At 43.8% G+C, this 72,089-nt stretch overlaps 1 protein-coding gene across 2 annotated transcripts; it reads left to right on the top strand.

Moving 5' to 3' along the window:
- Nucleotides 1-6,012: 6,012 nt before the first annotated feature.
- Nucleotides 6,013-41,079, top strand: Parp11 (poly(ADP-ribose) polymerase family member 11). Of its 2 annotated transcripts, XM_051173047.1 has the most exons (9): nucleotides 6,013-6,208; nucleotides 20,784-20,904; nucleotides 22,828-22,956; nucleotides 23,720-23,840; nucleotides 26,429-26,504; nucleotides 29,774-29,846; nucleotides 29,933-30,063; nucleotides 38,730-38,881; nucleotides 40,599-41,079. In XM_051173047.1, the coding sequence occupies exons 3-9, from the start codon at nucleotides 22,831-22,833 to the stop codon at nucleotides 40,913-40,915; spliced, it is 996 nt and encodes a 331-aa protein (XP_051029004.1). In that variant the 5' UTR covers nucleotides 6,013-6,208; nucleotides 20,784-20,904; nucleotides 22,828-22,830; the 3' UTR covers nucleotides 40,916-41,079. The 2 variants fall into 2 exon arrangements, with proteins under 2 accessions (XP_051029004.1, XP_051029003.1); XM_051173046.1 differs by lacking the exon at nucleotides 20,784-20,904.
- The last annotated feature ends 31,010 nt before the right edge of the window (nucleotides 41,080-72,089 follow it).

Genomic DNA, 72,089 nt, shown 5'->3' on the forward strand with positions numbered 1-72,089 from the left:
ATGGTAAGAATAATGTGCATAAAACATCATAAGTAGAAAGATTTCACACAATATAACAAAATATAATATACAATTCTTCCGGGAAGGGAATGTAAACTTAATTTTACATAGCTTACCACAAATAAGAATATATAACAATGTAAGCTGTAAAATACTATTATCTCACTCTTACTCAATAATTCACAAGAAGATAGGCTAATCTACCTATATCCCATGTAAACCATATCTTTTCCAACCATAGCCTATTACTGTCTAAAAGATAAACCCAAGTCTAAGCATCACTTTCCATACCCAACCCTAAGCAACTAAAACCAACCCAAAGAACATGAATATTACCCCAAATTCCAAGAGTAGGGAAAGGGGGCATCATTATCTTAAGGTTACTTCCTGCTGAAATGGGATGACGATTGCTCCATGGGATCCTGTAGGAAGAAAATTTTTAGCAACCAAATTTCTCAACAGAACTGGCTGTGACATATGTAACTAGTCACTGTGTGGCAGAAAATGCTTGACTGTAGTTCTATTTGAAACTCTGGCCAGAATGTAATAAGAAGGAGGGAGCTGCTTCTGCCGCCTGGGTGAAAACCAGGTCCGTTGAAAATCCAGATCCCACTTCTGACATGCCAGATATGGCGGTTTAATAAGGATCAGGAAAACAATTAGGCTGAACAGATGTTTATTCAGGGAGAAATAACTCACAGCATAGAAAGATGAACACCAGCAGATTCCTGCTTCCAAGAATGCCTCCAGAAGAGCTCCTGTCCCCTTGATGCTTGCAAGAGAGTGTTCTTCCGGCACCTCCTTTGACTTAGTTCCCTAGGTCACTTCCGCCCCTGGCTTCACCTCCCAACGGGCGTGGTCAGTGCCACAGAAGGAGACAAAGTGAATATCCCACTACAGGTTGGTAAGTGAGAATCTTTGGCAAAGGGAAACTAGAAGTACACAGTTTCATGTAAAATTTTCCATTTCTAAAATAATATTTTATCATATAATTAATATTGCCTATTCTGTTAAAGCCTATCAGCTACTAACTTGTGACTCAAGGACTAGGTATTCATTTGTTCACAATTCTTTGCATACTCACTCCTTAACTTCTTAAATCAATAATAAGAAAAAGTATCTCTGAAATTTGTATAGCTATTTTTGGTGTTCTTCCTTTTACATTGGGACGTGACAGTGTATTTATCCAACATTCAGCAACATTAGTCAAGCTCCCTCCCATACCACTTTTCTGTCAGTAGCCCTGGTAATATTAAGGCCTCAAGGAAGTGAAGTATAACCCCCAACCCACAAAAGACTGAGGGCCCTGTCCTAACTTCCCTGGTTAAATTGCTTTGTAAAGACCCACTGTGACCTTTTTTTTGGGGGGGGGTAGGGTAGGGGTGGGTGGGGAGTGCAGTGTGGGGTGGGAGTGGGGGTTTCCAGACAGAGTTTCCCTGTGTAGCACTGGCTGCCCTGGAACTCGATCTATAGTCTAAGGTGGCCTTGAACTCCGAGATCCACCTGCTTCTGCCTCCCTAGAGTTGGGATTAAAGGTGTGAGCCACCATCACCTGGATACCCCACTTCTGGCATTTAAGAAGACTAATTCCAAAATTGCTTCAATTGCTACTGATCACCTTTCAGGGCTACTATTATCCTGATATCACAACTTATGAAAGATAATCAGGCTTTCTTTATGAGCTCAAGTTGAGCTCAAACTATCCCCACGCTCCCACAGCCCAAGTGCTGAGATTGCAGTCATGTGCCACCACACCCAGTATAACTTTTAATAAATTAAACTAAGAAAGTCTCATAAACTAATACACTGTGACAAGCAGAGTTTATTTCAAGAACGTGAGGATGGACTGGGGATTATTAAATCTATTTGTTCAAGTCAATCATTATATTGATGATCAAGACTGAAACATAGCACACTGAAATAGAAGTAATAATTGATAGTATTTAATATCCTTTCATGTAGTAGTAAACTAGGGATAGAAAGAAACTGACTTAGAAATGGTAGTGTATTTAAAGTACTTAGCATCAACTAGGGACCTGTTCTTGTTTTATTACACTGAAGCTCATTATTATCTATTGTAGTGATATATTATTTATGATTTATTAAGGCTTGCCTAAGGATTTAGAAAAGCAAAGGCAGCCTCAAGATATAAAGATCAAGCAGTGGTGATATACACTTTTAATCCCAGCAATCAGAAGCTAGGAGGTGGTGGTACACACTTTTAATCCTAGGACTCAGGATTAAGAGATAGATGGATCTCTCTGAGTTCAAGGCCACCCAGATCTACACAAGATTGAATTAGTGTAAAAGAGAATTATTGCTCACACTTTTAATCCCAGCACTAAAGGGCTATATAAAATCTCAGAAAAGATTCATTCTCCAGCCACGATGAGGAGAGGTTACAGTCTGAGGCTTGGTGGAGACAGGGTCAGCTAGTAAGCCTGAGGTAAATGTAAGAAGCTGGTGACCAGTTGCTTTGCTTTTCTGATATTCAGCTTGAAGTCTGAACCCCAATATCAGTCTCTGGGCCATAAATTTATTTGAGTTACAGTCCATAATCTATATAACTGCTATTACTCATTAATCTCTGAAATTTTCTGAGGATTTAGAATATCATCTTATTTGGAAATGACATTATTGTATGTATAAAATTCACAGATTGGCTGATAAGTTACAGGACTAATAAGACATTTTCAGGATGGTATGAAAGAAGGTAAATCCACAAGAATAAACAGTTTCCCTAAATTATAGCAATAAAAACTATTCCACTTGAAAAAAGTTATAAAGTATGTAAAACAAACACATAAGAACTGTGCATATTTCTGTAAAAATGACTTAAATGTACTTGAAGATGCCCCAGAGCTGGGGTGTAACACAGTGGTGGAGCAGGGGTTTAGCTTCTGGATTCAATGCCCAGACATCCCCACCAACACATAACCTAAATACTGGAAGAAGCATGTTCTAAATGAGAAGTCATTATTTTGAAGAAAAAAAAATTGAAAAAGAAAATTAGAAGATGTTCCTTATGAAAGAGCAAGTACATTAGGAATCTATATATTATAATGCCATGACATAACATAGAAATAAGCAGATGGCTAGCAGACAGATAAGAATACTCAGAAATATATGTATATTTGCATATGTATGCAAATTTAACTTCAAAGCAGTGAGTAAAGAACAAATTATGCTATGCAATAAATATATGGACAACTGGTTAACCATTTGGCAACATTTCTTTTTATTAATTTCTTAATTGAACAGTTTCATTTCTAAGAATCGGTTCGAAGGAGTTTAATGGATAAATATCTGAACAAAAATAATGATCAAGCAACTTTTGGGAACATGAAACCCTTGTGTGTGTGTTACAGTCGATTATTTCAGATATGTGTGTAATGTCTAAACGATGGAACACCATCAGTCTGCTTTAATGAAATAGATTCATGTATACAGGAATGGAAGGATACTATATTTAAATGTAAAGAATCCGTTTCCAAAACTGTGGGTATGCTTTGACCTATTTTTGAAAATGTGTGAAGAGAAATTTTTTCTCCTACTACTTCTTTGCCTTTAAGAATACTCCACTGTCCTTAAATGCATTGGCACAGGAGACAACTTCCTGAACAGAACACCAGTAGCACAGACACTGAGATTGACAATGAATGGGAACTACTGCAAATGAAAAGATTCTGTAAGGCAAAGGACACTGTCAATAAGACGAAACGGCAGTCCATAGAATGAGGAAAGATCTTCACCAACCCCACATCTGACATCTGACAGAGGGCTGATCTCCAAAATATACAAAGAACTCGAGAAACTGGACATCAAAATACCAAATAATCCAGTTAAAAAATGAGGTACAGATCTAAACAGAGAATTCTCAACAGAAGAATCTCAAATGGCCAAGATACACTTAAAGAACTATTCAGCATTCTTTGCCATTAGGGAAATGCAAATCAAACTGACTCAGATTCCATCTTACACCAGCCAGAATAGCTAAGATCAAAAACACTAATAATAGCTTATGCTGGAGAGGATGCAGAACAAGGAGAATGCTCCTCCATTGCTAGCAAACTTGTACAGCCATTTGGGAAATCAGTATGGTGGTTTCTAAGAAAATTGGGAATCAATCTACCTTAACACCCAGCTATACCAACCTTTGCCATATACCCAAAAGATGCACACTCACGCCACAAAGACACTTGCTCAACTATATTCATGGCAGCATTATTTGTAATAGCCAGAACTTGGAAACAACCTAGACGCCCCTCAACCAAAGATATTTACACAATGGATTATTACTCAGCTATTAAAAACAATGACATCAGGAAATCTGATGCAACTAGAAAACAAAACAAACAAACAAAAACATCCAGACCCAGAAAGACAAACAGGGTATGTACTCACTCATAAGTGAATATTAGGTGTAAAGTAAGGAATAACCAAGCTATAATCCATAGCCCCAAAGAGACTAAATAACAAGGAGGGCCCAAAGGGGGATACATGGATCTCCCTGGGGAGGGAAAATAGAAGAGATTTCCTGGGTAGATTGGAGGCAGATAAGGAATCAGGTTGAGGGGTGAATGAAGGGGAAAGTAAAGAAATGACTTGATGGAAGGCAGCATTTCAGAGAAACCTGATGTAAGGGAAACTCCCATGAATCTACAAGGATGACCCTAGCTAAGACTCCTAGCAATAGTCAATATGTAGACTGAACTGGCCATCTCTTGTAGTCAGATTGGTAACTACCCCCAATTGTCATCAGAGAGCCTTCGTCCTGTGGATGATAGAAACGGATCAGAGATCCACAGCTAAGCACTGGGCCAAGCCCTGGGGACTCCTGTTGAGGAGAAAGGAAGAATTGTAGGAGCCAGGAGGTCAGGGTCATCACAAGGAAACCCACAGAAGCAACTGGCCTGCTCATGGGCTCACAGATTATGGCCCAATGGCTAGTGGACCTGCATGGGACAGGTCTTGGCCCTATGCATATGTGTGGTTTGGTCTACTTGTGGGCCTGTCCTAAGGCTTTGGGGAACCTGTTCCTAATGCTGGGTTGCCTTGCCCACTTAGTCCTATCTCAATGTGATATGCCATGCTTTTTTGGCAGTCATGGGAGGCCTGCCCCTTTCTGAACAGAGGTAGAGGACGGGGCAGATTGGGAAGGGCAGCAGAGGGGAGATGAGGGAGAGCTTAGGAGGGGAGGGGAAGCTGCAGTCGGAATGTAAAATAAATGAAAAAATTAATTAACAAAAAATGTAAGCAGTTAACGATCCCCCCCCCCCCATTCATATGTCTTAGCTCTTTTTACCCAGGTAACTTCAGTGCAAGTACCTACTACTTGTGGCCTTAGCTTTCAAGACATTAGGTAAATGTGCTCAGGGACCCGTGTACTTGGCATGCTGTCCATAATTTCATGTTCTATCAGCTTGCATTTCCAAATTACTTCTTGTTTTCTTCTCTCATTTCTAAAATCCAGGAGGGCAGGGACAACTTGTATATATAGGTCATATAAGTCATGTATACTGTCAAGGCCAGTGACACCTGATCCAATAACGCTTTCTTCCCATACTGCAAACACTTAGGCACTTGATGTTCATATTGCAAACACGTAGGTACTTGATGTTCATATTGCAAACACGTAGGTACTTGAGGTCTATCGCTACACCCTTAGGTAGAACTATCATCATGTCCACTGGGAGGGAGAAGGAAACAAAGGGGTTTTGAAGCCTGACCCAAATGCCATTGGTCGAGCTGAGCTCCTCAGGCCTAGCCCTGGGCCACTAGAGTCAGTAGAAGGTGACGTTAACAAACACCGGCTCTACAGGGAGGAAATACAACCTGCCAAGCCTGAGGATCACAGGGCGAGATAGGCTGGCTGGGTTTAAACGCCTTTACCACCCAGGTCAAAAGCCCCGCCCGCGACCACATGCGGGGAATTTCGGAAGGGCGCCTCGGGGGCGGGGCGAGCTCTTGTGGTGGGCGGGACCACTGCCGATTGGTTAGATCCAGGCGGAAGTCGGGAGGTTCGATGTTCCGAAGACGCCAGCTTGTGACGGGGAGGGGGAGGAGGAAGGCTTCCGTAAAAAGGTGCCTTTCGGTCCCTCCGCTCCCGGGGGCCCTCGGAAAAGGCCCGCCATTCCGACCCCGCGGCTAACCCCTCCCTCAGGCTCTCTCCGCTCGATTTCGCACCGTTATGTGGGAAGCGAATCCGGTGAGTAGCCGGCGGGACGGGGCGGGCCCGGTGGGCGGGGTTGCCTGAGAAGGGCGGGAGGCGTTCCCGGGAACTCGCCCCCGCGGTGCCTGGGGCTCCGGGTTTGCGTTCCGGGGTCGTGGCTGTCCCGGGTGTCTGTCGGGCCTCCTGTGGGCCGCGGTCCTGTCCTTCTGAGCCGTGGGAGCGTTCGGTGGCCGCTTTCACGCCTTTGCTTTCCCTTTTCTGATTGTGGATTTTACTTCCGGGGGCTTCTCCGCCTTCGCTTTTTCCTTTAGTACTATTTTGTATTTTGCTTTCTAATTGGGATTACTGGCTTTCAGATCTGCTAATTTCTTTCGGCCCCGCACCCTCATTGCTACTTCCCCCCCTTTTTTTTTTTTGGAGCTACGGGGGTTTTAAGATCCTCTTCATACACTGAGTATCAGAGGATGACGTTCTAGGATGTTTTCTTTACGTGGTTAGAACAATGATCTGGAATCCTTTGTTTGCCTTCAGTAGATGTCTATGTCTGCAGGCATTTTTTGTTACTTTGCATGCATGCATGCATTCATTCATTCATTCATTCATTCATTCATTCATTCATTCATTCATTCATTCATACTCCAACCCGCCACGAATGAGGAGGGAGATCTATTTGGCAAGAATGTTCAGCTCTTGTTACGGGAATATGGTAGTAAGAAAAAAAATGCGTACCGAAGTTAGAACTTCGGAATTGACAGGCAGAATCACATTTCAAGAAATTTGTGGACTTACTGTGTGAAAATACCCCGGAGGCCTAATTAATCATTAAGTTGACTTTAATAACTCCCACTGTCAATACTTAAAATAACCCTTTTGCTATAACCAGTAACTCCTCCCTTCCTGATTCTGGAATGTATTTCTTGGTTAAATCTGTCAGAAAATTCCCTGATGTTTTAAAGTTAGTACCCAGTAGAAATGAGCCCGTTGATTGGGATTTGGGTGCACATGTGGTCACATTCCATTCCATCATGACAGTTATCAGATGTTTTTGATTCATGCATTATAATATTATAATCAGTTCGGATTAGAGGGAGGTACTTGTTTGGATATGATTTTTAGCAAAACATTTAACATTGGGATAAAATTTGCTTATAGATGATCATACCTTCATTCACTGTTAACTATTATATATCTTCATTTTATATCTGTATCCATCTCTATACATATATACATATACATATGTATACATATACATATATATATGGAAATGGAGTTGGTTTTTTATTAGTAGCCCCTTTCTATTGATTTTCCACAAACGCCCATTAGCAGGGTATATGTTGTGTTCAAGTCACACACTATAAATCCTCTGAATTGTCTCTGTGAACGTGATATGTTCATTGTAGTATATTCACTGGAGGACAGATCCTGTTGCATAACAAATACTTGTTGCTTTTTCACTCTCCCCCCCCCTTTTTTTTTTTTTTTTTTTTTTTTTTTTTTTTTTAAAAAGATAGGGTTTCTCTGTGTAGCTTTGGAGCCAGTCCTGGAACTCCATCCAATAGACCAGACTGGCCTTGAACTCACAGAGATCCCGCCTCTGCTGGGATTAAAGGTGTGTACCACTGCCTCCTGGCTACTTGTTGACTTCTTGACAGTGACTGGCTCAGTAATGCACTAAGAGGTTTCTACTCACCCTGTTCATTTTTCCTTCAGGATCACACTTATATTTGTACTATTGGGCCAGTTGTACTTCGGTGAGAATTGCAAAAGGTCTAGGGAATGACTCATGTATTTGGTTTGTTATGTCATTATTTCTTTGTAAAAACGGGCCCAGTTTTCTGTGGAAATCATATGTAAGACTTCTCTTAAGTTTGCTAAGCAAGCTGACTTTTGTTAATGAACAAACAGCCATGGGCTCTTTTTTTTGTTCCCTGTGTCATCCTCACATGGCTGAGTGCTACTGTGAGCACCTCAATGTTGTTGACAAGCACAGCTTATTTTTAAAAAAATTTTATTTTATTATAAAAAATTTATTATATGTATATGAGTGTTTTAACGTCATGTATATTTGTGCACCATATTCATGCAATACCTCCAGATGAGGGTGGATGGGCCCCCTGGAACTGGAGTTAGCTGCTTTGTGGGTGCTGAAATCAAACCCTGGTCCTCTGGTAGAACAGCCAGTGTCTTAACCATAAGGTCATCTCTTCAGCTCCCACAACTTAGTTTTTATTTTATTTCATTTTATTTTAAGTGAGTTTCTTTTGACAGAAGGGGCATCTGCAAAGTTTGTCTAGCTTTGCTAGGGAATACAATTGTCACCCTAAGCCATGCATAACTGGGAAGATTTGAAATTAAGTAGAAAAGTAAGGCAAACCCCCAGCCACAGTGTACTTTAAATATCAGTGCAGAAAACATTTGCATTCCTGACCGAATGCTTTTTGTAATGAGGGAAGGTTTTGTTAAGTGATGGAGAACTGATTTCGTCTAATTTTACCTTGTAGTTTTGATAGTCTCCATGACTTTAAGGCCTTAACCTGAAAATAATATCTCTTCTGACTCCTATGATAGAATAGCTACTTTGTGAAAACTGTTTCATGAATATTTTGAGGGCATCTTATACTGGCCCTGGTGTGGATCCACTCAGAAGCAGTCTCCCTATGTTTAAAGTCTCCAGGAAGTGGTTAGGACGTGGAAAATTACTGCAGACTTTGTAATATTTCCTGGGACCGAGGGGGTGACAACCCAAAATGAGATACCCAAGGAGAAATAAAGATATTTTACTTTTGAATACAAACATAATGTCTATATTGTTCTGTTTAGCCCTTCTTCCCAGTTGAGTCAGGTTGACAGGAGCAGCAGGCAGTTCTCTGGGTTCTTGGCATCTCTCCATCTATTGGGGAGAGACCCTGGGACATTTCCTCACTTATGAAAATGGCAGCCTGTAGGAAAAGTCAGAGGGTTACTTACTGTTCTTGCTTTGATTCTGAACCCTGATTTTATCTCTCCTTTCTCGGCTGTTTTTCTGTGTCTTCTCTCTGATGGGAATGGATTAAGTGTTTCCCTGGAATTGTAAGGCAGGAGCAGACTTCAGGGTTTCTCTGTCCACACATAAATGAAGAGGACTGAGAAGTAACAGACATTAGTTTAAGAGTTGTCTTAGATAGGGTTCTATTGCTGTGAAGAGACACCATGACCATTGCAACTCTTGTAAAGGAAAGAATCTAATTGGGATTAGCTTAACAGAGGTCTACTTCGTTTAGTCCATGGCGGGAGTGTGGTGGTGAAGACAGACATGGTACTGGAGAAAAAGAGTTCTATATCTGGATCAGCAGGCAGCAGGAAGAGAGACGCACTGGGTCTGACTTGAGCATTTGAAATCTCAAAACCTACCCCCAGGTGACACACTTGCTCTACCCAGGTCACACCTCTTAATAGTGCCACTCTCTATGAGCATATGGGGGCCATTTTCATCCAGACCACCAAAAGACTACACACTGTTTATTTCACTGACAGTGTCTTTATAGAAATTGTTAAAGCCTCCCAAAAGTCATTTCTATTTATTAACTCATATTGTTAAAATAATCTGAGTTAGTTAAGGGAGAGAAAAGTGGCTTTCCCAAGATGGCACACCACAGTTGTCTTCACAGCCTAGCCCTCTCTGTGTTCCATTTGACCCTCAGTGCAGTGGTGACTTGGAGGTCCCTGCTTTGTCTACCCTTTTCACTGTTGTTTATGTTTACAACTGCTTCTCACTTCTTGGAGCTGTGGTTTTTTGTCTCTCTCATTCTGTCAGACCACTTGAAAGAATGATCACATACTTGTCATTCTTAGCCACAGTCCACTCCTAACACTACTTTCCAGGATGTCTCCAAGCATCTTGAATCCCCATGTACAGTGGCACCTTAGGTACCTTTGGCTGGTTCTGTTCTTCAGCAACTTGGATGCCAATTACAGAGTTCCCCGAAAACCTTCCTTTCTTTGTTCCTGGAACTATATACTCACTGAGTTTCCTCTAGTTTCCCTTTTTATTTCATTTTATTTGTTTGTTTGTTTGTTTATTTATTGTGTGTGCATGTGCACATACCATGGCACAATAAAATGTCAGAGGACAACTTGTGGTAGTTATTTTTCTCCCTCCACCATGTATTTGACTTCTGGGGAGCCTAGGGATCGAACACTCATTGTCAGGCTTGGTAGCAAGCGCCTTTACTAGCTGAGCCATCCTGCCTTTTTCTGAGATTGCTTTCAGTTACAGGTCTCTGGCAAAGCTGCATGGCCTCCTGAAACATCCCCTTTGATTTTTTTTTTTCCCCCCCTTCAGCACATCCTTTTTTGGTAAGCTTCACGGCTATCCTAGAAACATGTCTGCTAAGGATCATCTTTAGTCTTGGCTCTTCTCACTGCTTGTCCCTTTGATGAAACTAAACTCTTGGTCATTAGTTCATTTCACCCAGCAAGTCAACAGGAAATGTTTCCTACATACTAAATCAACATGATTCTGATACTGGAAGAAAGGTGTGCAAACATGAACTGAATCAGAGCCCGCCTGCCCCATGAGGTCATTCACTGTATGCATTGTGTCTTGTGGGAAGACAGTGGTATCTGAGGGTGTCTGGGATGCTGGGAAGACCCGTTAAAATAAGTTACATTTGAGTAAATCCTTATAGATGGAATCATATGAGAAGACCAAAGCAAGCAAAATGACTCAAACCCATGAAATGGAAAGTGGATGCCAAGTACAGAGAAATGGAGAAAGTGCTTCCAAGACTGAAGATGGAGGGCTTGATCGGGGGCTTGCTTACAGTTTCAGAGGTTAAGTCCATGATCATCATGGCCAGGAATGAAGTTGCATGCAGACAGGTACTGGAGCTGTAGCTGAGATTTTACATCCTGATGTGTAGGCGCATGGAGAGAGGCCTGGCATGGGATTTAAAAACCTCAGAGCCCACCCCCAGTGACTCACTTCCTCCAGCAAGGCGGCACCTCCTAGTCTGTCTGATCTTTTCAAACAGTCCCATTCCCTGGTGACTTAGCAGTCAACTATTCGTGCCTATATGGAGGCCATTTTTATTCTGTTTCCTCTGAGTCAGAAAGCACATTTTACACATGTACTCACAGGTTGGGTGAAGATGGATGTCCTGAGGGTGTAATTTAGTCTAGGATTCTAGGAATAACACAGCTGTCTCTGTATTCTTGCTGTTCTTTATAAGTATTATAAGTGTTTGGTTAAGCATAGAGAATAACCTGAATTCGTCTGAAACTCAGAACAAACTAGTTATTCAAAAACAGAAACCCTGAATCAGGAACATCAGAACAGCAGCAGAAGAGCACGCACACAGGGCATTGAGTGGCTGGTACCTTGCTAAACAGGGTTGTGTTTGGATTAACTAATACTTTGGTTTTCTGAGGATTGTTAAGTAATTGCCCTGGTCTGTGTGTGTCACTATACTAAGATCCAAAACTCAGTAAATTTTTCTGAATAAGTACATACCCATGCTTGAAATCTGGAATCATCTAGTTCTAGAACATTGGTTCTAGAATGTAGGATACTCACTGAGTGGAAAAGTCCCTGGGAGTCAGATGTCAAGGAAGAATTCCCTAATTGCAAACAGCCCTGGACTTACATGTGGTACTAACACCCATGTTTCTAGAACATTTTTCTAGTGACCTGTCTCATGATCATGACTAGGGAAGGATTAGTATGGCAGATTCAGCCCAGCACTGAAGAGATGAGTCTGATAGTTCTCAGTGTAGCAAGGGTGGCAGATTTAGGCTGCAGGCAGAAGACTCAGATTTGTGACAGAGATTTGCAGCAATGAAGCAATGAATGGTCCCTGGATGATGTGGTGACTTTTAGAGATACTGAGGGCTGATCAAAAGCCAACCTGATGAAGGTTTTCCAGGAGGTAGGGCAGTGGGCATAGCACCAGCAAAGCTCTCGAGGCTGACTGGAACAGGACAGTTAAGAACCAGGCAAGTCTGTGAGATTGGAAATCGGAAGGAAGCAGGAAGCAGCCTCAGTAAGAGGAAGCCAGGCCATGCATGGCTGTGTGGAAAATGTTTGGAATTTTAACGTAATGTTGAAAGAAAATTAAGTCAGTTTTCCTCAAGATAGTGTGATAGCTAATCTTGGTCGTCAGTTTGACATAACCTGGGAAAAGGGAACCTCCGTTGAAGCATCTCCTCCACCAGATTGGTCTATGAGGCATTTTCTTGATTGCTAACTGATGAGGAGGACACCAGCCGATTATGGGCAGTGCTGTCCCTAGGCAGGTGGGCCTGGGGTTGATTGAAAAAGGTCATAGAATGTGAGCATGTAAAACAGTGTTCCTCCATAGCTTCTGCTTTGCCTCGAAAATTCTAGTGTTGCCTTTTCTCAATGATGGCCTGTCAGCTGTAAGATTCAGTAAACCCTTTCCTCCCCAGATTGCCTTTATCAAACTAGGGCAAAAAGGGAGATTTAGCTTTATGTTCCAGGTGCAGCCTGATGTACTCACAAGGGGCCTTCCAAGTTAAAGATGGGGACAAAGAAGCACTGTGACTTGGAGCAAAGCAACGTCGAGGAGGTACAGTGTCCTGGCTTTGGTGGTGAAGGGAGGGGTTTCAAGCCAAGGCTGTTGGCTTGGCTTCTAAAATTGGAGAAGTCTTGTGTTAAGCCACTAAGCTTCTAGTAAGCTTTCCCAGGAGCAGCAGAATGTGAACAGAGAGGAGCCATGAAGCTGTAAAGACAGGTTGAGAAGCTCTACCACAGAGCAGAGTGTAGGAGAAAATGTTTGTTAGGTGTGTAATGTGGGACAGAGAAAGGGAAATGGAGAGGCTCAAGCTATACTTTGTGTGATGGATGCCAGATGCTAGGAATGAACCCAGATACTAGGCTTACCATGCTAGTCAGTGTTCTACCACTAAGCTGTGTCCTCAGCCCATGTGTTTTCTTTTGGATGAGGTCATACTACATCCCTCCACAAGGCTCATGTGTTAAAAGCTTGATCCCCAGGGTAATGCTGTTACTTTCTAGCGACTGATTGGGTTCATTTTCTCTTCCAGTTAAAGAATTAAAAGGCAAGACAAATCTGAAGCTGAATAGGTAGCCGAGGGGAAATCTTATAGAGCAGAGAGAAGCAGAGCCAATCAGGGTTAAAGGAAGGCTTTGTTCATGCAGCAAGCACAGGGAGAGAGGTCTCCCACAAAACAGGGGGTTCTTGGGAAGCCAAAGTCTATCCTTTAGGGTTGGGGTATTTTAAAGTCCTTAAATTCTTCTCTAATATAGGGATTGAAGAAAGACATGATTGCTGATTGGCCAACAGAACTTGTTGAGCCAATCAGTCATCATGAGCCTCTGGGTGGGAGAAAAAGCCCACAAGACCTTGGTTTTAAGCTGCCTGGCTTTTGTCTCCGATCAGAAGAATGAGGAAGAAGCCACCATCTTGGAAGTTCTCCATCTTTTGCTTTTAAATGTAATTTTATATTTTTTTCTTATTTTACATATCAATCCCAGTTTCGTCCCCCTCCCATCCTCCCATGTCCCCCCCCCCCATCTTTATTACATATCATGGTCCCTGTATGTCTGCCCGTCAGGAAATCTGCCTCCTAGTCCCTCAGTGCTTTTGGGATGTAGTGGATCCTTTAAGAGGAGAGTTTAGTAGGAGGTTCTTAGGTAACTGGAGGCATGGGGAAGTTCCCATGAGACCCCTTGAAGTTTTACAAGAAAGAACCAAGCCTAGTTCCACTTGTCCTTTCCTCTTCTCCTTTGGGATGCTTGCTTGTTCTAGTAGATTCTCCCACCATTGTCTTCTGCCACCACCATGAGTTATAAGGCTGATGTAGATGCTATGTCCTTGAGCCTTCTAAACCCTAAGCTTATAACCAGAGTCAAGTCAAGTTACATGTGCCTATGAAGCATCAAGTACTAAGGTCGGGAAGGGAGCTGGAATTGAAATATGAGTATTATTAGCCCTTAAATTGCAAGAGTAGGTGAGAGCCCAAGAAAAGTGTTCTGGGAACTTCTTGTACCCCTGTAGATAACAGCATTATGTCTGCATGTGTTGTTATTATTGCCATTTGCTTTTGTTTTAAGAAAGGATATCCGTAGCCCAGGCTGGTCTCAGACTCATGGCTGTCCTCATGTTTCAGCCTCCCAAGTACTGTGTTTACATGTGTGCGGTCCTGTTTGGTTTAGATTACCATTTTTACATTATAGATGATAGAAGAAGAATAGTTTTTCAAATTAAGTTTTTATTATTGAAAAGGGCATTTTTGCAGGCTCTTGTAAGGTGCCTATGTCTAACTTGACTGTGGTTGGCCCAAATGTAGTTTAGACCCAAATGCTTGAGTTTTTTGTTTGTTTGTTTGTTTGTTTGTTGTTTGTTTTTCCTCGCTGAGGTTTTACTAAATTAGGAAGCCCTGTGTCATAAATGAGGATTGTACTTGATCGATCTGTGATCTGATTTGCACTGAAGATCAAACACAGCTTGAGGCACCAGGATAAAGTCCTCCCTGAAGACTCTTTGTAGTGCTCTGTCAGTTGTCAAATTAAACAACTCTACATTATTAAACAGTTCTGGGCGTGGTTCAAACATAGGAACAAATGGGTTTTCAGTCATTTCTTGACTGCTTCAGTCAAGGGTAACACTGGGCTAGGGTGGGAAACCTAATCTCAGCATTAAAAATTGGAGTATTTGGGAGCTGGGGTGAACCTCACTGGCAGAGTATGTCCCTGGCATGAACAAGGCCCTGGGTTTCCAGAACTACATAAACTGGGCATGATGATACATGCCTGTAATTTTTGTGCTAGTAAGATGGAGGCAGGAGGATCAGAAGTTCAAGGTTGTCCTTGACAATATAGTGAATTTGAAGCTAGTCTGAACTGAATGAGATCCTATCTCAAAAAGAGTATTTGGGCCTTGAAGTTGTGGTTGTGGTTATTAAAACTCCATAGGCAACATGGAATAGAAGGGAACTCACAGGCTGGAGAGATGTCTCAGCAGTTAAGAGTAGGGGTTGCTCTTCCAAAGGTCCTGAGTTCTATTCCCAGCACCCACATGGTGGCTCACAACCATCTATAGTGAGATTGGATGCCCTCTTCTGACGTAAAGTTGTATATGCAGGTAGAGCATTCATATACATAAAACAAATCTTAGAAAGAGAGAGAGAGACAGAGAGAGAGAGAGAGAGAGAAGGGAACTTTCTCTGCAGTAAGGCGATTACAAGCTTGTCTCCATCATATCCTGGAACTTGAGGGAATGAAGTTTGCCAATGTCTGTCCTGAGAGAAGCGCAGGCCCTGACCCTCACTACACAGTTTGTGCAGGTGTTTATGTCGGTAGGGTTGAGGGGAATGTGTTTCTCCTCAGGAGGTCAGTCACATGGATACTGTGTGTCCCAGGCAGTGAATCTCAGTGGTTATCCTGCCCCCTCGGCTCAGGTGACCTCCCATGGCTGCAGTGTTTACTGAGAGCCAGCTGTGTGCTGTGTTCTGGGAAGGGACACTGTGACACTTGCACATGATTTCCTCTGAACTTTGTCTCCTGCGCTTTTTGCTTTTTTCCCCCTTTGCTGAGTGTGTTCTCTGTCCTTGTTCTGTAGTACACATCTACAATGTCAACACCTTCTGAGTCCTAGAACATCACCCACCCTGAAGCAGGAATGCCTCAGAGGCACAGGCGACATCTGAAAACAAGATCTATCTGTGTAGCCCAGGCTAGCTCCAAGCTAATCCTCCTACCTCTGGCATCCCTAAACCTCTAATGCTGAAATTAGAGGTAGGTGCTCCCTACATGTGTGGCTCCTGCTGTGATCCTCAGTGATCCTCAACATTTCTCCCTAAGATCAAGAACAAGGCGATGATGCCCATTCCTTATTGAGAATTGCCTTCCAGGTTCTAAGAAAAGAAAACAGCACGAGAAGAAGAAGAGCTACTGAGATGCTAGGAGAAGGAAGCAAAGGCCTCCCAGACTGGGTTCCTGTCATGTGCGGCATCATGGCCGTTCACCCGTCAGAGAATACCTGCCCATCTGTGTGCAGCATGGGTCTCTGCTTCCCTGGTGGCTTTACCCTAGTTCTTCGTCTAGGAAGTTCTCCATTTGGGCTGTTAAAACTTTTCAAATTCAGCATTTCTAGTTGTTTTCATCTGTTGTTGTTGGATCTGTGTGCCACGCCAAAGGCACTACTGAGGAGATGAGCTGTTGGGAAAAGGATTGGTTTTATTCAAGGCCAGAACCCTGAGAAAGGGGAAAGAAACTTTAGGCACAGGACAGGCCTTCATAGGGAAGGGAGGGGGCCGAAGGGGCAGTAATGGGAAGGCTGTGAGTGTCTGCTAGGCTCTTCATCTCGGTCAGATTTCTGCTTACTATTCTTTGCTCAGATATCACAGTCAGCCTTGACTGTCTGGACTGGTTCCTGTAATTCCTTAGACAAACACTGTTTTTCTCCAGGTTAAAACTCGTGGCAGTTTACATGCTTTGTGTCAGTCCCTGCCCAGAACTAAAGAAATAAGGGAGGGGCATGGAGTTACCTGAGCACCACTGGATAAATCCAAAGAAGGAGTTAATGTTTCAGTCATTTAGGTGTGACTTTTCTTTAGAATTTAGGATGTTGGATAAGGGAGAGAATATGACTCTGCAAAAGGCAGTCCCCAAAGGAATGACCATTGTTACATTAGCTCTTTAACTTTATTTAATTAGTAGACAAAACCTCTTTTTGTAGTCCAGGCTAACCTATAGCCCAGGTTGGCCTTGAACTTGCAAACTTTGTACTTCAGGCTCAAGGATGGAAGGCATGCACCACCATGTGTAGTTACCATCTTCTGAAGGATGGTCTCTGTTTAATTAGATATTTTCACTGTTTGGGTTGCATATTTCATACATTTCTTTTTGTGTATGTTTGTGGAAACCTGGGTATTCAATTAAAGTAATTTGTTTGAGACAGAGCCTCTTTATATAACCTAAGTAATGGGATCATGGGCAAGTAACACCATGTCTGTCTCTGAAACTGGTTATTTTATTGTATTAATTCTGACCTCTTCTGGTGGCTCTGTGGTTTGGGCTCCATCACTGTGTGGTTTGGGTATTTGGCTGAACTTATCCTAACTGCTCAGGCAGTACTTCTAAGGTTGACAAGTTCGGGTTGAAGGTTGTGCTGAGTCCCCTAGGTAGTCAGGCTTTAACTCTCCAGAGGGTGCTGTTGTGGTTGAATGAGGTTTTAGGTTTTTTTTTTTTTTTTTGCAGGGGGAGTACTTAATTAATATTTATCCAGAAATAGGTTTTCCTTTCTTTTTTCTTTTCTTGGTTTTTCAAGGCAGGGTTTCTTTGTGCTGCTTTTGGCTGTCCTAGAACTTACTTTGTAAACTAGGCTGACCTCGAACACACAGAGATCTGCCTGCCCCTGCCTCCCAAGGATTACAGGAGTGTGCCACTGCCACCCGGCAGAGGTTTTCCTTTTGGATCACTCCCAAGAGGACCTAATTATGAGTTTATTGTCTTTTACACTACTGAGGGTGACTGAACTGTATATTTAATTATAGAAATGGCGTAATGAAACCCCTTCCTTGTAAGCTAACTTATAAAATCAGTTCTTGGGGTCCGTAGGATGGCTCAGTGGATAAAGATTCTTGCTGCCAAGCTTGACAACCTAAGTTTGACCCTTGGGGTCCACATGGTGGAAGGAGAGAAGTGACTCTCGAAAGTTGTCCTGTGAGCCATGAGCACATGAGCCATGGCACACATGTGCAGGGCACACAAATGCATACATGTGCACACACTAAATACATAATTTAAAAATAAAAATCAACCCTCGCTTCACGGCTTTTGCCCATGAATGAGAGTAGCTTCCTTTGTTTATCGGCAGTGATGTTGAAGCCCTTTGCCTGCTCGTGTTTCTTCCCTGTGTTGATGGGCGTATCTGCCTTGTAGGAGCATTTTTAGGGCTGTCCAGTGTCTTCTCTGTCTGTTCCTATATGGGTACAAGTCTGGAGCTGCTGCCAGCCCTTTATGTGCAGCAGTGACTGACCCGGAGGGAGGGCTCTTCCCTGCTGACTCCTCGGTGTGAACTGCCACCTCCGCCATTCCGCGTTCGTCCACACCTTGCTTTCCTTGGTGTTCATGGAGCTGCCCACTGTTTCTCAGAATGACCTTAGTCTCAGGGTCCTCAGCTCTCTTTTCCAGATAGAGCTGCTCCCTCAGGCAGCGATGTGGACTTCATTCCTCATGTCTGTCTGCCCTTGGGCAGAGTCCTTGTGTCACTCACTGTACCTGCAGCTCAGGGTGGAAGCCCTCTTTTCCCAAAGTGACATTCTACTCCTTGGGAGGACACTAGGTGAGGGGTTAGCAGCCCATCGCTTTCCTGCCTCTGTCCTCTCGGCATGAAACTTCTCCCCGGGAGCAATTTGGGCTGGTGGCGGTCAGGACCCAGCATCTCAGGCTGCTCTGTTTAAATAGGAGTCTCCAGGTAGGGAACAGACTTTGTCTTGTTGCTTGTCTGGAACAGAGCTTCGCCTCATGGGCTGAGGGGATGAGGAGTATCAGCAGCCTGCCCTTCCTCAGCCAAGAGGTGTGGGGCCCCATCTTTGGCTTGCACAGAAGAGCCAGCAGGAGGGATGATGGTCAGTCTCTTGTGTGTATTCCGTCTTTTGCAGAACCCTCCTGAGCACACTCTCCAGAGTTAAATGATTTGAAAATAGCTTTACTAGTTGAAACAACCAATCTCCAGCATTCCTTATTCTGTTATTCTGGAAGATCCACACTTTACCAGCTTTTAGTAGTAGGGTTTGGAAATGCATGCGCGCGCACGCGCACACACACACACACACACACACACACACACACACACACACACACACACCCTTGATGACCTGAGTTCCATCCCTGGGACTCACATGGGGAAAGCAGAGACCTGACTTCCATAAGTTGTCTGTCTGATGACCTCCACCATGTGCCATGACGGCTATGTGCTGTGGCACATGCATGTCCACACAAATGCAATAAATAAACAAAATGTTACTTTGTGTATGTACATGCACACGTATATGATTTGAAACTGTGTCTCCTAACATACCCATGCTTGCCTTGAACTTGCCTTTTCCTGCCTCAGCCCCACAAGTGCTGGGAATTCAGGTGTGCCATGAGACTCAGTGCTAATTCTTCTTTGTAGAGGCAAAGATGTCTTCATTTCCAAGTATAATTTCCTCAAGTAAGCTAATGTTTATGCTAATAAAGTAACTTATGCTTTGTAGTAACGCTCACTAGAAATGATAAGCCCAGAATGCAGCACTTGTGTTCTGGAATGTGGACCAGGATTTGATTTGAACTCAGCTTCCTTTTTACTTTTATTTGCATGTGGAAATATGCCCGGATGGCATGTGCCCAGGGGCTGTGACTACTGGCCTTCGTTAATGTGGTTTGCCTTGGAGACTGGCTCTGCCAGTGTGCACATTTGAAAACTAGAAGGGTGCTTTGTCCTTGATGCTGGCTACTTCTCCTTTGCAGCCTCCTGCACAGGAAGTGTCATTTTCCTCCCAGTTAGAAAGAACCATCCCATCCATCTAACAGGCATTAAGTGCCTTCTCTGTGTAGGATAACTTGCAAATGTTCATTTGATTACCTGTAGATGTGTCCTAACTAGTCTATAGTGATAGCATACTCAATTATTTTATTGAAGTCAATTTCTTCTTTGAGCCAAATGATACCAAGTAGCCATTCCTTTTGAGAGGAAACACACTATAGAAGATGTTGTGGATTCTGTGGTCTGGAATACACTGGAAAGAAAGCCAGTGTATCTGTGAAGCTTGGCAGTAAAGGAGATGAGGACTACTCACTGGAAATGAGGCGGAGGAGTGGGCACCTGGAGGGAGATGGGACCCCAGAAGGCCCCAAGGGCCTCTTTAATCTTCTCTGTACTGTACACTGTGATTCTAGACAAAATAATCATATCATTTTCTGCTTTGTATTTCCTCTGACTTTAATTGGAAAGTAATGACTTTTCTCTCCTGTGCATGAGGCTATGGAGGAAAAAATAATGTAAATTGTGACCAAGAATTGGCCTAGCTGCTCAAAGCTTAGTCAAAGCTATTTATGGCAGGGAGTTACCCTCTGTCCCTCTCTCCCTCCCTCCCTCCCTCCCTCCCTCCCTCCCTGTCTCTCTCCCTCCCTCCTTTTTTCCCTCCCTCCCTCCCTCTTTTCTTCCCTCCCTCCTTTCCTCCCTCCCTCCTTGTCCTTCCTCTCTCCCTTCCTGCTCCCCCCCATCTTCTTTATTCTTCTCTCCTTCCTCCCTTCCTCCCTCAGGTCTCATTGTGTTTCTCAGGTTAGCCTTGAAATCCTGGACTCAAATGACGTTCCTGCCTCAGCCTCAGTGGCTGGGACATGGGCTGTGATGCCTGGCTTGTAGACTGGCCTGCAGTGACAGCTTGGGCACAAAGTCAAAGGGCAGAGCACACACCGTGCTGTGGTCATAGGAGGGAAACTTGCTGTTGTCTTGTCCCTTTCTAATAGAGAAAATACCGAGCCCGAGCCCAGTATTACCTTAGGCATTTGCTTCAAGCTCGCCTTTTCAGTTTTTCAGGGTATTTCCCAAACAAAAACTAACCCTGGATCCCCCTGGCTTTCTTTCTTGCTCTCTCACAGTGAAATGGCCAAATGGTGTGAAGAGTGCTGGAAGAGGAGAGCAGATGTGTGGAGTAGTTAACAGCACAGTTGATATTATATTTTAATTCATCGTCTTTATTATCCAGTCAAGACATAGAAGGTAAATAGTGCATTCTAACCTGGAGCCCTGATCCTAGGCTTTTGTTTTGTTTTCTCAGCAGCTAATCAACTTGTAAAACATGAAGGAGTAAAAATAAAGACATAATCAGAAAAGTATTCTTTGGAAAGTTGCTGGGCACGACTGAAAAAATAAGATGAACTAATTCATTAACAGAGCTCAGGTACTCATCCTAACCCCCCAGCAAGGAAGGAACTTTAGTTTCCGCTCTGTGTGGGGGAATGTGACCAAGACAAAATATTGGAAACTTATCCTGGGTTACACAGCTTCTACATTTTATATAGTGGCATAAAAATATTTTTCAGCTTATTGGGAAACACAGATTCATTGTTAAAAACAGTCAGAGGTATAGAGATCATATTTTTTTCATGTCACCAGTGTAGGTGTGTATATACAAGATTCTACATAACACACACACAACACACACACACACACACACACACACACACACACCCTGAGAGATACATTGTAAAGTGATGGCATTGGTTAATTCTGGAAAAGGAAGGTAAGAGAATGCCAAGTTTGAAAGTGTAAGATACAGACAAGCCTTCAGCATGAGTACTCTGACTTTTTTTCAAGTCATATGCTAATTGCACAAAATTATTTATTTATTTATTTTGGTGTTTTTGAAACAGGGTCTCGCTATAGCCATGGTTGTCCTGGAACTCACTGTGTAGACCAGGCTGGCCTTGAATTCACAGAGTTCCTCCTGCTTCTGCTTCCTGAGTGCGAGGACTAAAGGCATGCGCTTCTATGCCCAGAAAGTGCTTTGTTTTGTTTTTTCTACATCCTTTTGTAAGAAGCTACAGAGCTTGTCTGTTGTAGCCTGGGATGTAGCTAGTCCAAGTGCTAACTAGGCTGACCCTTCTCAGCTTTGAAGATAGACATGTTCATGGTGGTATGGCCATAGACTAGACCAGTTGTGCAAATTTAAATCAGTAATTTAAAAAACCTTTAGAGAATGATAATAGGAAGTCAAATTCCAATGAAGTAAATCATTTTGATCAGCCGCTTGGTACATTTTCTGGTGACTTCATCACAATTTCCACCCAATGTCAATTTTTTTTTTCAAAGATCAGGTACACATGAGTTAATGCTCTAGTCAACATTATAAGACCTATTGGTCATGAAACATAAAACAGTGTAACATGTGCCTACATGTATATACTCTGCAGTTGGCCTGAACTTAGCTTCTCCATTGTGTGCCCCTTTGCTTAAGTTTGCTAATTTATACCAGCAGTACCTGTCTCATATAGGTTGTTGTTAAGCCTAAACACGTTGTTTCTACAGTTCTTAGACCAGCACTTGACACATAGTGTGAGCCATATAAGGTTAGAGATTGATGTCACTGCTGTCATTACTCTCCCAACATCTTGGTGCTTAGAAGACACTATGACAGGTTATCACATCTATTCAAACCTCTTTCTTGTGTACATGTGTGCATGTACATACTCATGCATATATCCTTGTGTTTATGAAAGCACATACTGATATATTTTAACTAAAACTTTATTATTCTTTAAAGCCATTTTTATGCCTCAGCTCATATTTTAGAAATGTCTCATGACGCTATTAAATAAGATGACTGTTTGAAATAGGAAAACAGATGCATCTGGTCTTAAGTATTTGGGATGTAGGGACAAATTCATAAGTGAATGATGAATTACTTCCTGGAGCTGTATGGGCTTTGACATAGCCCACCTGAGGAGGGTCATCAGCCTGATGTGTTAAACAGCACTAACATTTTAGGTTGCTTCTCTTCAGAGCCGGTCTACAGATAGCTATCAGATGTCACTGTGGGAAAGACATTGGGATCTGGTTCTTGGAAATGAAGTAGAGTGTTCCATAGAAAGCTCACTGGTCATTAATGGGTATTTCCTCCTGCACCTCTCACTGGCTTTCCAGAAGATGTTTCACAAGACAGAAGAGTTCTTTCCCAAGAAGATGGAGAGTGATGTGGATGACATGGACACATCGGACACTCAGTGGGGCTGGTTCTACCTGGCGGAATGTGGGAAGTGGCACATGTTTCAGGTACCCTACCCCGAGCCGCATAGGCAAGGGCTTGCTGGTGCAGAGTCATGCTCATGGAGCACTGGAAAGACCCAGTCCTGATGGAAACCAGAGTAGCTAGGAGTCTGTTTCCTCCCCTCACAATAACCTCTTAGAAGCAATGGTGAGCTTTGTCAGAGAGCATGCAAGGATGATGTACTCTGGCACATAAAAGCACGGCCAGGTTTGAGGTGGTGGAAATGGGGAGGGAACAGCTCTCCTGGGTGTCATGTTAGGTGCTGTATGTGTACTGTGTGTCCTCACAACAGCTCTGAAGTAGATGGCACTGCTCCATCTTCTGTCAAAGGACGGGGAACTCAGGAACGTTCACTTGCTTGGTTCAAATTGTAGAGAGAGTTTAGTTGAGGTTTGAACCCCCACACAAGAACTTGTAGTTTGGGGATTTTCTTTTGCTCCCATTGTATGGTTCCCAGGCTGGGGAAAGGTTTTCTCTGAGCCACTCAGTGTAATCATTCGCTAATTTGTGAAAATTGTGATAATATGTAGACGGCTGTGGCAGGGACCATCATGTCTTAGCAGCAGCTGGTTTCCCCTAGACGCCATTAGTCCTTTTCCACATGCAGGCTTGGTTGTGCTCTCTGTGTGTGGGGGAGGTAGACAGGAGGCAATAGGCATCCTTCAGCCCTCCGCTCTCTGTCACTTTGACCTCAGCTCCACTTCTGTGGCCAACCGATTATGCTTACTGTGAACAGCTGGTAAATGCAATTTTCTGGTTTTCTTAAAGCCGGATACCAACATTCAATGTTCAGTTAGCAGTGAAGATATCGAAAAAAGCTTCAAAACAAACCCTTGTGGCTCCATTTCCTTTACTACTTCCAAATTCAGCTACAAGATAGACTTTGCAGGTATGTTTCCCTTCCTAGTTGTGTGTTTTTAGAATATTCCTAGATTATCAGTGCAGTGCAGTCTACAGCTCAGGATTAGCCACGATGTCTTGAAGCATGAAGTAAACCCTCCTGTTCTATGACAGATCGCTCTGTAAAACTGAACTGTTACAAGACTCTAGAGCAGCACTGCCGTTTATAAAGCATGTTTCTGTGTTCATGTGTGTTAACATGCGTGGTGTTGGCTGTGTGTTTTGAGTTCATGTAAAGCTCTTTATAGCTCTTGTTTCGTGTTTTGAGTTTTGAAATGAGGTCTCCCTGTGTTACTGGGCTGGTCTTGAACTTACAATTCTCCTGCCTTGGCCTCCGGAGCAGCTGGGATTGCAGGCCTGTACTGCTGCGCCTAATTTACAGTGCTTATTTCACTCAGCACCCCATCCTTGGACAAAGCTTGGAATTGGGAACCTTTCTATCCTAACCATCAAACTTAGATTAAATGAGACAGTCACTGGAACCTGGTGCTTGTTTCAAGACCAAAGTGAAGCCAGGTGTCCTTCCTGCTGGTAGTTTGCTTAGATAGCTGCCTTGTCAATAGATGCTGCTTCTGATGTTTCCTCATTTCACCGGCTTCTTCATAGATGAGCCCAGCTCATGTGCAGATCAGCTTCATTTAGACCCATACCTCTTTGGATTTCACTCACCATGTGGGTGGGCTCATGTTATCAGGTGTGTCATGAAACAAGGTTGGATTCATAAATTTCAGCCTGCCTTCACCCACTGTTTATGGCTTTGAGGCAAGGAGATTTGAAGGGAACAGCTTCTTAGTAACCACTCATTTTGTCACTCTGCACTTTGGTATGCTAGCTGCTCTCCAGTTGCTGAGTTGTGTCTTTCTGACCATGGTGGTGCTGGTGTGCTTAGGAAGGAGTGTAAGTCTGAAATGCTTTCCCAGGAGTGGTAAAGGGTTTGTCACAGACAGTATAGACGTAGCTAAGAAATACCATCCTATCAAACTTGATTTTCTTGTAGTTGCTGATTATCAAGAAGGAGTCAAAGAACAGATGAATAAGTTAAATGTGAAAACTAATTTTACTTCCAATTAATCCTGACTTTAAAAGATAGCGTTGGGCAAGCAGGCTTCTCATAAGGGATGCTGATCTTGGTGTTCTGTTCCAGCAGAGGGTGTTTGGCAGATGTTCCTGGTGTTCTGTGCTAGGGTTGTTTACATTCACAGTTTGGAGGCAGAACAGACACAGACATTAGACTTTGTAAAGGGGATGCCATTTGTTGAAGTATGTGGTAGGTAATTCAACAGGTCACTTCTGACTAAGAATATTCACTAGGGAACTATACTCTCTGGAAGATTCCTGTAAGGAAAAAAGAATAATCCAAAATGTTTTTGTAGATGCTCAGAATGTACTTCTCATGGTAGAGTGCTTACCTAGTATGCAGGAAACTCTAGCACAGCATAAACCAGGTGTGGTGGTGTATGCCTGTAATCCCAACACCCAGGATGTGAAGACAGGAGGGCCACACATTCAAGGCCAGTCTCAGCTACATAATGTATTCAGGCCATTCTTGCCTACATGAGACCCTGTATCAAAAAAAAAAAAAAAAAAAAAAAAGCAAAGAAAAAGAAGAAAAGATCTTTACTAAAGTGTGCTAGGAGCATGTGGCAATAAATGATTACATGGTGCTGGTTAAGGTACATCTAAAGCATTTCCGTATACTGTTTGGAGGCTCCTTAACCCCAGTCACCCTGTCACTGCCCTGCTTCTCTCTGTCAAAGATGTAGAAAGTAAACTCAAAAGGAGACAGCTGTGAAGATGACTCCATGGGTTTTGTGCTGTATCCTGAGGTCATCTTACTTTTCCTTGGATGGTGGCAATGCCCTGGTTTGCTCTGTCTAGGAGAATACAGGTGTGGCAGAGCACACACTTGACAGATGCAGTGGCACTTATTAAGAGTTACTGCTTGACTGGGAGGATAAATGTGACCTGTTAAATACTGCCAAGACCTCTGTGCAGGCAGAAGATGCTAACCAGATAGTGGCCTTCTGTCACTGGGACCTTTGTGTGAATATGTGTTGTCTCTGGCCAGCTTTTCTTTGGTTTAGGTGTACAGATTAAAGAGGAGTAAAGGAACGCACATTTTTGAAATTGTGGGGGCTGTATAAATGTTATATGGAAATGTATCACTTTCTAATTTCCAAATTCTTAGGGAAACCAGAGTGCATTTCTCCATGTAACAAATCCAATGGAAGATTTAGTGTGATGTCGTTCTATGCTCTTGACTTTCTCGCCTTTAGGATTCTTGTATTTAGTAATTAGTTTAACTGAGGCGCCATGCACAGGAACCCACATCCTGCATGAGGAGCAGGGTGTGAGATGAGCGTCTTGGTGTGAGCCTTAGGTGGGACACTGAAACGGGGCGCCCTGAACTGACACCTTTAGAACATGGTAAACGGATGGTGAAAGATCAGAACTGCTCAGCTGCCAACCCCTCCCAAAGCCAGGTGGCCGCCATGTATTGTGGCTACCAATTTGCATGACACTTGAGAGCACGGTGTGTTTCTGTGGCTCATCTGATATGTCTGTCTTTGTGTTCAGAGATGAAGCAGATGAACCTCGTCACTGGAAAACAGCGCCTAATAAAAAGGGCTCCTTTCTCCATCAGTGCCTTCAGGTATTGTAAGTGGGGGAGCACAAGGGGCGGGTCTCTCCCTCCCTGCTCTTTCTGACTCTTTGGCAGAAGACCAGGTAGACTCACGTTCATCTCATGGACCGAGTGACTTTCGCAATGTTAAACCTCTCATTTGCTGATAAAATAACCATTGTCCCCCGCCATTGTTTCCTTTCATCCTCTTCTTTTGCCACATGTATATTTTTTTTTCAATTCTTAGACCAGTGTGCATAACTGCAGAATGTTATGTGTTTTTTGTTTAGAACCCTTTTAATAGCTATTGAGCTTAAGTTTGAATTTGAACTGGACATACTCTCACAAAAACCTCCGGGTATTTGACCATAAGTCCTAGGGAACTGCTTGCTTTGCTGCCTCTGCACTGATGTAGATCCCATCGGGAAACTTGTAGATACATATAATGCCAGTCCACATCTACTGAGGCTGGGGATGAAGCTCTGCAATGGGCAGCAGTGCGTCTTCCCTGAATACAGGTTGCATGTTTTCTTTTTGGTTCCCTTTGCCATATATAGACTAAAAAAAAGTTGTTTAATGCCAGAGGCAAATATTTGTTGCACAGGGGAATAGAAAAAAAAAAGTTAAAAAAAAAAAAAAAAGAAAAAAAAAAAAAAAAAATTAAGAGTGTAGAATAATTACTTAAGTGAATGTTGAATTTTTTCTGTTCAGAGAACTTAAGATAGAGCTGGGAAACAAAACAGTAGTGTGTGAATTGGGAATTGTAAGGAATGCTCTCACACTCTTCCCAAGGAGCACTTGATAAAGTAGAGCAGAGAAAGGAATTGAAGGGACTAGCAAGGAGCAAGGAAAGAAATACTTTCAGTTTTCTTTTTCAGAATGTTGGGCTTCTATTTTAACATCCTAATTTAAAAGATAATGAAGGCTTTCCTGCATCTTTGGGACAGAGAGAGTATGTTCTTACCCGCTAGCTACATCATGTATGTGTTCCTCAGTGCCAGCAATAGAACACAGGAGTTCCTTACCTTCTAAGAGTGTAATCTGGGGGAGTGAGACACAATACTGGAGTGTTTCACAGTTGTGTGTTGGTATAGCTGGTAACCCTTTGAAGTGGGGTGAGAATTCCGTGCTGCGCTCAAGCATTTTCCTCCGCCCCAGGCTATACATACTGTACAACAGACAGAAGGGGCATAGGAAGTAGACAACAGAGGACAGCAAAGTGAGGCAGTAATGAAAGGGAGGCGTTTAGTGTGAAGCTAAGGGATGAAGGTCACAAGATGCCGATGCAGAAAGGTTCGCTGCAGTACTGCACGGGGCACTCATCACAAGCCCGGTGAATCTGCGTTCTTTCAAGGCCTTGGGAACATACAGGTTATTTAAACCTTTTCCCCGTAGCTGAAAGATGCATTAGACAACATGGGGTAGGGGCGGGGAATGGAGAGCTTTCAAAAAACAACAGCTTGATTTTGAGGTTAATTTAAATCATAATTCCTATAGTATCTGAAGTTCTTGTAGAACTCTCTTAAGACAATTTGAATGTTCCTACAGTCATACTCATGATGAAGAAAAAAGGGAATTTATGCAGATTCCTTTGTTAGCAGACTGACTGAAATTCACAAGTGGAAGAACGTGCCTTTTTGGAGAGGCTGCTGGAAGGCAGTACCCTCCACATTTCTGGAGGGAAGATTAAGAAGTACAATGTTTCAGGCCTCCATTTGGACCTTATTCATCACAGCTATCAATAAGTGCATCCTTTGACTCTGAAATCCCACTTCAGAGATGCCATTCTGTAATAAATTACTGGGCATATGAAACAACAAATAGATCTGTTCTGTGCAGCATTCTGAAATTGAAGCAAGATAAGTCTCATCAGAAGTAAGCGGTTAAATAAATTATGGTTCTGTCTCCGAGCTCTTCTGTTATTTGGGCCCCAAATCCTAAGGAACCACCCACTTTGTTCCTGCACCAGAGCAAACCCCACTCGGCAATCCCTGATGACACATCAAGCCCCCAGCGACAAAGGAGACCTAAGGAAGATGCTCCACAGTGGACGCACTTCAGCTCCCCATTCCCGGTGCCCAGGCTACACGTTAGTTTTTGCTTGCTCTGACATGCACAGATGGTGGTGGAGAGAAAGTGTTTATTCATTGAGTGTTAACTAAGTGTCTGCCATGTGCTGGGATTCCCTTCCTGGGAATGAGGAGATTGCATACATGTTGATAAAGATCATGGTAAGAATTGATTAAATGAACAAAACAACCTAAGGACTAATGAGTGCTTTGTGCCACCATTTGTATTGAGTAAAACCTGGCTGTCTGAACCTAAGGAGGCTCTAAAGGACATCTGGGTCTAGAAACAACTGGCGAAGAAGGAATGAACACTGACTAGAGCAGGAGAAAAGGTTCTCACTCTCTACATGTTGGGACATCGAAGACCTTCCTGAGAGGTTTCTAGAACCCGTACAGGCAGCTCATAACTGACTGTGACTCTAACTTTGGGGGATTGAATGCCCTTTGATGGCTTCTGAAGCCACTGCACACATGCAGCACACTTGTACACAGATACATACACATACAAGTAAAAATGTTAAAATATATTTTCCCCCCAAATTTTATTAAGTTTGACAAAAGCGAGCTAAGAATAAGTTTGAAGTCTGTTAATTTCATCCACTAACTTTTAATTTCCAAGGAAGGTTAGTGTGCCTGTTTTAACATTTTGCTGTTGAATCTCCATTGCCATTGTCTCTGTGTTTGTGTCCTGTGTCTTGACCATATTATATGGCTTTTAAAGATTTGCTGCTGAGTAACTGCACTGAGCAAGTCAGGGTGCTCTGCCTAAGGAAGTAGGACTGAGTCAGGCCATAGAGGACAGAGAAGGGAGGGCTGAGTCATTGGAGGACAGCAGTGGCTGGTAGAACTTTCAATTTCATTCAGTACAAATATCAATAAATGGTTTGGGTTTTTTAAAAAAATCAGCCTTAGTTTTCTTGGGAATACCTTTTCTCTGGCTAAAAAATTCTTCACATTTTATAAAAATTGGAACAAAAAATTGAATTAGCTGATTTTGAAGTGTTGAAGCTATCTAGATTTGTATATTCCTAGCGAAGTTTATAATTCAGCATTGAATAATTAGGAAAGTAGACATTCGGTAAATATTTCTAAGTGAAGCGAAGAGTCATACTTCATTGTATTTGTCATAAATACCTTGTAAACAGAAAACTCAACTGTGGAGGAAAGACTAAACCACTGACACTAATTATAATCTGCTTCTGATACTCTGCTGTCTTTTGCTGTTTGAAGTTACATCTGTGAAAATGAGGCCATCCCCATGCCAACACACTGGGAGAACGTGAATACCGAAGTTCCCTACCAGGTAAGAGCAGATGGACTGTAGGACAGGCTGTCCTGGGACAGTAGGTAGGAAAGCCACTGCTAAACTCTGTGACCTTCTTTTCCCAGCTGGTCTCCCTGCAGAACCAGACACATGAGTATAATGAAGTTGCCAGTCTCTTTGGGAAAACGATGGATCGGAACCGAATTAAAAGGATTCAGAGGATTCAAAACTTAGACTTATGGGAGTTCTTTTGCAGGTAAGTGGATTTCTTGCCCCTCTGTTCTACTTGTCTCTCTCTTCCAAATTGTAGGGATGGCCACAGACAAGCTGCTTTTCTGTTTTTCTCTTGCCATGCCTTCTTTTTTTTTTAACATTTATTTTCTTTTATGTGTATGCACGGTCCCTGAGGAGGTTAGAGAGGGCATTCTGCCCCCTGGTACTGGACTTACAGGTAGTTGTGAGCAACCATGTGGCTCCTGCAAAGCATTAAGTGCTCTTAACTACTGAGCTATCTTTCCAGAACCTTGCTGGCCCCTTAGGCCTTGTCTCCATCCTCGGAGAGTAGACAGAGTCTTCTCTGGAATACATTCAGTCAGCACAGTGAGAGGAAACTCTACCGTCACTAGGTCTAAAACTGCAACTATGTTGAAATGGAGCTCTTTAACTTTGCCATGGCTGCTTGCCTTAGCCCTTTAGATTGTGTTAGAAATCTCTGGAACTGTGACTTAAAAAACAAACAACAATTAACGCCATCCTTCTTGTAGCTTTTTGCTTGTTTTGTTTGAAAGAACACTTTACGATTTACCTTTAAATGTCTTGCTTCACTTGGAGTTTATACTGTGGATTTAAAAATCTCTACTCATTACTAATTCTAAGTTAGAAATGACTGTTAGATTTCTCAGTGTGCCTTTAACCTAAAAATAAAGCTCATTATCTAAAACTTAATGTGTTACCCAAATTAACCTGTTATGTTATATTTTTGTAATAAATAATACTTAAATAAGTGGTTCTCTGAAATATTTTAAATAAACATTTGTAGATGAGATTTGATTTCTGGTATTTTTATTATAAGCTTTTAATGATTTATTCAGAATTTCAAATCAATACAGAAGTAGAATTCAACCATAATAAGCTCAGTGCACTTGTGATCCTGTCCAACATCTGTCAAGTTTTGCTACACAAGCCAGATGAGGAGGCATACAGCCGCTAGCCCAGAACACAGAAGGCTAAGGTAGGAGGACTGATTCAAGGGCTACAGACCAAGTTTGAGGCCAGCTTGTACTACTAAATGGTGAGACCCTGTTTCAGAAAAGCAATCAAATAAACATTTGCCAAAAAAAAAAAAAAAAAAAAAAAAAAAAAATGAACTAAGATTAAATACATGTAATAGGTTGTTTTATTATTGGGAAGTATCTAAAGCAATTCCTACCCTGTCCCCCATTTCTTTTGCATGTTTGAAAATTGATGATTATTACAGTTTTGTTTCCTGTTGCTGTGGTAAAATATCCTGACCAAAACAACTTAAGGAATGGGGCCAAGGAGATGGCTCAGCAGTTAAGAGCATTGGCTGTTTTCCCAGAGGGCTGAGGTTCAATTCCCAGCACCCACATGACAGCACCCAGTTCCAGGGGATCTGACACGCTCATACAGACATACATGCAGGCAAAACACCAATGCACATGAAATAAAAATAAATAAAATAACTCTAGGAAGAAAGAGTTGATTTGGATTAATACATGTTGCTAGTGCTCAGCTTGCTTTCTGCACTCTTAGCCAAACTCAACTGCCTAGGGAATGGTTTTGTCCACAGTGGGCCATTCCAGTTAACCTAATCAAGAAAATCCCTCAAGGGCATGCCCACAGATCAACCTAATCTAAACCGTTCCTCAATGATGCTGCATCCCCAGGTGGGAAGTCCACAGTCAAAGCTAACCATCACAGTAATGGTATATGAAATGCTTCCGTGGTTCCAACTCTCTAGGCCTCAGTTTGTTCCATATGTCCTTGTAAGAAATTATAGTAACAGTGGGCTTTCAGCTTGTTCTTTTTTATAGTCTGGAGTATTTGACCAAAAACCTTATATTTCTGACAGTCGCTGAGTTTACCTGAAGGTTTTTATTCAGTTTGTTTGGGGGAAGTTGGAGGTCTCTGTTCCCTATGATTTTATTCTTTCAATGATTAAATTAGTTTTTGTAAAGTGAGTTGGTGACATTTATTCTTTAAAATATTAGATTTGTTTATTTTATGGGTATGAGTTTTGCCTGCATGTATATATGTACCCTGTATGTGTGCCTGGGGCTCATGGATGTCAGAAGAGGGAGTCAGGCCCCCTGGAACTGGGGTTATAGGTGGCTGTGAGCCGCCATGTGGGTTCAGGGGCCTGAACCAGGTCCTCTGCAAGAACAAGTGCTCTTGACTGCCCAGCCATCTCTACAGCCCTGTTGTTGTTAATTACACCTCTTAACTGGAGCTCTATTGGTCTCCTTTGCACTTCAGAGCTCTCAATAAAAGCATAAAAACATAGTGCTGAGTCCTGTAGCTTTCTTTTGGGGGGGGTCCTCTGTGTGTACCTGTAGATCAGGCTGGCCCCGGACTCACAGAGATTCGCCTGCCTCTGCCTCCCAAGTGCTGGGATCAAAGGCGTGTGCCACCACCACCCAGTGTCTTGTAGCATTTTATACTAAGAATTTACTAGAAAATTTTCTTGGTTTATATTCTTTGTGATCTTCTGTAATGTCAACCCACAAACACCTGCCAAATCTGAGGCTGTGGTATAGGCAGCTGTCACTTTGACATCTCCCTGCAGATCTAAAATAGTCTCACTGGTCTCATTGACATGTAAGCTGTGACTCATCATCTGAATAGCCAGGCTCTGAATGAGTCCACTCTGCTACATAATATACATTCCTGTTTTACTTCCCTCCTTCCTCTTCCCAGCAAGTAATCTTAGCTCCCACTTTGTGACAGGCAGTATTCTAGTTACTTGGGATTTGATGGTGTATAGTTCTGTAGGTCAAGGAGCCATGCCACTGCTAACGTTAGATACATGGGTGAACACAGGTTTATCATGGAAACACACCATTGCCCTAAAGCAAGGTGTATATAGTGACATGGGGGTACTGGGGAGAACTTCCTAAAACTGGTGTTATTTACATCACACATGGCCTGGGGAGAGGAGGGCATCTTCGACATGGGGGCATCATGCATCAAATTTATCTAAAAATTGGAACACAGAAAATTCAGAGACTTTCAAATAAAAGAACATAGGTGAGTAGCACTAGAAACCTAGCCAGGAAGTGAGTACGTAGGCGCTAACACTGCCTCTGGCTGACTGTGCACCTTCCCTCATAGCTCTGAGTCAAATTGTCCAAGCCATAAATTAAAGTTAGCAAGTGCCTCCCATGCAGCACTTTTAAAACCAAACTGGTCATATTTGTATTGTTTGTTCTTTTAGGTGTTTGTTCTTAGGGTGAGGGAGGGTTTAGCATGATAATTCATCAGGCAGTACTATAGGAAAAACTTTAAAGACTTTTCCTACCAGAGACATCTGGTGATGAGACGTTTTTGGTTGTCCTGTGGTGAGGTATAGAGACTGTTGGCATTTGGTGGATAGAGGTCAGGAGTGCTAACTGTCCTACACGACAACAATCTCTCCCTCCCCAAACAGCATTCTACTAAGGTTGAGAAGCCCCGATGTAAAGGCATCACAGCTTGAAGCAGGGAGAGCAGTTTAGGAAATGGTTTCTGTAGTTAAACTGAGACGCTTCAGACAGTCTGTCAGCCAAAGTGGTGTTTGCTACGATTTGGAGGTATTGATGATGTCAGGTCATAGGGCTTGGTGTATGACTCTCTACATACACTAGGTGAGTGAGGGAAACAGGCAGGGCCACACCCAGATCCCGGCTTCTTAGTCTTACTCAACTACAGGAATATGGGTAGACATGAGACTTGGTCTGTGTAGAGACCATGGGAGGAAGTAACAGGAAACTGATCTAGACTAGTGATGAAGGCTAGAAGATAGGAGGTGCTAGCAACCACCAATGATAAAATGACCAGAGTATTTGTATAAACATTAAGAAAAGAGGGCCAACTCAAGAGGGTGAGCAGAATAAAGGAAACCAGTAGAATGTGGCCATGCAAAAGCTACTGGAACGAGAGGGATAATCTGAAGGTCACATCCCTAGGTGCCAGAGAAGATGCAAACGGGCCATGCCCTTGGGGTTTGCAACAAATTTTGATGAAAGTGAAAGCAATGTTGGATGTTGTATCATGTGGATAAGTAAAGTTCCGCAACTCCTTTAGGAAGGTTGGCATTGGGAGGTGGAGAGGAAATAAGGAAGTGTGTAGGGAGAAGAGCATTTTTGTTATGCTTTATTATTATTATTTTTAATGGTTAACATAATTGGAAGAAACTTACAGAAAAGGAGAGGCGAGAAGACAGGACCAGGGGAGAGGGCCGTTGATTGATTAAACTCTCAAAGAAGCATGACGGGACGAGGTTCAGTGACCATGTGCCAGAGAAGAGGTGGGCACGTGTCCAGTTAGATTTATGTTGAGGTGAGAGCCTGGCTAGCCTACAGACTCATTAACCCTTTCCGATCCCATGGCGACATAAGCGAAGTCACCTACATAGAGTGAGGCACTGTGGAGATGTAGATAAAAGGGATAGAAGAAGGAGAGGTTTAAGTGGTCACTGTGGGGAGTAGGGCAGGAGAGCCGGGAACCACAGGGTTCCCCACACTGGGGCTTAAGCGGAAGGTGAAATGCTGTGTGAGTGTCTGGGGAGTCTGAGAGCAGTTGCATGTGACTGACTTGAGACACTGGGAGAGCTGCAAGGTAGAGATGGCTGGAGCAGTCAGAGTAGCCAGGGTATTAGAGCAGTGATAGGCCCTGCCCTGATAAGGATGTGGGCTTTGATCAAGCAGAGATGCCTGACCTGGCCGTGTATCCATTCTCTCTGGGGCTCCTTAACATGTAGAGGGTTCCATTACCCAGACCCACTGACTCAGAACCCCTGGTTCTATGGAGTGGAAGACCACTGGTCCAAACTTAGGCGAATGTCCTCAGTCCAGAGCATGGAGACACTGCTGCTCTGAGACAGTGTGTGAGCCAGAGACTAGCATTTCTGGAGCCTTGACCCTTAGAGGATGGGGTTATTGAGACATCTTTGAGAGCTGGGTGCCACAGTACTTTATGTAGATTGAGAAGTGAATGTGTTCTGATCCAGTCTGTCAGGTTTCTGGAAGACCAGATGCATGGTCCATGAGCCCACCTTTCCTGGGTGTGTTAGTAGGGGTGCAAACCTTTAACTCTGCCTCTGCCTGGTATATGTGCTCCCTCCATTCCAGCAGTGCAGTATTTCATGGCCTACCGATGCTCAGTGCCAGACTGTAGGTGGAGTTTTTCTGTCCCTGAAGCCACTCCCAAATAACCCCAAGAGACTTAATATAAATTATAAATGCTTGGCTGATACAACTCAGGCGTATTACTAACTAGCTCTTACAACTTAAATTAACCCATTTCTATTAATCGATGTATTGCCATGTTGTGGCTTTACTTGTCCTCTAGCATGTCTTGCTCCCTCTATGTCTCTTGGCAACTACTTCGACTCTGCCCCTCTTCTTTCCAGCATTCTCTGTTTGACTCTACCCCAACCTTATCCTGTCCAGCTACTGGCCAGTTAGCTTCCTTATTAAGCTAACCACAGCAATATACATCCATATATGGTAAAGGAATATTCCACACCAGACTCTTTACCCTGTGGTTTATAATACCTATGAGATGCACATTCCAAACCATGGTTCACTTTAACCTGTGTCTGGGACATAATGACAACTGAGCATGTTTTTAAATGTCTGTGTGTATCTGCATGAATTTATGAACATCACAGTGTAAGAAGCTCTTAGAGGCCAGAGGGCATCAGAGCACTTGGATGTGGAGTTATAAGTGATTAGGAATCATCTGGTGGGTGCTAGGACCAGAATCTGAGTCCCCTGCAAGAACAGGAAGTGCTTTTAGCCTCTCAGCCCATCTCTAGCCCCAAATATCTTGGTTTTTTAGAATGGAATCTAGTCATTACCGCTCATGAAACTTGACCTTAGAGGTAAATGTGTTAATTAGGTGTTTGCTTTAACAAAACAGTAACCATGATATAGATTAAATTAATAAGTTTACCATTGTAGTGTATGGGAAAGCCTTTTGGATAATTTAAGTCGGCCTCTCTAAAGTGATTGAGAAAGTTTCTTGTGAACAAAACAATATGTTCCAGGCGATGGTACAAAGAGAATGAATAATGGGTGGTTAGAAGTCTTTTGCAAAGACATGAATGTCAAGCTTGCTTGCTTCCTCAACATTATTAGGCACTTAAATGAAAGTGTAGGTTTGCTTGTCACACACAGGAAAAATTCAAAACCAGAAAGGGCAGATTGAATTCTGAGTGAACTTCAAGTCCAAAAGTCATTGCCAAGTTGGAAATGAACCAAAACAAATAAGTGTATTTTTTTTAAAAGCATTGTTTTCCATCAGCTGTTAAGGGAAGTATATGTGCATTGTTAAAAAACAAAACAACAACAACAAAACCAAAGAGATAGTTAATATAGTCCTAGAAAAAAGAAACTAGGTAGAATTTCTTAGTGGAAAATGCGCTATTATTGTGTGAATGAGAGAGTTATTTGATGCATGCCCTTCTAATATGAGCGGTGGGCTGGAAAGACAGTTGCCCTACATCAAAGCCCATGCACTTAAAATTGATAAATACTACTAAATAACTCCTGAGAAATATGCATTTTCATTCCTGTTGTGGTAAAATTTGTCAACTTATCATATTTTGGGGTATTTTACTTTGCTAACTAATTTTTACTTTTTAAACTCAAATAAGTCTAAAACAGGTTTATCTGTCAGTTGTTCAGATATGATTATCTGGGAGAGATCTGATTTGAAAAATCCTCAGAATTTTACCTGACTGCACATGATACGGAGCCAGTCAATGGCACTGTTAGCCCAGTGCAGTGTCTCTGGTCAACATCACTGTCTGATGATGGCTGGGCTGGGGATCTGTTCCCACCACTGTTTGTAAACTAAGCTATCCAGCAAATTCTGCTTAAGTAAAGATGTTTTGCTGTGGAGAAGGGGTTGGAAATATTACTAAAGCATGAGGAATAGCTGGGGGAGGGGGATAATATGTATTTCCTAGAGAACAAAGCTGGGGGAATTGTTCATAGCTTTTGGGGGGGTTATCTATGGAGGTATTTTATGAAAGAGAAGAACTGTTGTGTGTGTGTGTAGAGGAATGTCATAGGTCAGTCAGTAGATGTGGAGCTGGATTCTAGTTCATCGTTGGGATGGATGTACTTTGTAGCAGTTAGTGTTGATCACAGAGTGGTCTAGACTAGACATAAGTCCTCCACACTGGAATGGATTGAAGCAACTCCCGGCTTTTTCAGAAAACTGATTCCCTCTCCATTCGTGGTTCATGTTACAGAAGAGTTCTGTGCCTCTGCCTTCCTATTGGACTTTGCTTTTTAAAATTATAAATGCCACTTGCTGGTTCTGGGTGTGCTTTTGTATTTACATATATTATGGTTTTAAGGAAAGGCTTGGGCACAGCTCAGGTGAGCTAGCAGAGACATAAGGGGTACATTACTTTAGATATCTTTTTGGTAAAACATTTCAAAACCCCAAAATGCAGCAAATAGCTTCCACGTGCCACACTTCCATCATCAGAGTTGGCATTCCAATACGTGACTCATTGTCTTCATCTCAGATCTCTGATAGAGGCAAAGACCTTATTCCCATTCTTGTCTCTTCTCAAAAGGAGATGTTTTCTTGCCTATACTTTTGTGTTCTCACTTCATGAGTATGTATATCTATATAAATACACATTATCATGATAAATACATTAATTTTTATAATTCTATTTAGGCTCATTATCTTTATATTTACAGTGCACCTAGACCTAGTTTACTACACTTAACTTTTGTTTTTGTGAGACAGGGTCTCACTCTGTAACCCTGGCTGGCCTGGCACTCACTATGTAGACCAAGCTGACCTCAAACTCAAAGTTCTTCACCCTTCTGCCTCCCAAGTGCTGGAATTGAAAACAACTTCTACTATACCTGGGTCCTACTTTTAATTTTCATATGTAAAATAGTTAAGTAGCTATTTTCCTCTGACAGCTTTTTAGGCTTTTGGTTTTGTTTTTTCTGTTTTTAACATGACCAGTCCTCCATCTCTGATGCACTGAAGATGTGTTCCCAGAGAAGATGCTAAATTGGAGCTTGATGCCCCTTAAACCTCACATTTCAGTCAGCTGATGCAGAATCAAATATGGCCTCAGCTCAAAGACAGAGTTCTGTGTCTAACTGTGTAAGAACTTTGTATTATGTGTTGATAGTCTCCTTTGCGGCCATCTGCGATGCTTATCTGCTTTAGACCATCAGTGCCCCCTCCACACCCTCCTTCCTCTTTTCCTCTTTGCTCCACAGTCCTGGGGATGGGACCCAGGCTTTCCCACATGCCAGACAAGCATTCTACCACTGAACCACTGAACTATATGCCCAGTCTTTTTGGTTATAATTTTCAGCCTTCTTCTTCTTCTTCTTCTTCTTCTTCTTCTTTTTTTTTTTTTGCCTAGGATAACCTTGAACTCCTAATCCTTCTGTCTCTGATTCTTGTACCTTGGGAATAATACAGGCATTAAGCACCACACCTAGCTGGCAGCTGTCATATTTGATGAGATGATTTTTATATAGCCAAGAGTATTTGAAACAATTTCTTTGCTAGAATTGTTCTGTCTATTTATATGATTTATATTGTTGTTTCACCCTTTCCATTGAACTTTGCCCTTTAGCATTTTAAATTAATAAGTACCACTCACTGGTATATTTTTCTGTGGTTTTGTATCTGGATGTTTTGTAATTTTAGGAAAAAGGCTCAGCTCAAGAAAAAGAGAGGTGTTCCTCAGATCAATGAGCAAATGCTGTTTCACGGTACCAGCAGTGAATTTGTGGAAGCAATTTGCATTCACAACTTTGATTGGAGAATCAATGGTGTACATGGGGCTGTCTTTGGAAAAGGTAATATCTGAATCTCAGGTCCAGGTTCAGTGACAGGGGAGAGTTCCCTCTCTCTAGGGGAAATTGGTTGCTTTATGATTCCGTGATGGAGTGATGAAGCTAAAAGTTACCAGACTGTGAGTTTCAGACAGGATGGAAATGAGACTTGCACATCTGCCATATTCAATAGCTTCCTGGGTTCTGGTCATCCTGACACAGTGCCCTGTGTTAGAGAAGCCTTGAGTATCTGTAATGTCTGAGTCAACCCTTTCCATGGATGAGCCGACACAGTGAACTGCTCCATAGTAAATGCAGAGGGATAGAAACATGTTAATTATACTCTAGGATAGTGACTAGTGGTTTTGATGTTTTGTTTGGTTGTTTTTGTGTGTTAGGAAATGATAGATAAGAATATCAACATGCACTAAAGGGAAAAAGTGGGCAAAACTCTACCTTATTTCTGAGGCTGTGCAAGTCAGGTTTCCACTCCGAGGCATGACTCCAGCAGATAGGGAGAGAGCCGAGGAGGGTGAGGGGCAGGCATTTGTTGTCAGTCAGTCCCGTCCTCCATGCTTCACTTCCATCAAGAGAGCTGGCTCCCTGTTAGGATTAGGAGGTGCTTTTTGAAGCAGTACATTCATTTAAGGATAAGTACTGGAAAGGCTGCTCACTTCAGCTGCAAGAGGTTGGAGAAATCCAACACCAGTTCCATCAAGATATGAGATTTTGCAATTCATGTCCCAGTTTTTTAGAATTAGTTACTTGATTGATTGTGTCAGTCATTTCCAGAGAGTTGACTGCTTTCTTGAATGTTCATGACAATAACTGACATTGTTCTGGAATGTCCAGGCAGGAATAGATGTGCTTCTTAGCTTCCTCTTACTATAACAAAACACCCAAGGCAGCTTCAAAAGAGGAAAGATTCTTGACTCGCAGTTTCAGAAATTTCAATCTGTGCTCCTTGAGCACTGTGGAGCCTGCTTTGAGGCAGACTATGGCAGCAGAGTATGCCTTATAAAGTGAACTGGCAGCCAGAGCAAGAAAACTGTGAGGAAGAAGGTCTGTGGTTCATAATCCCCCTTTAAGGGCACATCCTCTCTACAGTTCTGACACCTCTCATTAGCACCAAGCTCCCAGAAAACTAAGCCTGTGACACATGGGGCCCAGGGAGACTGAAGAGACAAGGCCAGCAGTAGCTTTGTGCAGTCTCAGAATCTCATTCCTGAGTGTAAGTCCTAGTTCTAGAGTTACTTCTGGATTGCCCTATGTCGTAGCCAGAAGATTCCTGGGTGTGAGCTCCTCGGGTAGAACAGTATTCTACAGAGCTTGTCTGGATGCTGGATGCTGGGTGAGGCTGCAGGGAGGAGGCCGAGGAAGGACACAGCTGGGGAGGACGGCCTCCAGTGACACCCGAACCTGCCACACGCCTCACCACAGAACGGTTTTGTGTTTTAGGTTTACTGGATTTCCTGGCAAGCTCTCTTTTGGAAACACAAGTGTGGGTGGCTACTTTGTTCAGGGCACAGGAGGGCACTGGTGAGGCCTGGTACATCCACAGCTGCCTCCCTAGGGTGAGGGTAGGATTGCGTCCTGTTGTTTAGGTGTGCAGAGGAGGAGGTCCCACATCTGTCCCTGGAGTATGACTCCTGTCTGTCCTCCTGTCAGTTAGAATGTTGTCCCCTGCATTTTGTTTTTGTTTTTTTTTTCTCCAAAGTAACTTTGGCCCTTTCTGTTGAAGGAACCTATTTCGCTAGAGATGCTGCGTACTCCAGTCGTTTCTGCAAAGATGACATCAAACATGGTAACACATTCCAGATTCACGGGGTCAGCGTGCAGCAGCGACATCTGTTCAGAACCTATAAATCCATGTTTCTTGCTCGAGTGCTAATTGGGGATTACATAAATGGAGACTCCAAATACATGAGACCTCCTTCCAAAGACGGGAGCTATGTGAATTTGTATGACAGCTGTGTGGATGACACCTGGAACCCAAAGATCTTTGTGGTGTTCGATGCCAACCAGATCTACCCCGAGTACCTGATAGACTTTCACTGACCCCACTTCCCAGGCTCAGTGGTCAAAGCTTTGCTCTCTCGTTGCAGGAGGATTTGGCCCCCTGTCTTCTAGCCGCTAAATATAAATATTGGATACTTTTGAAACAGATTCAGGAAAGAAGCGGCTCCATATATAAAGAAGTACTGGCTGTCAGGTTGGTTATATGTTGTTGTTTCTGTCAGTTTCAGTTTTGTTAAAGACCAATACTGTTGCCATTTGAACACCCAGCAGTAAGAGATTAAAACCAAATAGGTTGAGTCTCATTACCAAGGTCTGGCGGTCTCTAAAGTTCACATTTGTGATCAGGTCAAATGATGTTATTTTGTGTTCCCAATTAGGAGAACTGTCCCTTTGTAAATTGAGTTTGGGCAGTATCATCTGTCAATGAGCATTTCCCTTTGTTGGTTTTCTGAAGGGGGCTTTAAAACACTGGAACAACCAGCCCCTGGTGCTCTAAGAAGAAAGAAACAAAGACATGGTCTGCCATGCTGGCAGACAAGCTAGGAAAGAGAGGCCAAGACAGAGCCTGCTTCCCACTGCTGTAGGGAGGTGGGCTACAGCCCCAGAGCAGCTCACACCATTCTCGCCTACCTCCCAAGGTTGAGCTGGCCAAGGCTGCCAGTGGTCACAGTTCAGCCCCCATTGCTCTGTGGTCCCTGCCCCAAGATGTTTATTTTCTCTTTGTTTTCCAGGCCCTGTCTCCCCCCCACACACACACACATACAGCTGTCCCGTGGTACCCCTAAGATCCTCATGTCTTAGTAGCTGGGTACCTCCATTTTGAATGATTCCAGAGAGCATGGGGATGCTGGGAAGAACTCTGGTTTCTTAGAGTAGTGACTGACAGCTCCCAGCTCCTGAGCAGCTCTATCGCTTAGAGTTGTGCTCATGGCTTTGTGTGCCTCTCTGCTTACCTGTTGTGCTGTCCTGAGGATGGAGTGGACGGCACAGCTTCCTGCCCGTCAGTGTTAGGCGACACCCGGGAACACTGCTGTCTAGGGGTTGATTGTCCTTCCGGCATTGCTTTTCCCATGACTCCTCATGGGAAAGATCACTCCCCAAGCCACACCCGCAACCTTTCCCTAACTCCCGATACTGCATCTTGTCTCTATTATCCCCATCCGGCTTTGGCTGAGAGAATGTGAGCACAATTTAGCTTCTGGTTCCTGGGCCTGTATTATTCTCTTCAATTATTTGAATTGGGAAGCACCTACAAATAACACTTATGTGGAACAGGATGAGTGATGGCGAATCTTTTGGCTTCACCTATTACCAGATTTCCCTTATAACCTTTATATAATTGTACATGGGTTGTACATAAACAGCACACAGGAAACTGTATGCACAATACTTGGGGGCATTGTGGCAATAATGGCTTCCTGGCTCCAATGTATAGGTCCACCACCGGTTTAAGAACAGACACAGAATACACATTTTAAAACCAACAGTGGTCACTGCAGAAGTGCCTGGAAGCAAATTGGCTATGCTGCCTATCTGCTCACCAAAACCAAAAACCAGTGTTAGAGTCATTAACTGTTCAGGATCCAGCAGTCTCTTCTAGCTATGTTCATGCAAAGTATTGAAGTCCCTCTTCTTTCCAGGCTGTCTCCCCTAGTTTCCCACGCACACATCTCTCAATACTTGAATGGAATGGCTGTTGTAGTTGGGGTTGTTTTCTTTTAGGCTTGTGTGTCTGTGTCTAGGTGACTGAGAAGGCAGGCAGTCTACAGTCTCCGTTGGTTTGCATGAGGAAGGCAGGGCATGCCACAGAGCCGCCCTAAGGAAGCATGGCATTGTTGTTGTTGGACTGCCAGCCCCCTTTACAAGAAAGATGTGGTTTTGATACATGTTTTAAACTATAATAACATAGAATTCACTCATGTTAAACTTTTACTTGTTTTGTCTGGTAAGTGTATAGTGGAGCATCATTTCTCTGCTCATCGAATCCATTGGGAGGAGAGAGTAAGGGAAGCCATTCCATAGTGATGAGCTGTGCTACAAAGCTGGCTGAATAAATTCCCATTGAGTACAGACTTGTCTTTACCCTGTGTGGAGTCTAGATGGGGTAAAAAGAAATGTGTTTATGGAAAACATTTTCCTAAATCTTTTATCTCCCACCAGGAATGGTTCAGATTAATGGATCATTTTATTTCTAGACTGGTGGTGGTGGCAGTGATGCTGAAGAATTCTGATATTTAATGTCTGAGTGTATTGTTTCCACAATTGTTGATTAAAGTTTTCTGTATCAGGCCTTGACTGCTTGTGTGTGCTGTGTGCGCTTCTAATTTCTGGGTCTCAGTTCTACCTGGAATTTTCCTCTAACTTCATGGACTCGCCAGGTGCTTGCTGCCCATATCTCCCATGGGTCTTACTCCAGGGCCGTTTCTTGGTCTTAGTTTAGGTTGTTGCGAGCATTGGTTGATCAAATAACCTGGGGATGAAGTCATGTCCTCTGCTGTGTTAGGAATTATGAACAGATCCAGGCCTAGTGGCCACATCATCCTTCCCTTAAGGGTTCTGACCCAGAGGGTCAGTTCTGGGGGTGTGCCAGCTACTTCCACTCACTAGCACTCTTAGCTGTGACACAGAGCAGCAAGATGGACCCCTACCTGTGGCCATGGCCGGGGTTTTCAAACCCCTAAAACTGTGTCTCTTCCTGTCTAAATGCTCAAGTGGTAGTACGCATCATTGTGACAAAAGTTCAGTTGACCTTTGGTTGGTGGTAGGCGTGCCATCTTCTGAGGTTCTTTCCTGGCTCAACTAGGGTGTGGAGTCACCTCCAGTGCTTGGAGAGATCATCTAAGAGTAACCTGAGATGTAATTGTCCACTGTCCCTACAGCATGTTTCTTCCCGTTTCCTTTTCTCCTCAGAGAAAGGGGATTTTGTTTATTTATTTTGAGATAATGTCGCACTGCATAGTTCACCTGGCCTCAAGCTTTGTACCCAGGCAAGTTAGCCAACTCACAGTCATCAAATTACAGGGTATGCCGCCATGCCAAATTTGCTTTTTATTAATATTAAGAATGCTTTTGGGAGCCTGGGGAGATGGCTCAGTTAGGGGTGCCCACAACTCATCTCAGAGGACCTGAATTTGTTTCACTTTGGGCAGCTTACAACCACCTGTAACTGCAGCTCCAGGGGTGATCCAGTACCTCTGGTACCCATGGGCATCTGTTCTTCGGTGTTCACTACCCTCCTACCCCCCATACACATATACAGACATATACAAACACATATACACAGAGAAACAGACACATTAAAACACACAATAACAATAAAAACAAATGGGACCTGTGAGATGATTCAGTTGGGGATGTGCTTGCTGTTCAAGCAGGGAGACCTCAGTCAGCTGCTTTTGCTGGCCAGTGAGCTCTAGGTTCAATGAGAGGCCCTGCCTTAAAGAATAAGATGGAGACTGATGGAGAAAGACATCATGACATCTACCTCTGGCAGGCCTCCACATGCGTGCATACATATAAACATACACATGCACAAACACAGGTGCATATACACACATACTTTTGCTTAATGTGAGAGATAATACATTTCTCAGTGAAATTATGTTTTCAGAAAAAGAAGAAATGTGAAAAAATGGTTGTGAAAGATAGCAAAGAAAGTCTCACTGTGTTGTTCAGACTGGACTCAAGAAATCCTCCTGCCTCAGCTTCTGAGTAACTGGTCTAGAAACATCAGCCACCATGTCTGACAAAATTGTTTTGGTGGGGAACTTCAGCAGTGTGTGTGTGTGTGTGTGTGTGTGTGTGTGTGTGTTTGTGTGAGTAAAGTTTTGATATTTATTTATATGTCTGTGTTGAAATATATGCCTCTTGTACTCAGGTGCCCTCAGAGTCCAGAAGAGGGCATCAGAATCCCCTGGAGCTGAAGTTAATGGGTGACGTAACCTGATGTAGGTGCTGGGAACTGAACACGGGTCCTCTGGAAAGCAGCAAGAGCTCTTGACCACTGAGCCACTCTCCAGCCACCCTATGTTACTTATTTGTAGCCCTTCTTTTAAAAAAAAAAATCTCTTTACACTATGCATCCTGAGATTCTTGGTGATACAGACAATTATATGATGTCCCTTGGGGCAACGGGTGAAGATCTGGACATACCAAAGAAATAAGGAGACAGTAGAGACAATGAGTCTTCAGGATAAGTGCAAGTAATACGTTCAGGGGGGTCAAGCCCTGACTGTCTAGGGAAGGGTCACACTGGACATCTTTTTACTTTCTCCCTTCTCACCCCCTCTGATGGAAGGATGGAGAACTCGGAGTCTAGGCAGTCTCCCTTTTCTACCCCACCCCTTCCCTTAGTGACCTTGGCTTGCCCCATCCCAGCTTCTGCTGTGACTGATGAAAGGTTCCTGTCCTTTCCTCTCCACTTTAATTGCCTGGCTTCCCCTCTTCAGCAGTGCAGGCTATAGGGACGTGGCTTTCTATTAACACTCACTGTGCAGCCATGTAACTTGGACTTTAGCATTGGTCTTGCTCATTTTCAAGTGGTTTCTCATGAGAGCAGCACATGCATTTTATGCCAAAGACATTAGTATTTCCCGCAGCTTCTGAGCTTGCTGTGCCCTCTGCTGAGCCATCAGATAGTGGGCTGCTTGCTTCTTGGCTATCATCGACTCTGTAAACTTAACAGAGTCCCAGTCCAGAATTGAATTCAAATCTCTTTTCTGTGTTAATTATAAATCCAGATGGCTCGCCTTGTATTTTTCCACCTCCTTTTAAAAATACCTTTTCCTGTGGGTCTTATTATGCTGCATTGTCTCTTAAATACCAAGGAAGCTGAGGCTTTATAAGCCTACATTTTATTAAGACTCTCAGAGAGTCAGCGGTAAACCTGCTCCCTCCACTTAGATCAGGTACCAATTTGGGAGCCAGCTAATCTGAATTTTATTTCTGGCTTTACTGCTCAGCTCATTGTGACCTCGGGTAACTCACCAGAGGGCAAAGGTGAAACTGATGAAAAACCAAGCAGAAAAAGGCAAAAGCTTTGAGCCCACAGCTGGATTTTGCTAGGTGCTGTCTGCTTGACAGGAGTATTTGCCAGTTTGGGGGGAAGAAAATACAGCAGGAAGCATCATGAAGCATGCAGAGAAGGAGTGCTTGGTTTTAAATATTGCTGTTTGAGTTACTGACGAGTTCATTAAAAAATCATTAAATGCATTTTGATTTTGATTGGGACAGGATTTCCAGCAGGGACTTGGAATAAGAAGACAGCTTGCCCTGGGTGTCATTCAGACCCTGCCACTCACCAGTCCTCCCGTGCCCTTCAGGTTCACAGCTCAGTGCTTCTGCCTGTGGGGTGTCAGGCAGAGAACCAGTTGAATCTGTTGGCAGGGAGGGCATACAGCTAGAGCATCACCTTTGCCAAAGACGACAGTCCCTGGCCACCTGGAGAACCTGGGACAAAGGTGGTGTTTAACCTATCCCAAAGAGGTCCTAAAGAAGTGTGTGTGTGTGTGTGTGTGTGTGTGTGTGTGTGTGTGTGTGTGTATACACAATCACACACATACAGGTTGCCAAAGGAGACCAGAAGAGGCTGCTGGTGTCAGATCCCCTGGAGCTGGAATTGCAGGCACTTTAGTCAGGTCTGGGTGCTGGGAACTGAACTCCAGTCCTCTGAACTCAGTTCTAATGCCAAGCCAAGTCTCCAGCCCCAGGGAGGATTTTACAGCGTTGTCCACTCACCACTCTTTCTTACCTAAGAAAATTTTAGGCAACCCCAGGTATATAGTTACATTAACTAGGCATATAAAACAAATGTGTACTGACAGTCACAAAGAAATTAATTTTAAAACAATTCTGTGGGATACATATAATTTCTACTATTTATTAAAGATAAAGGCAAATCTAGATACTAACAAAGGGATGTGTTTATTTCTCCATAGGGAACCAAAGCTGGGCTGAGTCCTCAGTGCTGCAGGATGTGAAGCATCTGCAGCACTATTCAGTTGATCAATATTGTGATTTTATAAGCAACAGTGCTGAGAATCCCACTCCACATAGATGGGGAGCACAGAATGGCACAAGTCTGTTTAGAGCCATTTCAGAAATTGCTGGAAATTAATTCTGTCTGAATCCAAAGCCAAAATGTATTTAATGATTTTTTTTTATGAACTCAAGTCAGTAACTCAAACAGCATTTCAAATTAAGCATTCTAACACAGTCCTATCCAAAGACATAACAATCTGAGGCCTGTGTTCTGAACAGAGGTGGTAGGAAAACACTAAAAGTGTTAGTTTTCTATAAATTAAGCCATTGATGTGATGACCTTCTGTATATATTTCTTTTGCTGGTTGATGAATAAAACACTGTTTTGCCAACGAGGCAGGAAGATAGGTGAGTCTAGGAGATGAGGAGAATTCTGGGAAAGGTACAACATCTCTGCTAGCATTCATGGTGCATCAGCTTTACACATTGCGAAGCATCATGCTGGGTGCAGAACAGGGGCTGTGGTGATGCTATATGCTGTCCAAAGAACCTCAGGTTCCTCACACATCCGATTTTGAACTAATTTTTGGGCATTTCATGTTTGGAAACATTTTACCATATTTTCTGCAACTGTCACTTCATTGATATGACCCCGCCACTCACATTCAGTTACGAGGCCCTATATAGAGTTTCTAAGCCACAGTTTCTAAGAAGTCCTGGGGAGTGAGGGCCGGTCTCCCTGAGGAGTGACATTGGAATGGAGAAATGGGAAGGTGAAGGATGGCTCCCTGGCCACACCCACCTTATCCACACCCTTGATGAGAAACAAGCTGAAGGTCAAGGCAAGCCTGGAACCTGTGTGTGTTGAACTGAAAGTAGCAGAATGAATGAAAACCATCCAAGTGTCTTACCCCCGAAGCCCTGCACCGGGGAACCTTGATGAGCCCTGAGAGGTACATGGGGAGAGCAGAAGGGATCCTATAGATTTCTGGGCAGCTTAGTATCAAGATGCTAATGAGTCTAGCGCCAGTCTCAGGCCATCAGCCATGCCTTTCTGGTTTGGACACACATTGTTCTTGGGTCTTGCAAACTGTTTATCGAAGGGGTGGCTTTGGAGTCATGTGTGGATGGACTCCTGGCCATACCACGTACTGCCTGGCCTTGGGCAGGGGACTGAGCCTCCTTGGGTTTTTGTTTCTTTGTGGTATGGCGGTGGCGCCAACCCGAGAGGGTAACCAGGGAATGAGACCCTTTTATACTGGAAGGGCTGAGGACATGTGAGTGGGAAGTGATATCGAAGACCTTCTTCTTTGGGAAGAGTGCTGTACCTAACACAGCCAGGGCCCCAGGGAGAGAGCCATCGGGCCTGGAGTGAGGGGCGGGCTTTCTTCCACCCTCCCCTCACATTTGTTCAGGGTCTTTCTGTAGTGAGATATCCACCCCGCCCGCATCTGTAGCAGATGGTGCTAGAGATCTTTCAGCCAACCCCCACCAGAAGCAACTCCGCAAGCTCACCAGATTGGCCTTAACCCTCACCACGGCAAAAGGGACACACACCAGGAACACTGTTGGTATTCCAGGAAGGAGACCAAGGAAGCTTTTGGGAGGGGTCCTATGCTTGGGTCCTGTGGCTTGTGGGTGGTCTAGGTAGCTGGGATCGCACATTGGATTGGGTGCTATCAGAGAGCCGCATTTGGCATGTCTAAACATCACCTCAGAAGTCTGGCCCCAGATGAGCTGCCCCAGAGAGCAGACATTTAATATCTGCCTTCAGTGGTGGGTGCCACAGTGACCTTATTTGTGACTGCTTAGACAAAACTAAATGGTGACCTTGCCTTGTCCCAGTTCTTCAGAGGTCCAGTGACCTTGTCTGCCTGGAGTGTTTTCTGGTTTGGCTGTGTCAGATGGATTGGCTGTCAGTGCCAGCCATTTCCAAATGTCAGGTCTCTTTGTTGTTGCCATTACTTTTCTTTCTCTACTTATCTTTTATTTCAGCTCTTTTCCTCTCCAGGTGGAATTGTAAGTGAATATGCTCATTCATTCCACAAAGCACTTTGTCCTCCACGTATTACTATGGTGCAAAATACACAAGCCCAATCTGGAAGGCAGTCCAAGTGTAGAGTAGGAAAGGGTCAGAACGTGTGTAGTCAGCCAGCCGTTCTAGTGGCTATGCCGTGGCTGGCTTTCCACAAAGGCTCTCTGTGTCCAGATTCTCAGGAAGGAAGTTCCTGCCTGCTGAGGATCACACTGGACAGGTTCCTTCCCGGATCTGTAATCTTCCTCCTTGTGCATTACGACACTGGGACCCAAATCCACCCTCTTCGTGGCTGGTCCGTGGGTGATGTTCCAGTTTGCTTCCTGTTACTGTGATGAAATGCTGCTCAAAAGAAACTCAGGGAGGAAAGTATCTGTTTCTTCTTAGCACTCTCAGGTCTCACTCCATCACTGAGGAAGCCAGGCCAGGAACTCCAGGCAGGGACCTGGAGGCAGGAGCTGATGCAGAGGCCATGATGGAGGGGTGCTGCTTACTGGCTCGCTTCAGGGTTATCTCCTTAATCTACCAGGACCACCTGTCCAGGGGTGGCATTGCCCCCAGGATCTGGCTCCTCCCACGCCAGTCATTAATCAGGAACATGTCCCACCAATTTTCCTATAACCAAACTGATGGAAGTATTCTTCAAATGGCATTTCTTCTTCCCAGGTGACTCTAGCCTCTATCAAGATGATGAAAGAGCAGAGAAACAGAAAATCCTAATTAGCACAGCTGATACAAGCCAACTGTCCTGCCTACTCAAAGGAATGGTTCAGTTTTCAAGAAAGAAACATTTTTCAATTAATTAAAAAAATTTCCGTACGTGTGTGCGTGCATGCTTGTGTGTGTGTGTGTGTGTGTGTGTGTGTGTGTGTATTGTATGCCATATGTATCCAGGTGCTCCAAGAGACCAGATGAGGCCATCTGCTTACCTGGAGGTGGATTTACCGGTGGTTGTGAGCCACCACTCCATGTGACAGGTCCTCTGGAAGAGCAGTACCACTCTTAACTACTGATCCATCTCTCCAACCCCAAAAAGACACTTTAATTAGGCACACAATTTGACATTGGTTAAATTTTCTGACTAGTTTAATGGTCTGGGTTTGTTTTGCCCACATAAAATGTTAAAAAAAAAAAAAAAAAGGCATCATGGGAGGCTTTCAGACAGGTGTCTAGCAGGGCAGTGCTGTGAGAGCAGTGTCCACTAGGTGGCAGCATCTAACTTGTGGACGGGATCAGCAAAACCTCGGCTTTCATGCTTTGATTTTAGGGAAAATTAAGGGACTCTTCAGAAGCCATCTACTCAGTCTCCTGCCGTCAAGCTGCAGAGACTTGTTTGTTTTGGCTGAATGTGTATTTATCCCATTTATAGCAGTTACTGGGGAAACAGCCCTGCCCTAATAATAACCCAGCCTCACAGTTGTCAGTCTGGCCAGTTGAGTTTTCTTAAACCATGTCACATACTAAATAACACCTGAGTTCACTTGTGCACTTATCTCATGTGAGATGTGATTGAAGCCATGAAAGTGTTTCTGACACTTTCTGAGCCGGTGAACAATGTGGTTATTATCTGTGAGTTGCTCTCCCTCCAAGAAACCATGTTCCTTCCCCTCACCCCTAATCCATTAGTCTTCTTCCTACAGCTGCTTAAGGGGCTGCCCCTGATGTCATCTTAAAGAGCCTGAAAACTTTGCCATCTCCCTAATGCAGATAAGAGAACCAAGCTCTCCATTTCCCACTCAGCAGCTTGGAGCACCTGGGAACTCAGGTTGTGTGGTCCAGGCTCTCTATGAGGTGAGCATCTGAAAAGATTAGCCTAAAGGTAGAGCCTATCTGTGTCAGCCTCCCTCGCTGAGGCATTGAACCTGGGTGAGCTAAAATGTTTAATGCTGTGGTGTATATATTGTTCCTACAAAGTGGAGGCAAGGTCAGGTCATTTGCCATGGTGGAGAACTACGTGCCTGCTGTTTCAGTGTCAGAGCCAGGCAGAAGATCCTCCTGTCCCCTTCCTGTGTCTTTATTCCTCTTGCTACGATCTTGCTTGTACTGTGCCTTTGTTGCTCTGTAGCCATGGTGCCTACACTTCATACAGTTTGTCTTGATAAGCCACGTATCCCAACCAGCCCCTGGCGTCTGTGAGAGTGCCCTACTTACGGACCCTGATTTACAACTTACCAGCCGCGTAGAAGTTGACCTGATTTTTGGGACTGCTGCTTCCTCACTGTTAAGTGCTGTTGGGGGGAGATCCTGGAGGCCAAGGACATGAAGTCCTTGGCACAGGGTCTGACATTAGCTAGCTGCTCAGTACTTAGCGGGACTATTCCAAGAACAGGGCCTCTGTAGAGCAACTTTTAAAGGCCCAGACAAATCTGGAGAAGCTGTAGTGTCATATCTTCTATCCATCTGTCTCCTCAAGACAGTATAGATGTTGAGATCTGTGAGAGAAACACTAAGCTAGAGAAATGCCAGGCAGCAGAAACTAGACCAGAAGTGTATTTCAGGGTCCTTACTGTCCACACCCCTGGCATTCAAGCATATATGTCTCCCTTACATAGTCCAGAGAGTGGACAGCAGGCAAGCATGATCATAGGTATGAAGAGTGTGGGCAGGCCTTGAGTCTAAACTGCCAGTGGTGACTGGAAACCACCTCTCTCACAACATCTAGATGCTTGTACCAATCAGTTCAGTGTCTTGATGTTACTGTTCTGACAAGTCCTCTTGGGCTGTGTCTATGTGGCCACTACCCAAGGGCCTCAGATAGCCACATTTACATAGATGGTTTTACAAATACTTAGAGCAAATTGGAATCCAATCCTGGCTCTTCCATCAGAATGCCAGCTCACACCCTTTCCCCGAGCCTTGATTCCACATCTAAGATGACGGGAGGGCTTTATGGTCCCCCGCAGATATAATTCACTGTAACACACAGCTTCTGTCCCCTCTACTCCTGAGGAAGATATGAATCCTGCAAACAGGCTGGTGTTTATAGTCGTTTTGGTTTAAGATCAGACTTGGGCCGTGAAAATGGGCAGCAGACAAAACACTAGTGTCCGAAATACACAAAACTAAAGGGTTCAGTGATGGAGGTTGCTTACAGAGCAGCCTCCTGGGTGGTTTTAGGGAACAATGATTCTTCCTCTTGCCAGAGATGGATATGTCTATTCTATTCTAATCAAGGATGATGCCATGGGGACCATGGGCCCATAGTGTCACTTACAATTGCTCCCACTGTGTCCATGTGGGTCTTAACCATTAGCAACTGAGCTATCTCTCCCTCAGATTAGGTGATCACAGGCAGAAAATAGCCGCAGAGTTATTTGGATTTTGAGAAAATGCCCCCCAATGTGTTGTGAACACATCCTAAGTTGCAATAGACACTGCTTGATGGGAAAAAATAAACTGCAGTGGGGATACTGTAGTGGGCTCAGGAGAAGTGCATCGTGCCTTCATCATCCATGTGCAAACAAATGAGGGAGGCAGGGCCAAGGGCAATCTTTATTAAATGGTGATGTGTAAAAGGCTGCCTTCAGCCAGTGAAACCAGCAGAGAAGCCTACCTGGGAGGTGGAAAGGTTCCATTGTGGCCTTCTGCTTCTATGGGTCTCCTAAGGCTGGGTTAGCCCTTGCCATGGTCTGGTAATTATGAACCAATAGGTTACTCTTTCTAGGTTAAGTACTGTGCTGCAAGCCTGTAATCCCAGCTCTCAAGAGGCTGAGGAAGGAGGTTCATGAGTTCGAGGCTAACCCAGGCTACATAGTTCCAAGGTGTCTTGAGTTTATAATGAGGCGCCTTTGCCCAGGCTAGTTGGTTTGGGTTTCTGACACATTCAACCAAGAGTCCTGACTATTGAGGACATGAAGACAGTTCTGATTTTGATACATTTCATTTCAAAAAGATCCTCCCACACACAACAGAAAATCTAGATAATAGTGTGTTTCCTTTTATTTCTGATTTCTAGGTTGTCTATAGAGATATAATATCATGTATGTATGACATGAAAGTAGAAACTAAACTGTCTAGAGCAGTGATCCTCAACCTTCCTAATGCTGCAACCCTTCAGGACAGTTCCTCATAGTGTAATGTTCTCCACCATAACACAGTTTTCATTGCTACTCCATAACTGTAATTCGGCTACTGTTATGAATCATAATGTAAGCATCTGTGTTTTCCAATGGTCTTGAGCAGCTCCTGTGAAAGGGTCATTTGACCCCCAAGGAGTCAACCCACATGTTGAGAACCACTGGTCTAGAGGGGCAAAGGAGGCTAAAAAGAAAAGGGGGGGGTGAAAAAAGGAGACAGGGTGTGAATGTGTTCGGCATTCGATATATATGTATGAAAACTTAAAAAATAAACACAATTTTAAAATGGCAAGATAACCATGCATGTGTTTGTGTGTGTATGAGAGAAGATAGGTAGGTAGGTAGGTAGGTAGGAAGGTAGGTAGGTAGGTAGATAGGTAGGTAGGTAGGTAGGAAGGTAGGTAGGTAGGTAGGTAGATTGATCATCTTCAAAGAAGTGATTGGTTTTCTTTAAGACGTGGAGATGGCTGACTTCCCCTAAGATTAAGAGAGAAGTGGTGAAAGGCCAAGAACCAGATGAACCCCAGCTCCCCAGGGTGCAGAGGAGGAGGGAGCAGTTGGTGGGCACACCAGCCCTCCCAGACTCATGCTTCACAGCCGGAAGCAGATAGTACATCGAAGGCCATTGCCTGGTCGCTAGCTCTGGTGTTTCTTGACTGCTGTAGGTCACATCTTCTATGATCTGCCTCATAAAGCTTTCAGAAATGGGCCAGCATCCTATCTTTATTGCTCAGTCACCAGCCATTCCTCACAGCTTTGTGTCATCCAGAAATCCAGAGCCTAAAAGCTCATGACCTCAGGTCGGAATCTCTTCTTAGGGGCTAAATCTTACTTTTTCCAGCATCCATCATCTGATAAATACCTTGCTTTATGGATTTGAAACTCTTTAAGATCTGCCCACATGTGCTACGGAAGGCACAGCAGGGCGGACATGGTGCTACAGATCTACCACAGATGGGTGTGGGAAGACCAGCATCCCTCCATCTGAGCACCATGCTAGCCTGCCTCCCAGCCCGGCTGCACTTACAAATAATAGCAACAAAATCCCATGCTTCTCTTCTAAAATCGGGGGTGGGGAACAAACCAAATTCACAAACTTACAGCAGTAAGTAATTATACAGTTACATTTCTTAATGATTTATTTATTCAGTGTGTGTGTCTGTGTGTGTGTGTGTGTGTGCGCGCGCGCGTGTGCGTGTGCGCGCGCGCGAGTGCGGGTGCATACCCTTGTGTGCACATAGGCTATGAAGGCTGGCTAGCAAAAGGTAGCAAATGCCCTGGAGCTGGAGATGCAGGTAGTTGCGAGCCACCTGACAAGCATGCTCGGATCCAAGCTCAGTCCTCTAGGAGAAAAGCAAGTTCTCTTAACCACTGAGCCATCTCTCTAGCTCCTAAGGTTGCATTTTGAAGCCTAAACAAAGGCCTTTATATTGGCTCAAATTTATTTATTTATTTTATATTATTTTTTTACACAAAAGTATGATTATTGTAGCACAGCACATACATAAATAACTGGAATTATGCAGCCCTCCAATAGGAAATTGTTAAATTTCTTATAATCCACCTGTGACACAGAAAATGATCTTTCTGACGAATATTTAGTGTCATGGCAGTATGTTCATGACATACTGTTAGGAAAAACTCAGAGTTCAAACTACATGTAATAATTCCTTCCATGGGGGAAGGAAGAAAGTGTTCCTGTCAAATTTTATCTGACCTGGATTAAACGATAATTCCATCTTCAAAAAGTACCTTTTCACCTTATTTTATTTATTTATTTCTTTTGCTCAACTGCCAGCCATCTTCCATGCCTTTGTGTCATCCAAAAATTGGTTCCCTAAATAGAATACCAAAGGGCTTACACCATTGGGCAAATAGAGAGGAGACATTGGGGAATGCCTTGCGTTTGGGGTCAAAGTAACCCAGAACTACCTGAAAGTGTTATCAAATGATTATTTTACTCTATTACGGTATATTACTTGGAAAGACATCCAGCTGAAAGCCTCTTATCAGAGGCTTGGAACTCAGTGACAATGTTTGCTTAGCATCTGAAAAAGGAGAGTTCCATCCACCAAACCACAAAGATTCATCCATCTCCCCAGGGCTTGCCGGACTCTATACTTTAGTTTGGTCTGTCCTCTCAGAGTGCTCTGTGCTGAGGCTCAAACAATAGAAATCCATTCTTTTGGTTCGGAGACTGAGAAATACAAGTTCAAAGTGCTGGAAAGTCTATGTCTGATGAGGGTCTGCACTCAGGTTCTTCATAGTGCTAGAAAGGGCAGACAAGCCTCTGTCTTCTATACAGGCAATGATGTCATTCACAAATACTTTTCATGACCTCATGACCTTCCCAAACTATCTGCCCATGGGGAAGTAAGTCTTCAACATAGAAAATTGGGAAGGACACTGATAGTCAGGCCATAATGAACATTTTTGCCTTGGTTTTGACTGCTTGACTAACAGTTCAAAGTCTGAATTCTCTGGTGCCTCATTGTATGATTTCAACTGAGACCTGTAACCCAGGCTGCTGTCTCCTCCTCTACAAAATGGGATTTTCTTCTGTGGAGGTCTTCGTGTCTGTCTGGTCTCTGGAGACAAGTGTGGAACAAACAAGGCACCCTTGAATCCCACTGCCAGAGAAGACAAGTGGATTAGAGTAAAGCTCTTTCATCTTTTGAGCTGAGTACCTGGGAAGAGCCTCAGATGGCAATTAAGCTCCCACAGCATAGTGTGGAAAATAAGAAAGAAGCAAAAGAGGAAGATGGGAGTTTTGACAAATGGAGATGGAAGACATCTGCAGACTTCTCTGTTATGATGACAGTGAAAGAGTGATTACTTTACGTGCTATGGAAACATTCTTTGTCCTTAACAAACCCTTTATTTTCATGGAGATCTTGAAGACATAACATCAGTCGGGGAACAGCTAAGTCAGTGAATGACCTTCTGAATACTGCTTCAAGGCTGATGTCTATAAAACATGGGCTTCCAGGAGGGGAGTGTGTTAAAATGCAAGGATGCTTAATGGTTAGTATTTTTAATGCATAGCATTTCTTTTTTCTTTCTTCTTTTCTTTTCTCTCAGAGTTTTTTTTTTTTGTTTGTTTGTTTTTGTTTTAGTTTTTTGTTATTTTTTTTGTTTTTTGTTTTCTTTTTTTTTGGTAGCCCTGGTTGTCCTGGAACTCACTGTGTAGACCAGGCTGGCCTTGAACTCAAAGATCCTCCCGCCTTTGTCTTCCTAGTGCTAGGATTAAAGGCATGAGCCATTATGCCCGATAGCAAAGCATTTCTCACTTTGAAGTCACTACCCCAGAAACTGGCATTCTAGTCCAACAATATTTTATATTATAGAATAAAATGACTACCCAAGATATGTTAGTCAAATGATTTAAGAGATGGTAAATCACTGCAAGATTTTACCCAGTGCTATAGTTTGATTGTTTCCTTTAAAGTCCATATGCCACAATGATGGGATGTGGCACCTAAGGAGAGGCATTAGGTGACCGGGTTAAAAGTATGTGTCTCTGTAAAGGGCTTTTGAGAATGTGTTCAGTCCTCCTGCTTTCTGTCATGTAAAGGCACAGCAAGAGAGACCCTCACCAGAATTTGCTCTCGTTTTAGCCTTGGACTTTGTAGTCTTTGGAACTGTGAAAAACAAAGATCTACAAGATTTACAACATAGAAGTTCCGCAGTCTCTGGCATTGTGTTATAGCAGCACACAGCAGACCATAGTGCTCATGGTTGGATTTAAACAGTGTGTTGAGGTGTCAGATCCAGAGATGCCAAGGCAATTGAAAGAAGTTTTAATAGTTTAATAGTCAACATGAGTCAGGAGTGTTCTAATTTTAAAAAGTTTGGGTGGAAGTTCGGGGAAATTGAATGGGAAAAGAGGGGATAGGGGAGAGAGACCAGCCTCTGAGGATAGAATCAGCAGAAGAGAAAAGCAGAGAGAGAGAGAGAGAGAGAGAGAGAGAGAGAGAGAGAGAGAGAGAGAGAGAGAGAGAGAGAGAGAGAGAGAAGAGGGGGAGAGGGAGACGGAGGGAGAGAGAGAAAGAAGATGAAGATGGGAGGTGGGCAGGGCCCTTTTAAAGGGGAACATGGTGAATGTGCACAGATGGTGCTCTTAGTGGCTGCAGCTGAGGGTGTATCCTGTCAGAACCCCAAAGACAGGCCAGTACAGATGCCTGAATACTAACACGGAGAACTTGTGGTCTTTATTGTAGTTTTCTAGAAACAGAAGGGATGATGAAGGTGAGAGGGACGAGTTTAGGACTTTGAGTAAGTATGAGATTGAGCAGTTTGAATTTTATCAGGCTCTGGGGTAGAAAAGTGGCCTCTGGTGTTTGGACAGGGGCAGTAGTGTCTGACTTCATAGCAGTTAAAGGAGGTCACATATGGGGCCTTGGCATTGGTCTGTTTGCACATGGGAGGCATGCTCAGGAGAGCCTTTGCTTTGCCAGGAATCAACATTGGGAAAGGCAGTCTCCTTGGCCAGCAAGGTTCCCAGGATATCAGAGCACAACTGAATAGAGAAAACAAAATGCTTGTCTTTGCATATGAGGTCAAATTAGCACTAAATTAAAATGGAATTTTGATTTCTCTGTATTCCTTATTTTGTCACCAGTTCTCCCTAAAAAGGTGGTTTGTTGTGGAATACTAATTTAAGATGTGTTACATTTGTTTATGCCATGGAACATTTGTTTAATGATGCAAAGATGTGTTTCATTCTTTTATGTTGTATTTGTTTAACTCTGTGAAGCTGTGTTACTTTGTCTAAAACACCTGATTAGTCTAACAAAGAGATGACCGGCCCAATAGCAAGGCAGGAGAAAGGATAGGAGGAGCCATCAGGCAGAGAGAATAAATAGAAGGAAGAAGATGGATTATGAAGCAAGAGAGATCAAGGAGCCAGAACAAGGAGAAGAAGATGCTAGGGGCCAGCCACTCATCCACACAGCCAGCCACAGAGCAAGAGTGAAAGTAAGATATCTAGAAGCAAGAAAAGGAAAATGGCCAGAGGCACAAAGTAGATGGGATAATTTAAGTTAAGAACAGCTTGCTTGAAATGAGCCAAGCTAAGGCCTGGCATTTATAAGAAAGAATGCGTGTATTTATTTGGGAGCTGGGTGGCAGGCCACCAAAAGAGTCAAAGAAAAACAACCAACAACAGTGATTGGCCAAATATAAAGGGAATGATGTGCTTCTCCCCTTTTGGTACCAATTCTGTGAGTTTTAATAGATGTGGACTATTTGATGGAGTGTATTATAGCATGGCCTATTTATTGTTCTTGGGAGATAATCAATGCCACCTGGTAGCTGCTATCCTGAAGTCACATCTGTGCCCAAAGGCAATGCTTTTTGTCTTTGCAGATACCACATTCCCATAGGAGATCATCAGCTACAAAAATGAAAGCTGCATTCAGTTTTCTTGGCAGTCAAGATGGGCCAGGCTTCTAGAGCTCTACAGGAACATAATGGCCTCTAGTGGTACAGGGTTTGTGTGAGGTAACTCCTTCAGATAACACAGGGACTCTTAAAGCCAATAGACAGTCTTTATTCACCAGCCAGCGGGCTACAAAGGGAACTTGCCCAACTTGTGTTCTTGGCTTACTATTCTTAGCTTTTTATGCACAAAAACCATATTCTGGTAGATACACCTCATTTAGCAAGAACAGTTAGCAATGGGCAGAGAGAGCTGCAGAAGACAAAAGGCAAGGTTAGGACATTTATAACTGTAGACTATGATGGGTTAGATATCTGCTCTCACTTTAGCAGATGTTGGGGGTCTATGTGCTGGGCTCTCAGGTCAGAATTGTGCCTTGGTGCCTCTAACATGGCGACAGTTGTGCTATGTTCTGGGGGCCTATTACACTAGGTTATTCCTCAGAGGACAATGAACAGTGGTGGCCGTATTCAAGAACAGTAAAGATGTTGCAGTTATCCTTAGGTCCCTTCATCCTCAGGGTAGGTATCCGGGGACCACGGGTGGGTTTCTGAAACAGATGGAAGTAAACTTGACTAACAGTAGTTGGAATGTGTTTCTGCTCTTGTCTTCAGCTCACAAACCCCATGCCTTTTCCTCCTCCACTGCACATACTGCATACTGTGACAGTGGTTTATCATTTAAGAAACAACAGCAAAATACCATGAACTTCTTTTCCCCCGCTTTGCTGTTTCGTAGATAGAAGTTTCTTCATTTCCCAATGTCAGTTTTACTCATCCCAGGTGTGATTATTTCCCCCTCTTTCTTATAAAACATCTGGATCCTTCTACGTTCTCCTCAAAGCATTTTACAGCCTCTTTTGGGCTACACTTTGGGGTCATTATTATTATATTATAAAAATCATTTGAACAAAGCTGAGTGTGGTGGTGCACACCTATAATCCCAGCACTTGGCAGTACTTAGAAGGTAAAGATGGAAGGAAGGATCAAGAGGTCAAGGTCATCCTCAACTACATAGCCAATTTCAGGCTGGTCTGGGCTTCATGAAACCTACACACACAGAGGGGGGGAGAGGGAGAGAGAGAGAGAGAGAGAGAGAGAGAGAGAGAGAGAGAGAGAGAGAGAGAGAGAGAGAGAGAGAGAGAGAGAGAGAGAGAGAGAGAGGGAAAGAAAGATTACTTGAACAAAATACTGTGATACTGTCAATCTTATGATCAGGACAGCAACCAAGTGACTTACTTGTGGGTAGCATATGCGATGGTGTGATGGGGATACAGCCACACATCCCAAGCATGGCAAAGAAGTGCATTGTAATGCAAGGGTTCCTTGGCCAACTCAGGAATGTTGGCATTTTAAAACTTAGGAATTATTTCTGAAATATCTGATTTCTTTCCAAGTGCTCCATTTTAATATTTTGCACATTTAGTTGACTGCAAGTTATGGAAAACACAGGAAGCAGAGAAAAAGGTGATGGAGGGCCACTTTGTAACACAAGATGTTCTAGTTAGACTCCAGAAAGAAATGCCTGTTTATGGCTCAAGACACAGAATTGATAGCCAAGGGAACTCATGCAATTGCTTGGAGATTTCCAACACTGGGAGGGTGGGCTACTGCTGAGGCAGCCTGCTAGGGTGGGTGGGACACACAAAGTGCCCTTGGCAATCTCCTTCTAGGCAGACCTGTGCTTGTCCTTAGATAAGCCTTTTCAAGAGGCTTGTCCCAAGGTGGCTTCATACCTTATTGCCTTAACAATCTTCGTAATGGTGCCCATGTCTAGCAAGATGTCATGTACATAGCAGATGCTCAAGAAAGATTATTTAGAGTGAATGAACTAAATCCAGATGAAAGTTGTCTTCAGAAGCCCATCCCTACCTCTCCTTTCTTTTTTCCACCTTCAGCATCTCCCTACCCAGGGCTATCCATGAGATTCTTCTTAGATCAGACCTTTAATCATTATGGGTCAATTTGTGTTGTTGCAAACTGCATTGCCTGTCTTTGGAAAATCATACCTGAAGGGGATTTCTATAATAACGGGATAGATAGCTTCTAGTCACACACACATGATTTCACCTCACCCTCATCATGCTCTGGACTCTATTTGCATCATCACACATTCTCAGCAAGCAAATGACAGCAAAGAATGTGGTGAGTTCAAGGTCAAAAAGGTAACAGTGACGTAAATCTATGTCTTCCCAACCCCAGAGCCCAGCACCCATGATTGTTCTCATGCACGATAGATAAACGCATGAAGATGAGAAAGAGCAGAGCCCAGGCGCATAAATTTCCAAGGGGCCAGTGAGCCCTGGAAGTGGAATGAAAGAAGCATAAGTTGATGACTTGAGAGGAGCCGAACGTTCCGCCTACAATCACGGCAGTCCTGGGCTGGAGAGATAGATGCCTTAGTGCTTAAGAGAGCTTGTTCCACATGCAGACAGAGGACCAGAGTTCTGGTCCCAGCACCCACATCAGCAACCTCATACTAGTGTTGGCTCCAGGGGATCCAGCACCATCTTCTGGCCTCCTTGGGCACGCGCGCGCGCGCGCGCGCGCACACACACACACACACACACACACACACACACACCATTTTTTAAATGTCCTGGTATCCTGCTGCGCATGCCTGTCTCATCCCTGGCGGCTACTTTCAGGCTGCAGGGTGAAGGGTGGCCCCCCATTGTTTACCAGGGCAGGTTCCAGCTGTAGTGGTGCTGAGACCCCTGCAATTGCTTTTCATCTGTTAAAGAGTTCATCTCCATCCCCTTTCTGGCATATGAGCCGCTGGGAGTGGGACCTCTCTGCCAATGGCAATCTGACAAACCTTTTCCACTTCTCCAGTTGCAGTTTGCTCTCACGTTGAATCATCAACCCCCTCACACCAGGAGACTTTGATCAGACCCAGTCACAGAGGTGCTAGTGTGTTTAGCTGCTATATCACAAATGGTAATACTTCAGCACAAAGTGTGCAGGCCTTCTGTGATGAGCTCTCCCGGTGAGTCTTCTGCCTTCTACCAAACACGAGGTTTCTTTTTATAGAACGTACTCGGTTCTCTCCCTAAAGGTGTGGTGTCATTCACTGGGGAAGGAGGCTGTAATTTGTGTATCATTTTCTTGGTTTGAATAACAGGAAGGCAAAATTCAGCTGTTGCTTGGCTCTCATGAAGCCTGAGAAGCTTGCCCCGTTATCCCTTAGAGTGGGCAGTGACCTGTTTTGCAGTGGGGAGGGAGAAGGCTGATTTTTGGTCGTCATTATCTTCCTTTCCTGCTAAGGCAGGATAAAAAGAAGGAAAACTAGGGGGGGCATGAGAAGGAAAAGAAGCCCCTTGCCCTAGGATCTAGTTTGCCTTTCTTGTTGAGAGTTCAACACGACTGATAAAGCCAAAATTGTCTATAAAGATAATGTGTGTTTTTAGTGTATGTCTTCATAATGATATCTCAAGCAAGGATGTCAACAACAACATATGAGCTGTGTTTCTGAGGGCAGAATGTTTGCAATGTTTGTAAGTTTCTCAGCCTTAAATTCAGCGAGCCTCATAAAAACCTACCTCAATGATTTCCTTCACAAAGGAAACACTTTAAGACAAGAAAAGTAAGCAAATGAGCAAATGAAGAAATGGCTTAGGGGTTAAGAGTACTAAATGATCTTCCAGAGGACCCAGACTTGACTCCCAGCACACATGACTCACAACCATCTGTTAACTCCAGGTTCAGGAGATCTGGCGCTCTCTGCTGGTCTCATTGGGCACTGCATGGACATGGTGCACAGATTTTATCTATAGCTACATCTATCTATCTATCTCCAGGCAAAACACTCATATACATAAAGTAAGGTGAAAAAAGAAACAAACCAGATCATTTGACTTTTTTTTGGTTGTCTTGCCTTTTGATTTAATTAATTAATTAATTAATTAATTAATTAATTATGCTTAGTCTTTAAAGTTAACAATGCCCTCTAAGGAAGGAAACTCAGGAAGCCACAGGATCGCACATAGCCATTGTGGAGAGTGTTCAGGGGCCTTTGTGGTAATTCTGTCTAAATGCTTGATAAACTCACTGGCTCTGCTTCCCCCTGGGCCTTCTTGGAATTCTTCTCTGTGGTTCAAGGAGATGTAAGGGGAAGGGGACTGGGACTCTCTGGCTGCTGATGGCTGTGTTCTCTCACCTTTGCTGACCCCGCCATTGCCATCTCCCATGGCTGAGAGCTGGTGTGGCAGAGGGGCTGGAACTTGGGCATGTACTCATCAGACATGGACAGTCTTTGAGGATAAAGCCTGTGCTCTGAGCATCACAGTCAGGAATCTGGACCCGAAGCCAGGCAGTCTGGGTTTTAGTCTTGCCTGTAGCAATGGCTGCCTGAGTGCTTCTCTTGGCTTTAGTTTCCTCATCAGTCAAGTGGTGTCTTCTCCCAAGCTGCTGTGATGATGGCTACATGAGCTCATATGCAGCGAATGCTCAGGATGTAGCCTGAGTCTACCCATCAAATATCTGACACCTGGCCTGGAGCCTGGTGGGCTCCCTGAATATCAGAATGGATTGCAACATTCTACCACTCACTTGCAATAACTCCATTGTGGCATCCTTACCAGGAGAGCTGAAAGAAAGCATCAATTTCTGGAAGGAAAAACAGTAACTAGTTGAAAGAATTGATCAAAAAGGAAGGCAGGAAGTATTTGGGTGTGATTCTTGGAACAGTATCTTGTTTAGAAGCTCCCTTGCACAGTCCCACCTGTTAACAAGAAGCTAAAGGCCTGGGAGTTAGGGTCCGGGAGATCAAGGCCTAGGCCCTGGCTCACAAGCTCTATGTGCCAATCCTGTTTCTAAGCAACCATTGGACTCACCAAAGGGTGAAGCTCAGGTTCCTCTTTTTTTAAATTATTTTTTATTTTACATATCGATCCCAGTTACCTATCCCTCCCTCTCTCCCTCTCTCTTACCCTCTCTGCCCCCTCACATGCACCCTGACCACCCTCCCCTCCCATCCCCCCACCCCAATTCCACATGTAGGGCAATGCCATCCAGGTGGGGTCATGTAGATCTGACAGGTCATTTGAAGTAGGGATTAGGACTTCTCTCCTGTCTCTAGGTTAAGGCAGTATTGCTCCATGGGGGATGTGTCTGCAAGGTCCTTTTGTGCACCAGGAATACATCCTGGTTCCACTGTCTGAGACCCCTTAGACTGCTTAGTTCTTCTGGCTGAGACCCATATTCAGGGGGATCTGAGTCACTCCCCTGCTGGATTCCCAGCTATCAGCCTGGGGGCCCGTTAGCTCCTCCTTGTTCAGGTCAGCTGTCTCTATGTGTTTCTGCAACCTGGTCTTGTCCTCTCCCTCTGCATCTGGGTTCTAGTTCGACTCAGCGTTTATGTATGGGTGTTTGCTTCTGTTTCCAACAGGTATTAGATGAGGGCTCCTTGATGGTGGATAAGTTAGCGGTTGATCTCATTATCAAGGAAGGGCATTTATGGTAGCCTTTCTACGGCTGCTCAAATTGTTAATTGGCGGCAGTCTTGTAGGTCTCTAGACCTTTCTTTAGGTTCAGTTTTCTCGGGTTCCTCTTGTTAGTTCTGACACGCCATATCTTGAGCTCAAGACCTCCCAGGTTGGCTGGTTCCTCCCACTTCTGGGGATCCCCACTGTGACTCACAGTCTAAGGTTATCTCCTTGTACCTGCCTCAAACACTGCACTTTGTCCTTGTCCTCCTTCACGGGATCTCAATCGCTAATAGTTGGCCTGTTCCTGGATACATAGAAACCACAGAAAACTGGAGTCTCTGGTCATCAGAGGGGAGTCACCTGGTTGCCCCCAACAGACATGTTTTTTGTTTTTGGTCAGCGTGACTCTAATATCACATGTCTGCATGTACTCATGTTCCCACCCCTGGGATCAAGCATTTAAAAAAATGTTTATATTCATTTTGCCTTCAACTATACAAGGTCTTATTTTTTCCGTTCCATAGGGCTTTAGCTTCTTGTGTTCATTCTACATTCCTTTAATTGTAGTGTCTAGCATGCTTCCATGCCTGAAAGTTCAAGAAAGAAAAGGGGAAAATTGCCTCATCTTATAGTTTACTATTATGTAAATCCTTTTATCTATACACAAGGTTGCACCCTCAAGGATCTCAGAGAGAGAGAGAGAGAAAGAGAGAGAGAGAGGAGTCTCGACTTTTGTTTGCGGGTGGTGTGTGTGTGTGTGTGTGTGTGTGTGTGTGTGTGTGTGTGTTGGGGGTTGCCTGCTTGTACAAATGTGGAAACCAGGCATCAACAATGATTGCCTTCCTTTATTGCTGTGCACTTTTTTTTTCTGAGACAGGGTCTCCCAGTGAATCTGGGGCTTGCCATTTCTGTAGGCTGGCTGTCCAGTGAGCTCCCAGAATCCACCCGTCTCTACTCTCCAGCACCAGAACTGCAGATATGCTCTGCTTTGCCTTGCTTTTCCGTGGAAGCTGGGCATTCAGACTCAGGTTCTCATGCTTGTGTGACTGGCATGTACTCAACTAGTCATCTCCACACCTTTGTCCCTAACCTCTAACCCCTTTCCTAATCATACCAGCAGAGGAATCAGTAAGTGTGGTAAGAATTTATTTGAGTGTGCGTGTTTGTATGTGTGTTACGTGTATGTTGTTTGCAAAGGGCAGAAGCTCATTCCTGTTTGGTTTAGGAAAGAGATTTATTGCAGACAGTGTGACAATTGGAATGAGGGCAACTTCAGGATGTCAGCAGGTTGAAGTTACCCGCTTTCCTGGCACCCTGCCCAACTCTCTCTCTCTCTTTCTGTATATAACCTTTCTCTATAAGTACACATATGTATAGATAGGTAGACATACATATCTATAAAGGGGTGTCACACTGTATGCTGGACTGACCTCGGCCTCCTGAATGCTGAGGTCACAGGCATGCCACAGCAAGCCCACCCCGTGACAAATGTCCTCATTTTTCTATAGCCGTTCTTCTTCCCATCGGCCACCATGGGCTCATTCGTCCCCTGTTCCCCAACCCAAGTTCTGACTGGCCTGGATAACTCTTTTTCTGGACAGTCCCCCTTCTTGTCAGCGTTTCTCCTGATCGACACCCAGTCTATGGTTACCTCACTTAAGCCAGGCGCACACTGGGGTCTGATGGTGACACGCCTGCCCACAATGCTACCCGGCAGCTTTGCAGGGTGGAGGGGGAGGAGCTGAAGGACACTTGGAGGGAGCAGTAGGGAAAGAAGGGTACTACAGCTCACAGCAGAGGACCCTCATACAGGGTCATCGGCCCACCACGCCGTCAGCCAGAGGAGTGACCTGGAGCCCAGGGTTTGAGTCAGGGTAGTGGAGCAGGCCTGGAGCCCAGGCTTCTGTCACTGTCACTGTCAAAATCCAAAGCACTATAACTGTTGGGTAATTTCCCACGTTTGTTCCAAGCCCAGCACCCATGTTCATTCATTTAACCTTTTATGATGTCACATCTGACTGGCCAACCGCAGCAAACACAAGCCAGGATGGGTGTCCATGGGCCATTGTGATCTTAAAAAGGATTTGTTGTTTATCTGAAATTCAAACTTAGCAGAGAACATGGCAGTTCACTTGGTAACCCTGTGTATCCCATTTTACAGATGAGGATGTGGAGGCACAGGGACAGCTGGTGCACAGCACACAGCTACATGTGACAAAGCTAATCAGCTTCAGATCCTGTGTTTAGATCCATTATGTCACATGGATGTCTTTAAGCCCACGTCAATGGCAGAGACATGCACACATGCGCGCGCGTGTGCACACACACACACACACACACACACACAGATAAAAGAAGTTCCTATCATTCCCTCTGTTCTTGTCAATATCTTTCAAAAATAAAAATCTAAGGCCAGACTGCCCTGAAATGATGGATCAATCAGAGTCTCGGGAGAGCAGTAGACATCTGAGCAGGGGAAAGTTAATATAAAGATAGGTTGACAACACCAAGTAAAATGCCCTTCCCTTGCCTAAAGGGAAAGAAAACTAAGGCAGATAGATGTATCAGTCATGGCTGAAAGTGGCTATCACCTAACCTAAAGGACGCTAACAGGAAGGCATTTGGAAACCTCCCGCTTCTAACTGCATGGAGAGTTCCCTGTTGGCTCAGGAGCGCACAGCCCGCCCTGCTAGCGCCAACGACACTGACTGGAGGCTGCCCCTGTAAGTAGCATGGGGCAACCTGCTGCTGTTGCAGAAGGTAGCTGGGAGAGCTGCTGGCTTTACCACAGCACAGGACACTGAAAACCAGGAAAAACAAAACAAAACAAAACAAAACAACACACACAAAAAAAAAACAAAACAAACAAACAAACAAACAAAAACCCAAAACCCCTTTCTTTCTCGAGCTTTGTTCTGTCCCTTCCACAGCCCTATCATTATCACCCAGCACTGAGCCAGCCAGCATAGAAGTACCTCGGCCATAGAGTCAGCTCTGAGGTGACAAAGGAGGCAAAGATGGCCGCAGCTTGGGAGTGGAAAGAAGGCAAGCGGCTGGCTGGCACAAACAGAAAACTCATCTGAGGATGGACAGAAGTTCAAACACCAGCCCCCAAAATGAAGACAGATAGAGAGGCATTCACACATACCAAACTGAAAGGTCTTCATGAACACATCTCTGAATGGAGTTGCAAGCTGTAGCCTGCCCCTGGGGTGTCATTAAGCAAGACAGGGCCACAGAAAGCCCACTGTGGGGAGATGCTCAGAGGGCCGCGTGATTTCCAGGTGAGTGAGCGTCCAACACAGAGTTAATCTGTGCGAGAAGCTCAACGAGGAGAAATTGAGTTTAAAAATAAATAATCAAGCGCAGATAGCTAAGACTCTGAGGAGCCTCCTTCATTAAGGCTTTGGAAGAGAAGTGATAAACATTTACTATGTGAAATGGCACTTACACCCTCGAGCCCTTGACATTTCTGGAGAGTCTAAGAGTGATGTGCCGAGAGGCAAGGGCAGGGTGTGATGAACTGTGAGGACCCTCTCAGTGCCAGAAGGGGCACGATCTGAGAGGATGATGGATGGGTAGTCCTGGAGGAGGAGCAGAAGTCAAGTCTTGGGTCTCCGGTCTTCAGTCATGAGAGCGCCATCATCCTATATAGACAGTATTTGCTTCTTTTTTTTTTTTCCTGTCTCAGAGCCATGACTTTCTCGCCTCCACAGCAGCCTCTCTAATTGCACAGTGTCCTCTCTGATTTGCTCCCTCGACAATCATGCCTGTCCTGCAAACTGCTGACTCTCAGCCTTGCTGGGGAAATTGAACACATCATTCTTTGGGAGTGCTGGGGTTGCCAAGGTCGGTCCAAGGGGCTGTCCTTCTAGATTGGAAGTGTGCCTCACCCTCTTGTCTACCTTTGCAATAGTGTCTCCTAGTGTTGATAAAACGTTTGCCTGCCTGCCCACACCTGGTCTGTGCTGATTGTCTCCAAACCTGAACCATCCAGTTGTTATGAAAAGAACTTGTATCTATAGCTTTGCCTCACCCTCTTCTGTAGAGAACATGTCTCCATGCCTTTTTCTAATCTCTTGGTGTGCTTTAGACTTTTTGCCGTCACAGTTGTAAGAGAAATAGAGTTAAAAAATAAATTAGGGGCATGATGGACTTTCACTTTCAGAAGGGCATTGATCTAAGAGGCAGATAGACAGACAGACAGAGATAGTCCTGGAAGAGAAGAGGGAGTCGAGCCTGGGGTCTCTTGCTTTCAGTATATATACATTATACATAGTATATACCATGCCATATACCATGCCAAAATATGCAGCAGATTCCCTGGGTTCAAATCCCAGATCTATCACTTACCAGGTTGTTCTGTTGCTTCTTCCAGAGATGTAAACAATCTGTAGCCACCCCAGACAGGGCACCAATGACAGACCCAACATCATCATTGTATCCAGGACCAATTCAGGGGAACCTATGAGGGCTTATTGTGTTTGCTGACAAGAGCTGGAGTGAGGGTTTTTGTTTTAAGTCCTGCTACAGCACAGGTGATAACCTCTCAAAAGATACAGCATGGAGTCTCCCCTTCAGTTAACCTCCAGCATCTGGATGGGTGTTCTGTGACCCTCCCCACGTTCTGCTTGGGAGTATTGATAGCTTTGTTGCCAGTCTTATAGAACTAGCTGCCATGTATGTGTCACCCCACTTATTTCCCTGCCATAACTAAGGGACTATGATCATGTCAGACCTGGAGGAAGCTACTTTGCCCCACACAGGCATGCAAATTCATGTGAAAATTTTAACTTCTGTAGGATAGTTCCCCTCATTTACAAATGAGTGGAATGATAATAATGTCTGTTTCAATAGGCTCCAATGAGAATTAGTGTGCATGTAAGATACTTAGCAACTGTCTTTTCCTTCACCCAATAGTTAAATATATTGGCAGAACAAGGGGGTGATACCCCCATGAGAAGAGAAACAGGCTAGGTGAGCCCCACAATTACCCCAGCTTACTTATTGGAAACAGGCTGCAATGGAAGGTAGGGAATCCAACAGAGTATGGTACTCTCACCAAACCACGGAGACTGAGAACAGAGTTCAGGAACTGGAAAACCGCCAGAGGTTTTAGTGTCTGAAGTAGAAACTCCAGACAACTATAGAGGGTTTCCTGAAGTATGGATGTGTCTTTGTGTACACAAAATTCCCCAAGGCTGAGAAGATTTGCTAGAAATGGGGCCAAGGCAGGACCAGTGTTCATGCCTCTAATCAGAAGGGGAAACCCTTGTAATACACAGGACATCGAGAGGGGTGTTTTCCTTCGCCATGGACACTTGTTCTGGGTCTGCTTTCACCAAACTTCAAAGAGACTCTCTGTAGGAGAACTCGCACTGCGAGCAACTTAGCCACACGCCAGGACAGTCGTGCATTCAAGAGTACAACAAAATCCAGCAGTCCATACCATGCAACCCATAATGTTTGTCACAAAATGAGAAACTTCCAGGAATTCAAAGAGTCAGGAAAAAATAATCTATAGCCAGAAGAAAAACCATTGTGGATGGATTTTAGATGAGGGAGCTGATGAGATTAGCACATAAGGGTCTTAGGGGCTGTTATAAAGATGCTAAAGGGCATTCAAAAAGCAAGAGGATAATCAGGAGAAAAATGGAACGCAGAATGAAGTAGGACGTGGAGATAGACACACAACATTTAAAAACGAAAACACTCAATGGTATTAACTGAAGACCCCGGGAATATGCAGGCAGATACTAGAAAGGACACATGCTGAAAGGTAGAGGAAAAACCTAAAGTAGAGGCCCTGCGAGCCACTGGACAGCATCCGTCTATAGACACGCCATTGGGCAGCCAAGATGGAAGGAAGAACAAGTCTGGAGAGGTAATAGTTAACACCCCCTCCCCCCTTCACTCAAATTCACAAGAATCTCAACAAATCTCAATTGATGTGGGCACAGGAATTATGGTCTCAAGGCACACTGCATCCATTTTCTGATAAAGGATAGACTGGAAGAAGCGTCCAGGACAAAGATTCATTGACTCAATGGAACCAAGGACTGTAGCTGTCTCATTAGAGGGTTCTCAAGCCAGAAGTACTATCTATAAAACTATAAAAGATTTAAAGGATTTTTTTGTTATTTTTTTGGGGGGGGTAGGTGTGTGTGTGTGTGTGCGCGCGCGCGCGCGCGCGGTTGAGACAGGGTGTTTCTGTGCAGCCCTGGCTTTCCTGGAACTTGTTCTGTACACCAGGCTGGCCTGGAACTCACAGAGATTCACCTGCCTCTGCCTCCCAGGTCCTGGGACTAAAGGCGTGCACCACTGTGCCTGGCCCCTAAAGGATTTCTTTAAAAGGGCTTTTTTTTCCCCCTTAAGAAAAGGGAAACTCTTTAAAAAACAAAGGCAAACAGTGCAGTTAGCCAAGAAGAGAGGATAGCCATCTAAATGAAAAAGAAATCAAATGACCTCTGCTTGGACATGGCATGATCTCAAATGTGGATGCCCTACAGACTCTAAACTCAGCAGAAGAAATGGTCAAATACTGAGTTTAGTGAACCGTCAGAACACAAAGGAGACACAAATAAACGGAAAGGCAGCCAATGTTTTTGAATTAGAAGTCTTACTAAAGTTAAAATGTCTGTACTACCTTATAAAAATCAATTGTGTTTCCTTGTACTAAAACATACTTTCCCAAAGGGAAATTAAGGAATCCTGTTCCCATCAATACCAAAAAGAACAAACTACCTAGAAAAGAATTTACCTAAGGAGGCAAGAGACCTGTATGCCCAAAACCATAAAACATCGATGAGATGTTATGAGAGTTACACACACAAACAAAAACCTCCCATGTCTTTGGATCAAATGCTATTAAAGAGTCCACATTATGGGCTGAAGAGATGGCTCAGGGATTAAGAGCACTGGCTGCTCTATGAGAGGACTTGGGTTCAATCCCCAGCACCCACATGGCAGCTCAAAACTGTCTGCAACTCCAGTTCCGGGAATCCAACACCCTCACACAAACATACATGCAGGCAAAACACCAATGCATATAAAAATAAACAAATCATTAAAATGCTTTTTAAAAAGTCCACATTACCCAAAGCAATTTATAGAGTCCACGTTATCCTCAAAAACGTACAAAAATAGGAAAAAAAAAATCCCTAAATTCCTGTAGAACCACAAAGGACTCTGCATAGTGAAAATAACACTGAGAAAGAAAAAGATAGAAGCTATAAAATTTCACAGTAATGAAAACAGCATGCTACTGACAGGAAGACAAACTTATAGACCAAGAGAACAGAACACAGACCCTAGACATTAGCAATGACTGTTAAGTTCGGCTAGATAAGGGAGCCAAGGATACAGCTGAGAAAGAATGGTCTCTTCACACAGTGCTGGGGAATTGGACATCCACATGTGCAAAACCAGAATGAGACACTCACTACCTTCCCCTGCCAAAACATCACTCAAAGGGGACTGCAGACTTTTCAACATGAAACCTGGTGCTCTTAAACCCTTGGAATCACAAGGGCCTCACACTACTGGAGTGTCAGCAGATTTCTTGGCTCAGGCACTGAGTGCAGACATCAGTAGCTGGGATGAATGGAGAAGCTTCTGTGCAACATAGGAAACAATCAAGAAGGTGGAAAGGCTGCTTTGGAATGGGAGGGAACATTCTGGAGTCATGTATCAGGTGAAGGACTAATGTCCTTCTGCCCACTAGTGAAAATCCCAAATAATCTAATTTAAAACCGAGCCGCATTGGGCTGGAGAGAAGGCTCGGGTAACGTAACAGCATGGTGGCTCTCACAGAGGACCTGGGTTTGGTTTCCAGCACCCACCCAGAAGCTGATGGCTGCTCTTCTAACTAGAGCTCCAGGAGATTCCATGCATGGTTCTGGCCTCTGTGACCACTGCGTGCTTATTGTGGTACACCTATATACATACAAACCAAGTACTTATACACATAAAATAAAAATAAATTCTTCTAAAAAAAAAGAGAGAGCAGAGAAATTTTTTTTTTTGAATAAGGCCTCACTGTACAGCCCTGGCTGTCTTGAAACTCACTGTGTTCCAGGATGGGCGGCGTCAAGCTCTCTAATGCTGAGATCAAAGATATGTGCCACCATATCCAGCCTGGGCAGAGATTCCTAACAGACATTTCTTAAACAAACATGCATACAAGTGGATAGAAACAAGTGTATGAAAGGATCCTTAATCTCACTAATAGGGAAAGTGCAAATAAAAATGACAAC

Source organism: Phodopus roborovskii, unplaced genomic scaffold (genome assembly GCF_943737965.1).
Source record: "Phodopus roborovskii unplaced genomic scaffold, PHOROB, whole genome shotgun sequence".
Taxonomy (NCBI): domain Eukaryota; kingdom Metazoa; phylum Chordata; class Mammalia; order Rodentia; family Cricetidae; genus Phodopus; species Phodopus roborovskii.

What these genes read in the sequence shown, in the direction of transcription:
- Parp11 (XM_051173046.1), top strand. An exon ending in CTACAAGATAGACTTTGCAG is followed by an intron (nt 23,841 to 26,428) that starts GTATGTTTCCCT and finishes CTTTGTGTTCAG; the next exon opens with AGATGAAGCAGATGAACCTC. An exon ending in ATACCGAAGTTCCCTACCAG is followed by an intron (nt 29,847 to 29,932) that starts GTAAGAGCAGAT and finishes TTCTTTTCCCAG; the next exon opens with CTGGTCTCCCTGCAGAACCA.